At 35.7% G+C, this 72,089-nt stretch overlaps 2 long non-coding RNA genes across 2 annotated transcripts; both read right to left on the reverse strand.

The window, feature by feature from the left end:
- Positions 1 to 1,349: 1,349 nt before the first annotated feature.
- LOC147474888 (uncharacterized) lies at positions 1,350 to 5,909 on the reverse strand. The gene is made up of 3 exons (XR_015208062.1): positions 5,125 to 5,909; positions 4,953 to 5,030; positions 1,350 to 1,487 (listed from the first exon to the last, which is right to left on the reverse strand). It is a non-coding gene; the product is annotated as an uncharacterized LOC147474888 (long non-coding RNA).
- Positions 5,910 to 14,964: 9,055 nt separating this feature from the next.
- Positions 14,965 to 15,701, reverse strand: LOC147474889 (uncharacterized). Its single transcript, XR_015208625.1, has 3 exons — positions 15,607 to 15,701; positions 15,267 to 15,428; positions 14,965 to 15,139 (listed from the first exon to the last, which is right to left on the reverse strand). It is a non-coding gene; the product is annotated as an uncharacterized LOC147474889 (long non-coding RNA).
- Positions 15,702 to 72,089: the final 56,388 nt, after the last annotated feature.

The raw sequence follows: 72,089 nt of genomic DNA on the forward strand, positions 1-72,089 counted from the left end.
TAACTTACCACAATCTGTCTGGGTGACTCGAAAAACTGTCACTCATGCTTCATTTTAGAGAACTCTCATTTTCTCGAATATTGCAGGTCCCATGTTGCTTGATTGTTTTGCTTTCAATCTCAAACTTACAATCATCCATAGCATGCCTTAATAGAATCCCAATGAGAATATCCTATTATATGCACACAAAGAGAACTAAAGATCATTATATGTCATTATATTCTCTTAGCATGCACAAACTTGTGTAATAGTAATTCCATAAGCGTAAATATAGTATCATCGTGCAAATAGACTAAAGCTTCGAACGACCTCACAATGAAATAGAATAGAACCACCAAAATTCATTATAAAAATATGAAAAAGAAGATTATGAATTTGGACAGGTTTACACCTAAAATTGGTTTTTAATTCAATTTTGAAGTTACACGTATGAGCGGAGACACAGTAAGAGCAAACCACAAAAGTAGGATCTGAATAAATCACAATCAACACAACGCCAAAACTACAAAGCAAATTGTTCATGGGCATCAATATTTCATAAACAAAAAATCATTAACATTTAAAAAAAAATTAAAAACTAATAAACAAAAAATAAAAATTGAAGCCGTCAACCGACTTGGCTGCTACTGCGACTGCCATTATCCTTTGGTCTTTGGCACGTCCATATCTTTATGATTCTAGCTCCATTGATGAATCAAAACTTAGACGAACACATTTCTACACATAAAATAAGGTAGAACAATACCAAGTCTGTTTGGTTTATATACTGAACATCATACGACATATTGATAATCAACACATCCAAGGTGGTTGACATCTTTGATAGCTTTCATGAAGTGTCGATTTCAATTCAGTTTCACAATTTATGAAGTCAACATCTTAATGCCTAACCACACCAAATCATTTAAATTCGATAGGCGACCATATAGTGGCTGTAGACGACATCAAACCTACTCCATAATGCACATGGCTAAAATAGAAACCTCATTACCAATTTCCTAATACTTGGATTGGAATATAAATTTCAAACACATAGCAAGTTGAAAAACTAAGTACAACAGTTAAAGATCAATTAAAAGCCCCAATATACTTCTAAGAAAAATAGAGTTACAAAAAAATTAAGATAAAAGACACTTCTAATATGACAAAATTCATAACCGCACATGTTTTATCTATGCATAACGCATAAGCATTGAAGAAAATCGGAAAATCAAAAAGAAAAAAAGATAGTTTTGTAAACCAACTATCTAACATGACGCTGGAAGTAGTAAATAATGGCAATAAGATTGAGTGTAAAGATTACATTGTGCATAAAAACGACAGTCATGATCCTGGTCCAACTAGCCAGAGAACTTGATGTGCATTTGGCATCTACTGCATCTGACTTTGAAAAGTCCCTGAGTTTAATTAACAATCAGGGGTGTGCAACAAAAGTCAAGAGTGTCAAGGGTGTCATCTTTGATGCTTTCCAGTTTCAGCGGAGAAAACTACACACCATTCCAAGTGATTAATCCTTACATTGTATGACTTCAATCATAACTTAACGATAGAAGCAAGCATCGACAGTGTCCACTACCCGGTACTTACCATTATATATTTTTAATACTAAGACCACATATCTACCTACATCTTCCATATAGCCAACAAAAAAAACTCCATATGATACAAACAAATCACATGTGAAAAATACATATATTTATATGGTGTCATTCCACCTATGGTCGAGCCTGCTACATTGATAGTTAACGATCATAAAGCCCTAAGTCCATTAGAAAAAATAATATATGTACATTGATTGTTATTGTTTCAATATCCCAAAGTCCACTTGATCCTTATTTGTTTGAAAATCAAAAACTTTGGTTTATTTCATTAACTTATAGATAAGAAAATTAATGGGTTTTCAAGAGGGAGAAAAAACCTGACATTGAAACAATTTGAAAGAGTCTTGTAGCGACAGAGAAATTGTGAGAGTTTTTAACATTGGTTTACGATTAGTCAGAAGTATCTAAACTCCAATCACTCAAAACAGGCTCAGACGATTTAATAACATGGGTAAAAGACACAACAACCTTAGAGAATGAAACACATCCAGATATATGGCATATAGTGTATCCATTTAGCAACATGCTCCTTGCCATTGGAGCATAGAGTTTGCAATTCATAAGGGTATCTCGAGAGGATAGTCGACAGACACACTTGCTCACTCTTTACAAAATGACACATCACAGAATGCTGGCTTTGAACATATTCAATCACCATCACTCTCCTTAACCACCCCCTTGACCTTTGTGGAGGAGGGAGACACTACCAACTTTTTCAGTTGGTGACCCAATTGTTTGTCGTATTAGTGTGTCCAAAATGCATCATCCTTGAGACCATGACCCAAGTTTTAGTTCACTGGCCGAAATATTGAAATAAAACATTATAGTACATATATTAGATATGGCAAACATCAATATAAGACTAAACCTTACGCACACAGGTATCTAAAAATAGCATGCCTCTTAATTGAGTATTGCAATATAAACAAACATGGGCAGCTGACTTTTGTCACTCACTACCATTAAAGCTTTAATTTGAGCCATATTTTCAACCTGATACCACATGTTTTAATTGTATAACAACAACAAAAACATTGTAAACTCTAGCTTAGGCTGGGAAAAACCTTGTATAACCTGTAAGTTGTTATTTTCTATAGGCTTAAATACGAAAATATGCAATCTGTTAGTATCCGTCAGTTAAGTGATGATGTGTCCATTTATTTTCAATTTTTTTTTTGTATTTTCCACCCGGCATAATATTAGGACGTGATGTGGCAAAAATAATACACCTAATATAATGGGTGAAATTGATAACTCTTAACACCCAAAAAGAATAAGGACCCAGCCCCCAAAAATGACAGAACCCGACCCATGAAACAAAAGATTATAACCCGACCCAACAATCTAACCCAAATTCTTATACTAAGCAACGACCGGGTGTAAAGGATCACCCTCGCCCTCATCTTCTTCTCCAACCATCAAACCAGCAAACCCTAAAATCAAAAACTCTAATTTTAGGACCGATTGGTGGTACCAACCCTACCACAAGAACTCATCACCAACCCTGCCACAAGATGGAGACGAAGTAATAATAAATCAAGAACAACAAACAGAGCGACCATTTGACGATGGGTACATTGGTTAAGACCCACGTTTAATGTATTAGATCTCATCCATGTATCTGATGTCCTCCTTCCTCCACCCTCATATTACTCTTCCTTTAATCAACATGATATTGATTGAATCTGTAAGTTTCAAGGCTTTGAACAGCATGAGAGTGTATATTGGGAAATCACTAGATAAGGTAAAGGAGGATGGGGCTACGAGAATGGTGTTGGCAAGACTAGGCATTGGGGTTAGTTTCAAACAGAGAGAAGAGAAGTGGGTAAAGTGGGAGAAGCCTACCACTGACATGCCGACCTTAAATACAGATGGATTGCTACAAAATGGAAGAGCTAGTTATGGAGGGGCATTGTAGAATTGGAATGGGGATGTGCAAATGGCGTTCACTGGAAGCTCGAAGAAGTTATCAGTTTTACACCAAGAATTGTTGGGAGTACTTCAAGGGCTTAAAGGGGTCATGAGATTGGAAATGCAAGTTGACTCAATGCGAGTGGTGAAGATGCTGACCAAAAAAGAAGACACATCATGGTACTGTTGTAACTTAGTGGCCCAGATATGTGTAGAGCTAAGGAAGTTTGAAGAAGTAGATTTCAAACATGTTCTGAGGGAAGGTAACCAAGTGGCAGACTATATGTCAAAGCTACATACTATGGACCTAGATACCATGGATCACAAAATTAGTGAATTGATCAAAGGGGATAAAGAAGGAAAGTTGTACTTGAGAACTTAATATTAATATATAAAGGTTGGGGTACCCTAACCCCTAGTTGTTTCAAAAAAAAAAAAAAAAAACATGATATTGATGATGATGTCAGCATTGATCACGTTGGTATTAATAATAATAATGGGTTTAGATTTGATGATGTAGAGGAGGAACAACACGATGTTTGTTCTGGACATCATCAATCTAATGGTAGTCTTAGTAATAATAATGGGTCATATGATCTTGGTGCTGGCATGGATGGGTTGTTTAGTTCTGCTGGTGGTGATGGACCTGTTTCAAAACCAAAATTTTCAAGTCGGTATATATCCCATTTTTCGATACATATCTTTATATCTCTACATAACAAATGCTGAGGTGGTATGCCGAGTGGAAAATACAAATAAAACGAAATTGGGAAAAAAATGGACACATCATCACTTAAATGACGGATTCTAATAGATTGCTATTTTTGTGAAATCGGGCATAATACATTGATACGTTTGTGGAAAAAAATTCTATGTTGATACAAGTGTTAATAGGACCTAAGTACGTTGCATATTTATGTATTTAAGCCTTTTCTATATGAATTGCAGCATGTCTAGTTCAAAACTAATTTTTATATTCATCTATCTGCATAAACTCCAAATGTAATTCGTGTAACCGTCTGTACGCAGATGAATCACCCACTAACACTTGGGACAAACATTTTCAGTGATAGAGTTCCTTCGCTATCTATGGGGCATTCAGTTTAGAGGACATTAATTGGTTATCAATTACAGGCAATCAAAACTGAACTTTGGATATCTCTTACTTGCCATTCTATGTTCTTCTTCTGCTCCTTTGTAGAAATAGGATCGGGTTTAAGAGGGATTACATAGAGAATGCATGCAAGTCAAAAAAAGAAGATTTAAATTCTTCGAATATATCAAATACATGCATTAAGATATGATTATTTCTTTTCTACATCTACATTTTATTTTTATTTTATTGTTTTACTTTTTTAAAGAGATTAAGAGAAGGCAAGGTCAAGAGAATGACTCCAAGCAAAGAACAAATAATATAAAATGGAGATTATTCAAACATACCTCCATTTCCATTAACTTCAATTCGCACTTTAGTTATCTTCTCAATCCCTCAAGTAAATTGAACAGGGTTTGCAGCATCTGCTAATACAACCTGGTTAGGTAATTCCGTGAATGTGGAAGAATTGTTTTCTCATATCGAAGAAAAAAAATTATGCCAAAACGTCTAACTAACCTTAACACCTTCAGCACTCCACCCACTCTGTAATAAAGAATTGCAATCATGGGAGAGAAATTATTAAAGTAAACTAATGTCATAAAGAGACTAGACTTGATAAGAAAAAAAATCTCTAGGAATACCTTAAACATTTTAGAGCTAGTTAGATAGTGAAGCGCACCATCATCTAAACCAATGAGTTCAAAAACACGAATTTGCATTCAATTAATATAGTATATTATCTGTAAATCCATGTTGTTTGAATTGTTTTTCAAATCAGTTAAAGTATGGATCTGCATTAGCAATTGGTCAATAACCCAAAATCCAGAATTAGCTATTTTCTTTGCAATAATTTCAACATTTAGATTAACAGAATTTCGAGTAGAGTTCAACATTCCATGACGGATTATTTCGTGTTTTCCTGAACAAACGAAACGGAATCAAAATGGTTAATATATAATGCGAACACCACACCTAAATTATGTTCGTAGTTGTTTCACTCTATGGTCGTGAGATTCCAATCATTTCAAACTGACTACAATACCAAGCCACTTTTTTACATACAAAACATGTGTACTATTCACTCTTAGGAAAAACAAATTGTGAAGACCATGTTACAGCTAGTCATATGTTTGCATTATAGGCTTACAACATCAAACCTCCTATAAGATTTTAACCAACACAACTCGTCACATAATTGAAGCACATTCATGGCATCCTCAACATATTCAAAAATTTTTTTGTCAAACAACAAAAGTAAAAGTGAAATTCTACGGCAACACCATACACTTCATGGCTTATTATTGCCCCAATAGTCACATTAAATATATGTTCTAATACTATGATTAAGTATCTAAATTAATGTAGAAAGCTCATATTCAATACTTGGATGCAAGGATGCAGTGTCAAAAATAGAAAACTTACTTGTTTGTAAATAGGACAACTGGTCACGATGGTGCACCAATCTTAAGTTGGAGGACATGGGTTCCCTTTCTCTGTCTTTGCTATTGGTGCTTCATAACGTTCTCTTGCGAAGACCTGAGAGCCTTTCTCACTATAGTTTTGGTACGTAGTTTGATCGACAGTGTTTGCACCATTAAATTTAGGAACTCTTTAAGGAACCCAGCCTTGTGACTCCATACAAATTTTTCTGCCATAATGATCGAAGGGTGAAATATCACTATCGCTACCCTTATTTTGGTTTCCACATTTCTTTGAGTTGGGTCGGGTGAAACAAATAAAGATAGAACTAGTCAATTCATATAGAGAATAATATAACAACACTTAAAACTACTATTGCATTTTAAACACAATGTATACACCTGGATATAAAACCTTGTCGAGCATGAAAACATGGGAGCATGACTGCTCTAACCAATAGCAAGGCACTCATAAAGAGCTTTGACTCTATGAAGACCTAAGTGCTCCATTGACTCAATGAAAGCCAAATTACAGTCATTTAGTCAACTTTACAGTTACCTGTTAAATCATGAAATAGATCATAGGTGGTGCATGTCGAGCATCGAGATTATTCTCGTAAAGAGGTCAAATGTTTGTCTAATGGATGATCGTCTACTATAGAGAACCTGCATCATATAGACAGAGTCTTGATATTTCTTTTGTGTGAAACCATTTAACCGTTCTACGGGTTGTGCCTTTCCGAGAGTTCTTAACATGTAGATTAGTATCAACATTTCACACTAAATCATCCAGGATTTTTTTTTTTTGCTAAAAGGTAATTGATTAAAAGATTAAATTGAAAAGATACAAAGAAAAGAATAAGAAGAGAAAAGTTGTCTAGTGTGAGTAACATCATATGTGTACCCACCTATTACAGCCCAAAATCAATAAGAGAAGCAAAAATAGGTAGTGAAATGGTTCTCCAGGTTTCTCATGAAAGGAGGCCTTGTGTCCCACCATTTACTTTCCCCCCTTTGTAGTGCCGCTCCATGTCTCGAACAATTGTCCGCTCCTAAGTTAGTTTCTCGCCATGTTGCAGTTACATTTATCCATGTGGCTTTCTCTTTCAACTGCCTCCATTTAGTTCTAACTTTCCAATGTACTGTGTCCTCTTGAAAGGCTTTAACCATTGAGGAAGAATCTGATTCAACCCATATATATTTCCAGTCCAAGTCCAAAGCTCTCTCAATTCCTTCAATAATGACAAGAACGCCATATAGTTAGTAGCAATACCTAAACCCCCTGCTGCTGCCCCCAAGAATTCTCCTTTGTAGTCCCTTAGTACTATTCCCCAGCCTGCCATACTTGGATTTCCCCTTGAGCTTCCGTCTGCGTTCACTTTTAGGATCCCAGGGGTTGGGGGAAGCCAGTAGCATTCGATAATTTGAGGAGCTCTTCTGGCTCTATGTGGAAGATTGAAGGTGTGCAGAGCTTTCATGTCCATCATGCAATTATTCATAGTACCTGATGAACAGTGGTAGGCTCTTATGATGGCTCTCCTGGCGAGGAAGCAGATATTCGAAAAACTGGATTTCTTCTGTTCATATATCACCTTGTTCCGATTTTTCCACAAACTGACCATGCAAGTCAGCGAGTAAGCTTTCCACATATCCAAGATCAATGGGCTATGATGCTTGCTTTGTTGCATAATATCGTTGAAGGTTTCGATACATGGTCGAATACTGAAAATTTGTCGCGCATGATTCCAAACTCTTTTTGCCAGAGGACAGTGGTACAAAATGTGATCAAGAGTTTCTTCATCCTGCTTACATATACAGCATCGCGAAGCAAGCTGCGTCTTCCTCTTTTGTAACTGATCATCTGTTCTCGATGCCTCTCTTACTAACTTCCATGCAATGCCTTGCGTTTTAGGGAGTATCTTGGTGCTCCAGATGAACTTGCAACCCTTATGCTTCACCGCTTTTTTCCTGATGTCCTCGTGTGCTACTGCTACTGAAAATAAACCCTTGCCATCAGAAAGCCATACTCTTTCATCTTCCTTAGAATCATCAGGTTGTTGGAGAGAGAGGGGAGTAATACCGATTGCCTGAAACACTTGTGAGAAGTTACCTGAGAAATCCCAATACTGACCCTGAATGAACTCCTGTAATCTTCCTTGGAATTTCTTGATAGCTTCACTTTCTGCTGGGAAGAAGTCGTAAATGGGTTTCTGCTGTAACCAGTTTTCTTGCCAGATATTAATTGAAGCCTCATTACCCACTATCCATCCATGGAGTTTGGTCATTTCCTTAAGAGCCCATCTGATGCCCCCCCAAACTGTCGATGTCTTGTAATTGGTCCAAGTGCCAAATCGATTTGTGTATTTTCCTCTCATAAACTTCGACCAGTCATTCTCCTCTGTAAGAAGTCCCCACGCTTGTTTCATGAGCATGGAGAGGTTGATATCTTTTAGTCTCCGAATGCCTAGTCCACCTTCCTCTAACGGTTTGCATGTTTTTTCCCAAGACACCGTAAAAGATTTCCTCATAATATTAAGAGTTTTCAGGATACTATTAAGAGTTTTCATCATAATACTCGTAGTAAGACGATCAATATTTTGCCCATTAAAACCATATACAAAGGCCAAAGGTCATGTAAACACTTTATAAAATTACTTTAATATTTCCACTACCTTAATATCTTCTTGATGATCTTTTGCTTAGGAAATAATTGTAACAATTACTGTAAGTGGGTTGGACCACTTAGGTCCGCCCACATTGATCAAGGATCCATCCTCAGTATAAGATACTCCCTGGATCATAGTCATACTGGATAGATTCTATTCTATCCAGTAGAATCTATCCAGAATCTCTTGTTACGCAAGAGTCGGGTTAGCTGTTTGCTTGGTTGGTTTTATATACCTTAGATAGGTATTAAAAACACAAGAAGTAGAAGAAAAAGAAAGATTCAAACTCTCTCTTCTTTTCTTAATTCACAGAGAAGTGGGGCTTAAGGTGTGGATACAAAGGAGATTGATTCTAGTAACAATCCTTCTCTAGAGACAAGGCTAGTAACAACTCTCAACTATCTGATAGCTTACTGCTATGAAGCTTTGAATTGTTTTAAACGCTTTATAACAGAGGTTGAGACACAGAAAGAGAGGAGCTTAAAAACTCTTCAAACTGACCGAGGACGTGAATACTTATCTGATAAGTTCAAGGAACTATGTGAAAAAAAGGGATACACAGACAATTAACTATTCCTTATACTCCGTAACAAAATGGTGTAGCAGAGAGAAGAAATAGAACTCTTTTAGATATGGTTAGACCAATGATGGTGCAAAGTAATCTCCCTATATTATTTTGTGGGGACGCACTTTTGAATGCTGCCTACATATTTAACCGAGTGCCTTCTCAGTCAGTTCCTTCAACACCTTATGAACTTTGGAAAGGCGAAAAGCTCCGTTTGGAGCATTTGCACCCATGGGGTTCAGCATGTTTTGTTCACAACATCTCTCATAAGTATGGGAAACTAGGCCCTAGAGCTAGAAAGTGTATCTTTGTAAGGTATTCTGATAGCTCAAAAGGTTATGTTATGTATGGTGAACATCCTAATGGAGAAATGACAGAAATAGAGTCTCGCGATATAGATTTCATTGAGAATGATTTTCCTAGCATAAGTAACACAAAAAAAGATCTTGACCTCTATGAGATAGAGGAGTACGAAAACATCCTACCATCTTCAAGTGAGGGTGGGGAATTAATTTCTCATCCTGTAATCGCTAAAGATAGTGGGAGTGGTTTTCAACCTAGTGGGAGTGTACCACTAGATCCTCCACAAGATCCTCAAGTACGTAGGAGTAAATGTGGAAATATTCCCCGTCGTCATTTCGAGATTAAAGGGAATATTTTTATGTGTACTCCATTAGATGAGGAAGAACCTACTTCTTTCAAAGAAGCAATTTCTTCTTATGCTAGAGATATGTGGATGGTTGCTATGCACGATGAGATGAGCTCAATGGGGAAAAACGAGGTCTGAGAGTTAGTTGATCTTCCGCTGGGCGTAAAACTATTGAAAATAAATAGATTTTTAAAGTTAAACGCAAGGCAGATGGTTCAATAATTGACAAGCATAAAACACGCCTTGTGGCGAAAGGCTATACCCAACAAGAGGGGTATAGACTATGAAGAGACATTCTCCCCTGTGGTGAGATTTGCTTCAATTTGCCTCATTCTAGCTATTGTCGCATAATAGGATTTAGAACTTTTTCAAATGGATGTTAAAACCGCATTTCTCAATGGAGAATTAAAGGAAGATATATATATATATATATATATATATATATATATATATATATATATATATATATATATATATATATGGCTCAACCAACTAGTTTTGAGGTCCAGGGACAAGAGCGTAAAGTTTGCTGCCTAAAACGTTCTATATATGGCCTTAAGCAGCCGTTTAGGCAATGGTATCTCAGATTTCACAATTCAATTACCTCAATTGGTTTTGAGATGATTGAAGGAGATCACTGCATGTACACTAAAGGATCCAGAAAGAGTTTTATTATCCTTTCGTTGTATGTTGATGACATTCTTTTAGCTGGGAATGATATGGATTCCATTGTTGCCACTAAGAAGTGGTTGTTCTCTAATTTTGAGATGAAGGATATGGGTGAAGCAGACTATGTGTTAGGAGTTAAGATCACGAGAGATCGCAAAAAGAAATTTCTTGGTTTGTCTCAGGAGACTTACATTAGAAAGATTCTTGAGCATTTCCGTATGCAAAACTCCAAACCAATAGACACCCCATTGGAAAACGGATGTGTCTTAAGCCTTGATCAGTGTCCCAAAACTAATGAAGAAAAGAATCAAATGTGCAATGTGCAATATGCGGCTGCAATTGGTAGTTTGATGTATACCATGATGTGTACTCGCCATATATCAACTTTGCAGTCGGGTTAGTCAGTCGTTATCAGAGTAATCCTGGTCCAGCTCATTGGAAAGCTGTGAAAAGGATACTCAGATATCTACAAGGGACTACTAATTTTTCCTATGTTACTATGGTGGAGACTTGAAACTTAAATGTTACACCAATGCAGACTGGGCTGGTGATAAAGATGAGCGCAAGTCCACTTCGGGTTATACTTTTATGCTCGGAGGTGGAGTTATTACTTGGTGTAGCCAGAAGCAAAAATGTGTTGCTTTGTCTATAATGGAGTCAGAGTATGTTGCTTACTCAGCTGCAGTCCAAGAAGCTGTTTGGCTAAGGAAATTCTTGATACACTTAGATATCACAGCTTATGCAAAGGATGCAGTATTACTTTATAGTGATAGTACTACAGCTCTGGCATTTGCAAAGTATCCTAAGTATCATGGGAAGGCCAAACACATAGAGACTCGTTTTCACTACATTCGAGATAAGGTTGCAACAGGAGAAGTGGTCTTGAAACATATCTCCACGCTTAACATGTTGGCTGATCCCATGACTAAACCTATTGCACGAGATGCGTTTAAATCTCATGTTAGGAGTATGGGACTTCGTAGGATTTGATATGTTTGGACAACTTTTATGTAATTAACATTGTTTATGGTATATTTCATTAATTCAGATTTTTTGGAATATTCTTTTAATTACACATTCTTGATTTGCTTTTGTCACCGGGCTTGAATCGACCTACTCACATGGGTGATTCACCTTGGCACTTGGAGAGCAAGCAAGATGAGACATCTATATCCTTAGCGCTAGAAAAGTGAAAAGAATATTTTTTTAAATTCTTAAATGTCACCTTAGTTGAACTAAGATGAGACCTTATAAAACAAAGGTCGAACATAAAATTTACCCACAATTTTATGTAGCATGTAGTTAAGCCGAATATGAGTGTTTTTTTTCTTAACAGACGCTAGAAAGTGACTCGAATAAAGCTCAAGTTAGGCGCTTGTTTAGCGACTAGACAAAGATTCATATGGTGTTACGGTTTTGCAAGTGACATACCCATATTAGTGGGATAACACCATAGCATACATAACATACTGTATGTGCTTTGCCAACCGATAGTGAGAACAATGAATGAATCCCTTATTCATTATTGTGTGAGCTACTGGGATAATTAAAACTTTTTCCCATAGTATGCCTTTCTTAACCTAAGGTTATGTCATGAAGAGAATATTTTGTGATGCTACTTTAGTGTGCTTCCTAAGTACGACGATATTTACTGTATTATGGGGCATTTCTTGGAAAGCGACTGAATATAATTGTATTGGCATGAATGCTTAGGGAAGACTTTTTTGATATTACATCATGTTTTGTGATTCATAGCGTGCCCGCGACTATATTTTTAATAAGTCATGAGTACAAAACAAAGAGGGGATGTAGCACTACTTTATATGAGGGATTAAGAGTGCTGATTCCGGTGTAATCAACAATGTCTAAGGCATATACGAGATGTTTCTGGGTGATGCATTTTTATTAGTTAGGTGAAAACTTAATAATATCGCTCCTGTTGCTCTTTGTTTTTCTTGTGAGGTCGCACACCTTATTCCCTGTATGCAAAGGTGAATAAAAGAGATTGAGATTTGCCCTATGTGGGCGAGTGGGAGATGTAAGTGGGTTGGACCACTTAGGTCCACCAACATTGATCAAGGATCCATCCCCAGTATAAGCTACTCCCTGGATCGTAGGATCGTAATCCTACTGGATAGAAGAGAATCTATCCAGAATCTCTTGTTACGCAAGAGTCAGGTTAGCTGTTTGCTTGGTTGGTTTTATATACCTTACGTAGGTATTAAAAACACAAGAAGTAGAAGAAAAAGAAAGATTCAAACTCTCTCTTCTTTTCTCAATTCACATAGAAGTGGGGCTTAAGGTGTGGATACAAAGGGGATTAATTCTAGTAACAATCCTTCTCTAGAGACAAGGCTAGTAACAACTCTCAAGGTTATCATTCTTTGACTTCGGGTTTATTCCGTTGGACAAGAGGTATGTTTTATAACTCAAATAGCATGTTAATGTATTACTTACAGTTACAATATCCAAAAGATTACACCATGGATACAAAATTAATGAAGATTGTTTTCTTAAAAATATTGGAGGTGACATTGAAACCTACAAATCCTACATGCAACAATTTGAAAGGTTAGTATAAAGATAGCCATCTGCTGAAATTTACTTAATAATCAGCTAACAACATTTATTAACACATACATATGGTGAGACATTCGAGAGAATAGAAAAGATAACTCACTATACAATTGAGTTTATTGGGTTCGTACTTTCTTTTCATGTTGTCCAGCACCTGAAAGTTTCCAAAACCATGAAATCATTACCACTTAAAAGCCTATTCAAAAATGGGAATAAAAGAATATGAAGTCATCCTCAACCGAAGCCCTTTATGCTAAACGATATATCATAAAAATCAGCTAATCTTTTCTTCAACAATATGTTTATGAAAAATCCCAGGAAGTATATTCACCAAAATGGAAATAAATCTAAAATAAAAATAAAATATATGAACACCGTCACACTATGCAATTTCTAATGGCCAAACTTAGATACGTTTAACCAACCAAGTCAGCCTAATAGTTCATTCGACACATTAGTCCAGCCAAGTCCACAATTCTTGACAATTCTTCAACATCAAAAGAAAATAATCATACTCAATCTATAATGTGTTGCTAATGCTAGATTAATCTAAGATAATGGAAGATGATGCAAGATTTTATAGTACTAAATGATTCTCCTTTTAACTGTTTAAAGGTTGTTTCAAATAATCTAAGAAAAATATTAACATAATCAATTGAGGGGTCTAATTTAACAACCTAAGTTAAAAGTGAAGAAAGTAAGGATTTAATCAATTGTGTACCTGAATCCTTTCTCTCCCAATTAAGGCAATAGTAACGGTGGCATGGAAATCAATATAACATCGGCAATCTTTGATTTGGTGATCAGTGTATTGATTAGCTAATGATCTGGTACATTGATAACTTAGACGACAATACGACATTGGTACAAATACACTCAGAAATAATCCAAGCCCTGAATTGAAATTAGATATATGACAAATAAAAAAAAGGACACAGAAAATCAACAAAGGACTCAAATGCAAAAAAAGGCAAACAAAATTCAAAAATGAATAATTCTCATTGTAAAGGTACTAACTCTTATAGAAAGAAAGAGGACCTGGAGTGTATTGGACTTGGGAAAATGAGGCCCCAGGAAAGAGAGAACATATGAAAATGTTTGCATGCCCTTTGTAATCATGAAGAGATTGCACCTTTTTAACCAAAAATACCTGAGAAGTGCAATGCTTTAGTAAGTTAGTAACAAATAATTCAAAGTTAAAACTAAATTATTGAATGAAATATTTAATTAATATATAAAAAAAAATCAGCATTTGGACCTTAGAGAGGAGAATTCTTACTCCAACATGTTTGTTATCCAAGCCAAATGTATTATTAGACTCATCAGCACCAAGTGTTTGTCCAGGCAATCTCATCGATATTTCGGGTGGTTAATTTGCCACTGGTTTTTGAATCTTCTCCTCCCAAGAACTGACGGACAAAAACGACTAAACTAAAATTTCAACTAAACTATGTGTCGATATTTTACTTTAGGCCATGCAATAAAAACACTAGATGAAGTTCCTCTACTCACAAATGTGCACATATTGCTTCCATGATTGAACAAAAAAAAAGTTCCATTATTGCCTGTGAACACTATATATATGGCCTGTGAACTTTTTTTTTTGTTCAATCATGGAAGCAATATGTGCACATTTGTGAGTAGAGGAACTTCATCTAGTTTTTTTATTGCATGGCCTAAAGTAAAATATCGACACATTGTGAGTAACTCAGTATTTAGTTACATGTCATGTATATGATATGCAAGTTGATCACAAACTTCATATCTAACTATCAATACACAGAATATAGTCAAACTATAGATGAAGAAGCATAAACAAACTCCCAAGTTCATATATCAAAGTGTAACATTCACAATCAACATACAAATATTTGCAACATAACCAAATGAGACACTTAAAAACACTTCTCAAAACAGATAAGAAACAACACCTGAGTCTCATTGCATTCAAATCAGCCTCCAGCGATGCAGAAATCGATGCTATAGCCTGTACATGACCATTACAACATAAAAATCATACACTCCTTAAACACTACATTTTAAGCAACCCCAATTGTTTAAAAGACCCAACTAAAAATCAAAGAAAAAAAAATTATTGTTTTTTAAGTGTATACCTCTTGAACTCTAGTAGAATTAAGCTGACGATCTTCGACATGGTCAGAAGCTTGTCAAGTGCTTTACTTTGTTGCTGCAAGTCTTTTGAGTCCTCTACTATATCAATCCCTTCTTCTCCTCCCTCCATTGCTCTCTCTCTCTCCCAGTACGCTACTCAAAACCTAATGTGTGAATTGTGTTATTAAGAAGATTTTTTATTTGTATTTAACACCAAAATAATGTGATAGCATCAATGTTTCACCAAGATAGCATGAGGGCAGATTCTAAGGGGTGGAATTGAAGAAATGAAACACTGAAGAATAGAAAACAAAGTTGAAAAATTCAAAAAAACTAACTTACTTCTTAGCATTCTTCTATGATGTCCCTTGTTTTATACCCATATCTGTAAATCATCAAATTGAAGAAATTTGCAAATATTAAATTCTTGACCAAAATTTTCCTAGATGTAAACAAAAAGAAGATGTACCATATACTATTAAGATATATACCCAAATTCTATGTCTAATAATAGAGTTGTTACGTGCTAGAATGATTAGACTCTGGTTAGCACAAAATAGATAAACAAATATTGGAAATTTGAAGTAGAGATAATGGATAGAGAAATAGAGAAAGGGGTCTAACAGCCTCAAAATCACTGCAGCAGTTTCAAGCCTTGACTGAATAGATTGGGGGATCAAAAATTGTGCTTTCACAAATATTAACACATTTGTTTAATTGAATCAATGAGTGAAAATGCAAATGGTCCTCTCAAAAATACAAATATTAACACATTTGTTTAATAATCAATCCAGTTTGAGGATGGGTTTTTTTTATTAGTAGGTCCTCTCAAAAAAATTCAGTGGTCTTTTTATAAACACAGGTTTTGACTTTTGAGAGAGAAACGAGTTTTTCTTTTTTTTGGGGTGTTTCTATGAGGTGAACAATTGAAAATTGAAAAGAGGGCGTGGAATTCTTTGTTTTTGGTCGAATTATTGTTTTTTTGGGTAAAAAACTGATGTGTCCAGATTTAAGGAAAAGGGGATGATGACGTGGTTTCTTGGGAGCATTCTCAACTACTCAATATTAATGGTCTTTGAAAAACAAAACTAATGAGATGAAACATAAAACGAAGTCGGAAAATTAAATCTTACTGAACTTCTACTATTTCAGTGTTATATCTAAGAGTTAATATGTTAATATTTGTGGAAGTGTGCTTCGATTCTCTGATTTCAAAATGGGACAACCAAAAACCAATAAAACGGAAATTCTTAGTTCATACCATAAGCAAAAATCAATAAAACGTAAATATTGGTTGCAACTACGTACTCCATGTATTTTTTTGGTTTGAGAAGACAACAGTACCATAAGAACACAACACTACTACTCAGTATTTCATCATACAACATCTCAGCTTATAAGCAATTGGATTGCTTGGATCACAACATATTATAGATTGAAAGAGAATTTTTTTTATCATGGAGAGAATGGAATTCTACACTACAATTGGCAGATTTTTCACCTTTGGATTTTCAGAAGAAAAGCTAATCTATTACTGAATACTTTGCAAGTTTGAAAGTGTTACTAAAATAAAGGATACTATATCTGGTACTCTGGTAGACTGTGGTGCTGGTGGCAGAGAAGTCATCAAAGCTGTTGTTTTGGTTGAGGAAGAAATGATTTTTGGCAAAGGAGGAAGTGCTACTGGATTTCAAGAAGAACAAAGCAAAAGGAAGTCTTTTTGGGCTTTTAGAGACGTACTTTACGAAGAAATAGGGAAGAAGAAGAAGATATAGATGTCAGTGTTTTTCCTCCTTTTTGGGTTTTCTTTCTTTTTTGGGTTATTAGTTACGGAGAATAATTGAAAATATGAAAATAGGGTATGGATATCATTTTTTTTTGCCGAATGATTGTTTTTCCTCAAAAAAGCTGACGTGTATGTCTGCATTAGAGGAAACACCTCTGGTGACGTGATTCAATGTGAGAATTCTCAATTGCTCAATATTACTAATGTTTGATAAAAAAATGGGAATAACATTCAACCCCCCTAAATGAAGAAACAACGACTAAGTTGTTCTCTGCAAGTTTGATGACTCATTCCTAAATCACTATCAATCATGATTAAAACCCAACCCATTCATAATTCATAAAACTATAAAATAAAGGATAATAATATAACCGATAAATCATGTTGAAATTTTACCTTTTTAAAATTTCAATTTGTTGCACCCTTCTAGTTGCTTGGATACGTATCGAATGACTTCGGCTCCCATATAGTAGACATACCCGTTGGCTAATGTAATGCAAAACATCCCCCAAGTGATAATGCACCCAAGTATCCAAACCTCAATATCACCAAAAAAGTGTCAAAGAGCAAAATCTAAGTTATAAGCTCCCATCTCTGTTGTTTTCAATGTCAGTTCATGTAAGTTTATTCTCAAATAAAACACATCAAAAAACCGAGTAGAACTAATAATTGATAATTGCAGCAGAAGTTGCTCAATTTGCACTTCGAGCGCTTGCTAGGTCTCGGATGAAAATTGGTCACATGGGTATGCTTCGTGGAAACTATAGGCATCATCCCTCTGAAACTTTTCACAATTGTGTCCAACTAGAAAACCGACCTTCTATTGTGTGCTCTTTAGATTGTTTTGGAACCCATACTCTTCATCAAAATTTTCACATTAGATAGTCTATTGATTGGAATAATTGCAAGCAATAGCTTTGGAAGTTTGGCTAGGATCCAATCACTTTAGAGATGTTATTATCTTTGGAAGTTAAATTTCAGTTTATTACACACCACCTATTCAAGGATATAGTTGACCATAGTGCATCAGTTGTTTGTGTTTGCTTAGATTTGGGTTTTATGTTATTGGATGCAATTGAATTTTCAGTGCAAGCTTGGCTAAGTTTCACTGCTAACCAATTGAACGACAAGACAATGGATCCCCTGAAATATTGTTATTTTTCATTAGAAATCATTTTTTTTCCTCTTTTTAATTGAAGTTTAAGATATTATATTGTAATGAGATTTGTGTTAGACCCATAAATTGATTATATTGCGATAGTGGGATTATGAGCATATGAATCCATGTAAGGCATGTTATTGTGTTATGGTATATGAAACTGTACCAGGCATGTTAAAATTTTGATAATGAAAGTCACCAAAAAAATTCAAATACGTACACACACTGAAATTCACAGTTGTATTCTTCTATCCTTTTTTTTTTTTTTTTTTTTTTTAATGTTAGTGCATTGCCGTTTTCTCAAATATATGCTCATTTAAAACTTATTTTATTTGAACTACCGGAACATAATGGCTCAATATGTCAATCAAGTTCAAAATCACAATCTTAGGTTGAAGCTTTTAAGGAATCTTGCTCTTTGAAAAAACCCAAGTCTGATTCGTCTTCTGAACCAACAACTGGGTCGACTCGGAAACCATCTACTGTGAATATCAGGCGTGGTGTAATCTCATGTTTGAAAATGGCATTTGCAATGGTTTATGGCGATACCCATCTTACCTAATTTTAGATTATCATTAGTCAAATATTAGTTTTAGATGTTTTTATACTTTTGTCCGTAATCGAACATATGATCATGTTTTAATGAAAAGTTTGTTGTCAAATTTCTTGACTTCTAATGTATTTGCTACATAGAAAGGTCATGTGTTTTAAGTGTTTCTCCATCTGGTTCACTGATTGCTAGCACTAATGTAACAATTTAACTCTATATAAGTTCGAATGTTTGCCCTGAAGTGTTATAGACTGAAAGAATATATAGTTTGGGAATGGACGATTTGCTATGCAATCCTAGGGTCGATCATTTAGAACCATTGTTGGGTTTAAGGCCTTTAAATATGAGATATATGTTATTGTTGATTTTTTTTTTTCAATCAGCAAGAACTAATCAAAATTGCATGGCAGAGGTCTTCCTCCTAATCAATGTGAGATATGTATATGTTTCATTCTGGTACCTGTTAACTACTTATATATGTACATGAATAGTTAGCGACATATTTGAAGAGGTTCCAAATTAATTTCAAGAAGCTGGATTTTGATCCAACCTTTAATTTATTTTGCAGGTCCTTGAAGCTGTGATAGTGGTAAGTAAAGACTTCAAAGATGTTAAAGTGAGGTTCACCATAGATTCTTTAGAGTTTGAATGGTTGGGAGTTGAAGAAAGGAAGGTAGGATCTTAGTTTTCGAAGTTATGAAGAACATTGAAAGCTTAAGTTGGTTTGAAGATTAAAATATATGAACTTGAAAGCAAATGAAAAGAAATGATTTATTAAAGAAATAACAACAAGAAAAAGATTGATTGAATGAATGAATGTAAAATCAAATAACAAGATTGAAATGAAGAACAATAAAGTAAATAACTTGAATGAAAAAAAGACTAGAAATTAAATCCTACATTACACAAGAATAAGTCTAGGTGCATTCTCTCTCCCTAGCTTTTAGTTATTATACCCCTACTTTATGCATTTTACTGATTTGCCCTTCTCCATTACAATTGAGACATCTCACCCTTTGCTTTATGATTTTACTTTTCCTTTTGCGTTTTGATTTCTTCTTGATTAAGATAGGTTTTGGAGAAAGCCATCTTTTGAGTTAAGGACATCTATCCTTGGTCTTTTGAGTTGAGGACTTGACTTTCAGCTCCTTGGTTATGAGTTCTTGACCTTTGACTTTTTCAGCACTTTTTCATAGCAGCTTCGGATCTTCATAATAAGCATAATTAATGGGCAGTGGGCATATTGGGCAATGACCATAGTGAAGCTTTTCAATTTAAGGATCGGAGATTTTCTCTTGAAATTCATGGGGATATACCGCATCCAATCATAAAAACATCTTCTTTGTCGTTACGTTTTATAAACATTATATAGTCCAAACATCACTACGATTTAATCACAATAAAATTTTGGACAAAATGCACGTGGGTAATGGGGCAACTACTATCGTACAATGACTTGGAGCTAATAGGCTCATTATTTCCCTATCGTGCAACTCCTCGTCTGTCTACCTTTGCTTGTTTTATAGCTGAGGGTGACTCAAGCTCCTTTGACCGGCTTGTAGGCTCCAACAAGAAGTTCAAAACTTTGGATGACTAATTTTTGGGATACAAGAGGATGACTAATTTTATTTGAAACTATGTAACTAATCTACTAAATGATAGGGTAGTCGTGTTTTTCTTTTTTGCATCAAATCAACATAAATAAGAATTAATTTATAAAATATTTAATAAAAAAAATGAGAAACAACTCAACTTTCGACACACATAAAATAGTTCAAGAAGAAAAATAATAATAATAAATATAAAAAGCACAATTGTGCTAAGAATCGATATAAAATTTGACATTACTTCATGAAATGATAATATGTCCTTGGATATTCAACCACAATTTGATTTTTGAGGAAGTCATGGGGCTTTATTGTAATTCTACACGTGAAATGGCACTTGAGTCATTTCTTGAAGCTTGACCATTTGGATAAAAATCAACCTTAGTTGACTTAGATGTGTAGTGGACTAGTGACTTATGGGGGTATTGCTCAGAAATAGGAAAAATCCATCGACTTAAACTCTTTGAGGTGCACTTTTTAATGAAGCTAGGAGAATTACTTACTTTGAGATATACAAAGTCGCTTCTCGGGGTAAGGTGGTCTAAGTAGCCTAGGGCCTGGAGTCATAATCCATAGAAAGGACCCCCACTCAATTGAGTTGCAATATGACTTTATAAGTTTTGGGCCAGGTTCTGCACACAAATCAAGAGAGACTATGGAGGGTCGAACTTGGATGGGATAAGAGTTAGGACTTCAACATTACAACTAGAGTACCACACTATTATTTGTGTGTAAATGAATATTAAATGTATGTATTTAACAAAAATAGTAGCAAAAAAAACCTTAGTTAATAACATGTTGTTTTGCTAGCTATATTTCATTTTCACTTACAGGGCCAGCCCTAGGGAATTGAGATAGACCACATTGCAAAAATAAATTTCACCTTTATGGAAGGGATGCATGTTTTAAGAACTTAAGAGAAGTGGACCTCACTATCTATTAATGAAGAAATTCAAATATATTATTGTCCTAGCTAAGGTGAATAACTAAAAAATTACAATTTTATGAAGAGCACTCTAGGAACTTGATGTGTGCAAATTACAATTTTGTCCTACACAAATAATTAGATGATAGTGGTTTATCCTCCAATGAAGCCAAAAGTGAAATTATATATAGAATATAAATAATTAAATATAAGTCTAAGTTATATTTCTAGCTAGATAGGACATGATTTTGGAATGAAAATGACAAGATATATATAACATGATTGATTGTAGTTTGTAGGGTTGTTCACAAAAAAAAATTGAAACCGTGAAACCAAACCAACTCACTGTTTTGACTGATCATTGAAGGTTTGGTTTAGTTTTCAGTTCTTAAATTAAAAAACTGAGTGGTTTTGTTCAGACTTTGGTTTATAGTGTAAACCGACCAGATCGTATAATTTATGTTAAATTAATATATATCTCTACCTCTATTAGTCGCTTCTACTATAATTAACCTGACCTCTTAAATTCGTCTGGGTATTTTTTATGCAAGAGCATAACCATATGCCTATGTCTTGGCATTTTTCCTTTATTTGTTTTCTTACCTTATTTATTTCTTTCCAATAAAACCCTTTCTAGGTTAGTGATATAAAAGGGATATTACATTAGGGTTTGAGTTGCCTTCTCATTGAAGAACTCTTATTTATTATTCAAAGTTTCAAGTATCATTTGATCAATTGACTTTGTTTCTCCATCTTGGTTGTTTTCTGATTATTAAGTTACGCTTCCGTGACTTACTCTACATCAAAGTGGTATCAGAGCCATATTCTTTCTTGGTGATTTTTTTTTTGAGTACAGGTTATCGTTGTTGAATAATGATCAACTGACTTGAGATGCCTTCGAGGAGAAACCACTAGACTCAAACCCAGAGGTTTGGACATGTAAAACAGTTGTTAGTGTCCTTGACAAAGAAGGTCGACCAACTAATTTGGCATAGGAATTGTCGTGAAGTTGTTAACGACAATAACGGTTTAAACACGCTTGAGTCAGATCTGGATGTAAATCATTTTGCTGGTTCAAGGGATGAAAGCGGTGATGAACAAAGGGGTGAAATTGCAGATGACCAGCACATGTCTGATGTTGATTCTGAGTTAGATGATCATGCACAAACGACAGCAACAGCTGCAAGGAGAGAACAACAATTTTGTGCTGCTGAAAATCGACACCGACAACAAGTCCCTCATCACCGTCGTGATAGGTTGGATGTTAATCACTTTCTGAAGGTATTGGAGCACAGCCAGCAAAGTGATATTCGAGTTGATATACCAGAATTCCATGGGCGTTTATAGCTGAAGCTGTTGTTTAGTGGTAGTGACTTCAAAAGTTGATTTGAAAGAGGTTCACCATAGATTGTTTGGGCTTAAATGATGGGAGTTAAAGAAAGGAAGGTAGAATCTCTAGTTTAGGACAATGTAGTTTTTAAGCTATGAAGAACATTAAAAGTTAAGTTATATATGATTAAATGACAAAAACATTGAAAGGAAAGATTGAAATGAAAAACAACAAATAAAAAGATTGATTGATTGCAAGATAAAAGAAAATAACAAGATTGAAATGAAGAACAATAAAGTAAATGACTTGAATTGAAAAATAAGAAAATAAATCCTAATGACACCAGATTTAGCCTAGGTTCATTCTCTACTCCTACAAACCAATTGGTTTAGAATGCAATGGATGCCTTCTCTCTCCCTAACTTTTTGATTATATACCCCTACTTTTGCCTTTTACTGATTTGTCTTTCTCAATTATAATTGAGACACCTCACACTTTACTTTTTGCTTTTGCTTTTGCTTTTACTTTTTGATTTCTTCTTGACCAAGATAGGTTTTGGAGAATGCCATATTTTGAGATAAGGGCTTCCATCTCTGGTATTCTGAGTTATGGGCTTTGAATTTTGACTTTGACATTTGACTATTGACTGTTGACTTTTTTTAGCACTTTTCCATAGCAACTTTTGGTCTTCATATTAAGCATGATTAAGGCTCTTATTGGTGCTAAGATGCAGCTTTTATGATAAGTGGTCTGAAATTCTCTATAACCTGAAAAAGCCAATCAAATCTATGAGTTGTCTTTTCATTAAGCGTAAGAAGGGCAATAAGACAATAATATACGGGTAATAAAACATACATTTGGGAGCTGATCACTACCCGCCAATACCATCTTGCTTGTCCTTAAGCAAAGATGAGAGAAAAAACTAAGATCACAAATGAGTGATTTATTATAAGTTATACTAATCTCGTTTTGCAAAGTGCGATTGCATTGACCATATGCAACAAGGCCTTAAACTACTAGGAATTCCCTAGTGGACGAGTTTTAAGCCTCGTGAGAGTTTTCTAGTGAAGGTACTCACAAACTTCTTCTATTTAGTACAAAGGGTCTTATTTCCTTATTTATTATCAGAAGTCCATACATCTCATTAGCGGGGAATAAGGACAAGCTCCTTTGAACTTAGAATAACATATGTACGGTAATTTAATCATCTATAGATAAATGTGCAAAATGTGAGTAATGAAATGCAAAAGCAGAGTTGTTTCCGAGACTTTTGGAGAACGTCCTCAAAGTGGGTTCTCACAGAGGTGTGTTGCAATCACAACTCTATGATAGATTCACTGAAGTTTCATTCTCTCAAGTGCAGTGGGCACTTATATTCCTCAAATGACGTCCAGAGAAACTAGGGTCGATTGATCACACTTGCCACTTACTATCACACCATCCTATTCCTAATTGAGCTAGAAGTATTTTATTAGGAGTTACGAGGCTAGGGTGATGGTTTAGAAAGAAAAAGGAAGGGAAAAACAAAATCTGATAAGTTGAGAAACTGGGTCTTCAAGATACTTGTAACCAGAGAAGAACCTTATTTTGTTCTTTTCTTACAAATTATGATACAATATTTTAGCCATTTGGCTTTGTGACTCTATATGATTTTGAATTTTGGGAGTGCTACCTTTACTTTTGTTTCTTTTTGCTTTTGTTTTTGATATCGTCTCCTTTTGCTTTTGAACTTTAGGGAGATTCGATTTTTGACTCCTTTGATTTTTTTAGAGTTTTTGTTTTTGGTGGGTCTTTCTTTTCTTCCCTTTCTTTTCTTTTTCGAAGCAACTAACTGATATGTTTTTGTATAAGGTCTTCTCTTCTCTTTTTCTGATATCAATCCAATTCTCAACTCGTCAGCTGGGCTAGCTTTTTATTGGGTGTTGTAACGGGTCAAGGATTTATGGCAAAGAATAAAACGGCTTTTATAAAATGGTGAAGGCTCAAAAGGGGTAACTAGAGGAAAACTATCTTTTAGGGTTTTTAACGTTTATTTGGCGTATCGATCCAAAAAGGGCCTAAATTCTCTCATAGGATATGACGTGGTGATCAAGCAAGTTGACTTGTGGTCTTTCTATCCGAACATCTGAAGTTGTATATTATAGAAAGTATACTTCAAAGATTTGTAAGAAGTTGAGGTTCATCTTAGATTGTTTAGAGTTGAAGAGATTAGGAGTTTAGGGAAGAAGGTAGATTCTTAGTTTAGGACTTGGCTAGTTTAGTTATGAATGAAAACATTGAAAAGCAAGTTGTTGAAGATTGGAATCACTCAAAACATTGAATGAAAGATTAAAACAAGAAGAACAAGGAAATTTTGATTGATTGAAATAAACAAGATAAAGTAACAAGATTGAAATACAAGAAAATAAAGAACAATAAAGTAAAACTTGAATTGAAAAACAAGACTAAAAAAGTAAAGCATACCAAATGGTTTGGATCCTAATACAATGGATGAGTTCTCTCTCCTTTGCTTTTTGATTATATACCCCTCCATTTGCCAATTACAGATTTGCCATCATCCATTATAAACTAGACACCTCACCCCTTTCACTTTTGCTTTTGCTTTTTGCTTTATGGGTGCCTTCTTAACCAAGATAGGTTTAGGGATAAGTCTTCATAATTTAAGAAAATGGCATCCATCTTTGGTATTCTGATTTGAGTCCTTTGACTGTTGACTGTTGACTATTGACTTTTATCGTTGACTTTGACAGTTGACTTTGACTTTTTTAGTACTTTTCCATAGCATCTATTGGTCTTCATAATAAGCGTGATTAATGCTCCTTTTGGTGCTAAGACGTAACTTTTATGATAAGTTGTCTGAAATACTCTTTAACCTGAAAAGGACAGTAAAAGCTATGAGTTGTCTTTTCGTTAAGCGTAAGACGGACTGTAATGCATTAGTAATGGGGTAATAAAACGCATATTTAGGAGATGATCACCACCCTCAAATAGCATCTTGCCTGTCCTCAAGCAAGGATAAGAGAAAAAACTAAGATCACAAATGTGTGATTTATTATCAACTAAACATCTCGTTTCGCAGAGTGTGATTGCATTGACCATATGCGACAAGGCCTTAAAGTACTAGGAATTCCCTAATGGACGAGCTTTAAGTCTCGTGAGAGTTTTTCAGTGAAGGTACTCACAAACTTCTTCTATTTAATACAAAGAGTCTTGTTTCCTTATTTATTCTCAAATGTCCATACATCTCATTAGTGGTGAATAAGGAAAATCTCCTTTGAACTTAGAATAACAAATGTACAGTAATTTAATCATCTAAAGATAAATGTGCAAAACATGAGCAATGAAATGCAAAAACAGAGTTGTTTTCGAAACTTTTGGAGAGCGTCCTTAAGGTGGGTTCTCATAGTGGTGTGTTGCAATCACAATTCTCTGATAGCTTCACTCAAGTTTTGTTCTCTCAAGTGTAGCGGGCACTTATATTCCTCACATACTCAAATGACGTCCAAAGAAACTGGGGTCGATTGATCACGTTTGCCACTTACTATCACACCATCCTATTCCTAATTGAGTTAAAGGTATTTTATTAGTAGTTATGGGGCTAGGGTGATGGTCTAGACAGAAAAAGGAAAGGAAAAACAAAATGTGATAAGTTGAGAAACTGGGTCTTCAAGATACTTGTAACCAGAGAAAAACCTCGTTTTGTTCTTTTCTTTTGAATTGTAATTCATTCTTTTAGCCCTTTGGCTTTGTGACTCCATATGAATTTGAATTTTGGGAGTTCTAACTTGCTTTTGTTTCTCTTTTTATTTAGTTTTTGATATCGTCTCCTTTTGATTTTGAACTTTGGGAGATTCGATTTTTTTGACTCCTTTGAATTTTTTTTGAAGTTTTTGGTTTTTATGGGTTATTCTTTTCTTTCTTTCTTTTCTTTTCGAAGCAACTAACTGATCTATTTTTGTACAAGGTCTTCTCTTCTCTTTTTCTGATATCCATCCAATTCTCAACTCGTCAGCTGGGTAAGCTTTTTATTATGTTTTGTAATGGGTTAAGATTTTATGGTGAAGAATAAAAAGGCTTTTAGAAAAAGGTGAAGGCTAAAAAAGGGGTAACTAAAGGAAAAATCTATCTTTTTGGGTTTTTAACGTTTATTTGGCTATATCGATCCAAAAAGGGCCTAAATTCTCTCCTAGGATATGGCGTGGTAATCAAGCAAGTGGACGTGTGGTCTTTCTATCCGGGCATCCTTTGTGTTATCACTCAATAATCATTCAGATAAGGCTTTTCTCTAGATTCTCACAGGATATGGAACTTAACTGTTCTAACCTTGGTCTCGGAAACTCACTGCTATATACATACAAATGTTGATGCATGTCATTCATGAAAAGATGCAGAAACTATTATGCATATATTATTCTAAGTTCAAAGAAAAAATCTTTATTCTGTTGCTATAATGAGACTTCTAGACTATTTATTCATCATAGAAAAAAGAAACAAGACTTTTAATACTAAATAGAAAAATATTTTTAGGAAGGAAGAAATATACTATTATATACTATATAGAAATTACCTAGTTTTTGCAAAATGTTATTATACCACCCCCAAAGAAAAATATGCTTTGTCCTCAAAGTATGAAAGATAAGGAAAGAGATTACCATAGAAACATGAGCAAAAATGGCGATAAACCTCTGTATTCTGTTCTTCATGATGAAAATATACCACCCCCAAATAGGTTTGGGGCGTGGGCTGTTTGATATAGAACGATAAATACATGGTTTATTATACTAAAGATAATTATTCTACTATGAAAATCTTTTTGGGTTTTTGTATTTTTCAAAACATTATATGAAATGTAGAAAATCTAACATGTATGCATGATTATGATTGCACTAAAAAGTTAGAAATGTAAAGTATGTAAACACTATCTATACAGATAAATATGAAATGTGTGTGTGTGTGTGTGTGTGTGTGTGTGTTTTAAATAAATGTTTTTCTCAATCTAAATATATCTCTAACCATATAGAGGTTTTGACAATAAGATAAAATTATACTTTGATCCTGTATCATTTTGGTTACTTCGAGGCGTATAATTTTAATTTTTATATCCTCAGGTTTTGAAAACTCTGTAGAGATGTTATAAAGAGACTCGTACTCAAAAGCAGTGATTGAAAACAAATCATAACAGGTATCTTAGGTAACTTTTGTGTCGGCTCTTTATTGAACCCAATCTAGTCAGACTGTGGTTTCAATTATGTGTGTTGGGGGTTTTACTACGCAAGACATAATGGAAGGGTTTAGCTGATTGGACACTAGTGGGTGGTGGAACTAGGTCTCTTTAGTGGATTTTGGTAGTTCTAGTTAAAATGGGATGGAACCAAAGTTCTGTTCTAATTGTTGTAGGTACCTTGTCCTTGTCTGAATGTATTTGGTGGTTGACATGCTGATATGTTGGTGAGCAAGGGACAATTGATATCTATATGCTTTAAGCTGAGACAAAATTGCATGGTGATATGGGCAACCCTTAGTAACACATAACTGATCCTCAAACTGCCCTTAGAAGAATGGAGATTGCGTACTTCGAAGGGTTGGTCTATGTGGAATCCATTGCCCGTTTTGTTTTTGAAAAATCACTTAACTATTGATGTATCAAGAACCTTTCATAATGAGAATGGAGAAAAACAACTATTTTGACAAAGAAATGTAAAAGAAAGAAAAAGAAAATTGTATACGCGCTCCATAGGATAACACTTACTCAAAAAATGAGTAAAAAGTGTTTTACAAAGAATATGCGAGATATACGTGGACTAAGGTTCCGACACTTACAACCACACACTCCAAGTGGAGTGGTCCGGTTACCTTAATGATGCACTCCCATGGAATGTATCGCAAAAACATTATGTGTCTTTTATAGTCAAGATAATATGTGGGGTCGTTTTAAGTCAGATTCCCCAATTGACTATGCATGATATCGATGATATGCTGTTAACTATATACTAATAGCCTAAATAGTTTGGGATCTTTATAGAAAAATATATGAAAGCATTTACCCCCAAACAGAATGAAATGATGCATTTAGAATGTAAGATGCATAATGATAAGATAATGTTTGTGTAACCCATCATGGAACTTATGCAATAACCGGTCATGTTTGAATTGTCCAAAAGAGTGAGAGCTTGGTGGTAGAGGTCTTTCATGAGGCTAAAATGATGGTGAACAGGACATACCAGGTTTCTCAACTACTGAAATGATGTACTCTTGCATTTGTATATTGGGCGAAGTCTCTTTATTGGGAAGGTTTAGAAAATTATGAATGATCTCAAAGGCAATTGGCTTAAGTGCGAATTTAAGGCTTCTTTGAAATGGTTTCGTAGTGTTGTCCTTAGAAATTGGTGGATTTTTTATGAATGGAGATTGGATATCAAGAGGTGTTAAATTGGGATGGTGATGGTTGGATGGTGGTTCTTCACATGATCTCAACGACTCAAAGAATTCTTCATCTAGTTTTGGCGGTTCCACAAGATTGTGGTTTATATCTCCAATAGTAAGGATGTCACAAATTTGCTCCATCGATAAGTCTTTAACGACCAAACTAAATTGAAATCCACTTTCCACCATAAATTTTACTTCCTCTTTCCCAAACACTTCATTTTCTTTGTCCTCTCTGCCTAGATCTTCATAAATTTTCTCAATGCCATTTTTCAAGTGTGTCGAGTCCAATACACGCTCTTGAGTTTCTTCTGTTGAAATTTCCTCATTTATGGGTGATGATACATTAAGGCATGTGAAAGAAATTGTGACTTTGGGCATATAGTCATTGTCATGTTAGCTAGAATTCTCACGATAGTCAGGTGGAGGTTGATAGTGATTTGATTGGTCATGAGTATCAAGATGGACTTTAGCAATGGGCTTTGTTATAGTAACACCTTGTTTTTCTTTTTGGTTGGGTTCTAGACTTGTGGGAAGAATATTAGTCTCAGATGTGGCATTATTTGAATCAGATTGGAGAAAACATAAGGTAGTTGATATTTGCTAAGTTAGTATTGCTTGCTTCCTGGTAGAGTTGGTCTGTGATGGATGGTGTAATGGAATATGAGTTTGATATGGATGGTGATGTAAATAGTAATGGGTTTTGGGTGAAATCGTACTCTGACTGACCATGTGGATAGATGAATGGTGGTTGACTATTTGTGGTGGAACTCCATGAATTGTCGACCTGATTAGAAAACTCTTGAGTGTATAGGGTACTAGGGAAGTTTGAAAATTGAAGTTCATAATCGTAAGGATTTCCCATAGTAGACTTGAATTCGGTATATGATGGACAATGGGATAACCAGTGATAAAGACTTCCACAAAAAGAACAAGGTTCTGGGTTTGCATTGTAATACCATGGCGGTTGTGATGCATATTAATAAGACATGAATGCTCAATCAATGATGATGCACAAACTGAAGAAATTCATTTTTTTAGATTTTTAAAAATATATGCTTTGGTCTATAATTTACTACGCCCTGTTCAAAAGAACAGTTGGGCGCAAAACTAGGATTTTAGCTCTACACGCGTCGAGGGAGAAGATCGCTACTTCACTAGATGGTGTGCCACCAAGAATCTCACCCACAGTATTTTTGAGGGAGGGGAGTGAGGAAGGTGGTTGGTCCACTAGAATCTGGTAGTTTACTACTCTCTTTGTTCATGCTAGATGTTTGTCCTGATGGACATGACTAAATTTGCTCTACTTGGTTGATTTTATATTTTTAATTTGGTCTATGTAACACACATTTCACACAACGTTCGTTCTAAAGTGGGTCTTAACCCCACTTTTTGTTCTTTTAGGGCTCGGGTTTAGCCTTCGCGTTAAATGTAAAGACGAGACTGAAATGTAAATCACATAATCATCCAAGCATTCTTAGTAACATACAAGTATCCTCTTACATTTTGTAGCGAGGAGGTTTAGAAATTACCGCCCAAGGTGTGCGTACACGACCCTTGTAGTGAAAGCAATGTCGGTTGGCGCTTGATGTGAGAATCAAGCCCAACCTTTCGAGCTTTACCCTATTTTAAGTTACAATAAAGGTCCACTTAAAAAGCCCACAAGTTGGGTTTTTGACAATTTATACAACTTTGCCTTCAAGGGCCCAAACTTAAAACTAAACTAATATTATACTAATCTAATTAACTAGTTTTAGATTAATCTCTTAGATTAACTAGAGTCAAATGGACAAAGAGTGTTGATTACCAAGTTGATCCATTGTGTGTGAGCTATGATCCACAACTTGCCTCACACACTTGAACTTCCCAAGGCAATTAAAACTCTAACCCCTTGGTAAGTGTATAACTTAAACCAAGTTTAACTCATGTTCATCATAAGAAATCAATCAAAACCCACTTTTCCTAATTTTTTTTTGTTTTTCTTTTTATCTCTAACTATTACAAACAAGTTCTACTGATTTATCCTACTCTATTACACAATCTGGGTTTGATGTACCACTATTCATCACAAACAGCCAAAAATTGGACCTATGTCACTGGAGGTGAACTCACAATAGCCCCTTTGCTAGCCCGCGGTCGCCCACGCGGACGCCGCTTGACTCCGGCCAAAGTAGATCGTCTTCCGGCTACTTTTTCAGCTCCTTTTCAAGTTCTTGGTTTTGCACCATGATTTGTAAGAAAATAGATCAGTAACGAAATAACAACAAAATAAAATGACAAAAAATAAAAGAAATAAAAATGAAAGGGTGAGAAGGATGCTTCCTCCTTAAATGTTCAACCAAGCTCTTCTCCTCCTTCAATCCCCAACAACGGCGCCGTTTAAAGTTGTATATTGTAGAAAGTATACTCCAAAAATTTGTAAGAAGTTGAGGTTCATCCTAGATTGTTTAGAGTTGAAAAGATTGGGACTTTAGGGAAGAAGGTAGACTCTTAGTTTAGGACTTGGCTAGTTTAGTTGTGAATGAAAACATTGAAAAGCAAGTTGTTGAAGATTGAAATGACTCAAAACATTGATAGCAAATGATTGAATGAAAGATTAAAACAAGAAGAACAAGGAAATATTGATTGATTGAAATAAACAAGATAAAATAACAAGATTGAAATACAAGAAAATAAAGAACAATAAAGTAAAACTTGAATTGAAAAACAAGACAAGAAAAGTAAAGCAAACCAAATGGCTTGGATCCTAATATAATGGATGAGTTCTCTCTCCTTCGCTTTTTGATTATATACCCCTCCTTTTGCCAATTACAGATTTGCCCTCATCCATTCTAAACTAGACACCTCACCCCTTTCACTTTTGCTTTTGCTTTTTGCTTTATGGGTGTCTTCTTGACCAAGATAGGGATAAGTCTTCATAATTTAAGATAAGGGCCTCCATCTTTGGTATTATGATTTGATTCCTTTGACTGTTGACTTTGACTATTGACTTTGACCGATTAACTTGACTTTTTTAGCACTTTTCCATAGCAGCTACTAGTCTTCATAATAAGCGTGATTAATGCTCCTTTTGGTGCTAAGACGCAGTTTTTATGATAAGTGGTCTGAAATACTCCTTAACCTGAAAAAGGCAATAAAAGCTATGAGTTTTATTTTCGTTAAGCATAAGAAGGACTATAATTCAGCAATATACGGGTAATAAAACGCACATTTGGGAGATTATCAACATCCTTTGTGTCATCACTCAATAATCATTTAGATGAGGCTTTTGGTTAGATTCTTACATGATATTGAACTTAATTGTTCTAACCTTGGCTTCAAAAACTCACAGCTATATACAAACAAATGATGATGCATGTCATTCATGAAAAGATGCAGAAACTATTGCTATAATGAGACTTCTAAACTTTCTATTCATCATAGAAAAAGGAAACGAGATTTTTTAATACTAAATAGAAAAATATTTTTGGTATTTTTTCAATTTTTTTTTTTAGGGAAGAAATATACAATTGTAGGAACCGTTATTCAGAATGCAAATATTTTTACAAACTGCAAGAACCACGCGCAGCGGAATCAATGGGGTTCTCGCGATTTTGAATAGAAAACATACCTTTGAATCCGATTTAGATAACTCTGAGAATCCAAGCTTTATGAAATCCAAAATCAACCTCTTGATCTTTGAATGGGTGTCCAAAATCAACCGCGAACACCACCCGCAGCGGAATTAATGGGTGTCCACGATTTGTGATTGAGAAAACATACCTTTGAATCCGATTTAGCCCAAGCTTTATCAAATTTGAAATCAACAATCAACCCCTTGATCTTCTGTTATATTCCTTTAGAATAGATTGGACGTTGTGTGGACAATGATCTACCAACCCCCTTCTTTCTCTCAAGATCATAAACGAATTCAGATTTACTTTTCTTGCCTCTTTTTCAGAACAATGAATAGTTAATTTCGGCCAGAGAGAGAGTATTCTATTTATAGGCTACAACAGGGACCATGAGGAGAAATTAGGGTTGGGCCTCCTAATGGGCTTGGGCTTCCCATGTTTGCCCCGAACACACGGCCCAAGTCCGTCAACAAATGGCTTATTCCACTAAAGGCCATTGTTGCACTACCGCCCTAATCCCAAATTACGTGTCAGCGTTTATGGGCTCCATATTATATGCTCGTTGATCTACCCGTGTTTAAAATATCGAATGTCTATTGATTAAGTCAAGTTACTTACAACTACATTAATCAACTTCTTATGTCCTTGAGTAGTACCACTCAACCTCATTGTCATGTCGGAAAAAAAATCCACCTGTAAGGTTTACATGACAATCTTTTTGAGCTCCTCAAGGGGACATCATTAACCCGACTTCTTGCGGGGCATAGATTCCTTTTATAATCAACAGCACACCTTACATACAATGTCATTATCCAATCCATCGAGTTTGTTGATTCACAAATGAATCTCACTCATTAATGATTTAAAGCAATGTACAATGCATGTAAGTGCCCGTTATTATATCTGGAATAGGAGGATAAGCATCCATAATAACAGAGGCGTTTGTTATCTTACATAGTCAGTATAAGGAGAAACAACCTCACTTGGTCCTGTTCAATACACACAAAGTGTACTAGTGTAATCCTATAGTCAAGATAGACTAATACCAGATTATACTACAACCGTACCAATGGTTTGTCCAAATCTATTTAGGTTGTGAACGATTACTTATACTTTATAAGATACTGATGATATGATGTAAAGTATTATTACTACACTAAAAAGTTCGAAATGTAAAGTATGTAAACAACTATTGACATAAGTAGAAAGTGGTGTTGGGTTTTGTTATGGTTTATCTTAAATCCTTTCGTTGGAGGAATGGTTTGATGGTTGGAAAAATCTCTTTCTACTATTTTCTAGTCTCTCTTACTCTTGTTCTTAAGTTTTAAAGGTGGAAACCCTAGTTCTTTATCTAGAATAGTTGAAATCTTAAATACATTATGGATATCTTGCTCACAAAGTTATACTCATTTGAACTTGTCAAATGAGTATGACTACTGTTTTGGGATTGAATAAAAGATGAGAGAAGAAATGAAAACTTATATTGAAGAGAAGTAATGAAAATTTGTATTGAAAAGAAGTAATAAAAACTTGTATTGAAGATAATAAGAACTTGGTTTAATCACTAAAGCTTGAAGAACATAAAAATGAAAAACAAGGAAATAACAAATTACACTATTAAATTAAAACATATTATCTACTCCTAATGACCAAAGATTAGCTCTAGGGTAATGTTCTTTCTCTACAAATTTGGTTTATATAGGACACCAATTACATCATTGCCCTTCCTTCTAGAAACAACCTTTAAGCTTTGTGGGTTTTTGACTTAAGCCCATATAATTTAATTCTTGATTTTGGCTTTAAGTCCCTGAGTCCATAGCTTTTAGTCTTGAGTCCTTGACAGTTGACTTTGACTTTTTGGCACTTTTGTTCCTAAGCTGGAATCTTCCCAAACACGGTCAATAGCAATCCTTTTTGTGCTAAAATGCACGTATTAGGAATATACGTCTTAAATGGCTTGTATCCTGTAAAAGGAAGCAACAACTATAAGTTGTCTGTTCATTAAGCATAAGAAGAGCATAATTAAAGTATTGTAAAGGTAATAAAACACACATTTGGAGACTGATCAACTACCCCCAAATAGTATTTTGCTTGTCCTCAAGCAAAGATGAGAGAGAAAAAACTAAGATCACAAATGTGTGATTTATTGTATTAGTCTTGTTTCGCAGAGTGCGATTGTATTGACCATATGCAACAATGCCTTAAACCACTAGAAATTCCCTAGTGTACGAGTTTAAGTCTCATGAGAGTTTTCTAGAAGGTACTCACAAACTTCCTCTATTTAGTACAAAGGGTCTCGTTTCCTTCTTTATTCTTTGAGGTCTATACATCTCATTAGCGGGGGAATAAAGAAAAGCTCCTTTGAACTCAGAATATTATATATACAATAGTTTAATCATCTAAAGATAAACGTGCAAAACATGTGTGGTGAAATGCAAAAGAAGAGTCATTTCCGAAACTTTTGGAGAGTGTCTTTAAGTTGGGTTCTCACAGGGATGTGTTGCAATCACAACTCTCTGATAGATTTACTCAAGTTTCATTTTCTCAAGTGTAGCGGGCACTTATATTCCTCACATACACGAATGACGTCTAAAGAATTTGGGGTCGATTGATCACAATATCCACTTACTATCACACCATCCTATTCCCAGTTGAGCTAGAGGTCTTTTATTAGGAATTACGGGGCGACGGTAGTGGTGTGGTTTAGAAATAAAGGGAAGGGAAGACAAACTCTGATAAGTTGAGAAATTGGGTCTTCAGGATATTTGTAACTAGAGAAGAACCTTGTTTTGTTCTTTTATTTGCTTCCGAATTTGTGATTCATTCTTTAGCCATTTGGCTTTGTGATTCCATATGATTTTGATTTTTGGGAGTTCTAACTTTGCTTTTGTTTCTTTTGAAATCGACACCTTTTGATTTTGAACTTTTGGGAGATTTCGATCTTTGAATGTTTTTTTTTTCTTTTTTAAGCTTCTAACTATTCTGTTTTTGTACAAGGCCTTCTCTTCTCTTTTTACTGTTCATCTAATTCTCAATTCGTCAACTGGGTAAGCTTTTTATCATAGTAACGGTTCAAGAATTGATGGCAAAGAAATAAAAAGGCTTTTAGAAATTGGTGAAGGCTGAAGGCTCAAAGGGGCTAACTAGAGGAAATATTATCTTTTTGAGTTTTTAACGTTTATTTGCCTATATCGATCCAAAAATGGTCTAAATTACCTCCTAGGATATGGCATGGTGATCAAGCAAGTGGACATGTTATCTCTCTATCCGAATATGCTTGCGTCATCACTCAATAATCATTCAGATAAGGCTTTTGGCTAGATTCTTACAGGATATAGAACTTAACTGTTCTAACCTTGGTCTCGAAAACTCACTGCTATATACAATCAAATGCTGATGCATGTCATTCATGAAAAGATGCAGAAACTATTGTGTGTATATTAGTCTGAGTTCGAAGAACGAATCTTTACTTTATTGCTATAATGAGACTTCTAAACCATTTATTCATCATAGAAAAAGGAAAACAAGACTTTTAGTACTAAACAAAAAAAAAAATTGGACTTTTCAAAATATTTTAAGAAAGAAAGAAATATAGAAATATACTAAATCTATCTAATATAAGAATACTATATAATAAATGCATAGTTTTTGCAGAGTGTTACTATATCACCCCAAACATAAATATGTTTTGTCCTCAAAGTATTAAGAAAAGGAAAGAGATTACCATAGGAACATAAGCAAAAACGGCAGTGGCCTGTACTCTGTTCTTCGTTATGAAAATATACCACCCCCAAACAAGTTTGGAGCTTGGGTTGATAGATAAAGAACAAGATGTACATGGTTTAACTAAAAGGTAAAAACTTAATTATTCTAACATGAAATTTTTGGCTTTCTTGAATTTTATTTGTAAAAACATACATAGCGTAGAAAATTCGAAAATTTGGGCATGATGTATTTGTATGTCCTTCTGCTCATATACCACAAATCCTTATACATTCCATAAAACACAGGCATATATACAGATAATACTAATAAAAACTAGAAGTGCAAAAAGTAAAGACATATACTTTAAAACAAATATCTGTCACACCCCAAATTTCGATAAAATAAGAAAAACAATATTTGTTCCCGACTCTTCGATTTTCGAGGTGTGATGCACTCTCAACTTCCAAAAACTCATTATCTATTTGCTTATTAAAATGATTTGAAACCAATAAAAAATTTAAAAACAAAAGTCCTCTACATTACAAAAATTCTCAAATATGATTAAGTTACAAACTTCCCCTTAAACATCGTTTCAATTATAATTACAACTGAAAATACAAAAAATATTGCCTCAACTGAAAATATATTGCACCTCAAGGGAAAACAAAACATATTCTGAAATAAGACGCTAACGCAAACCACAAGCAACAATCAACCTTCTTCAACACTAATCCTGTCAAGACTTATCGACTATGTTCATTTTATGAACACACCCGATAAGCAAACATGCAAATCAGGTCAACATTATAAACAATGCTAGTATGAGTAGCCATAAAATATAAATCATACTTATACATATATATACACAATCAATAAGGCAGTTAGTTCCTCCACCGAGGTGCCTTAACTTCCAATGAATAATACAATATTCTTAAATACAATAATTAAGGCAGGTAGTTCCTCCACTGAAGCACCTTAGCTTCCAATTCAATAATAATAAGATATTTAGTTCCTCCACCGAGGCGCCTTAGCTTCAAATCGTACTAGATCAACTGCATCTAATAATAAAATAACAAAACTAATAGTTACTCTATACTTAAACTGGTGTAGGCCTGATCACAGAGTGGGTCACACATGAATAAATATTCAGTTTAACCCACCCTTCTGCAAAACCATTGTGAATGCAAAATAAATTACAATAAAATAAACATATCATATACATAATTCCAATCATCTCATTGAACCAACAAGAACAATCTCAATGACCAATTTCACAACCACAATAAATCATTTATTATAGATTTAACGTACACTTTGATATATCATCACAATTGTTGTTTAGAGTTTCTTCAAGTGTCTCTAGAATCACATCGTCTCTATATTTTACCTAGTTTCCCTGGCTACCACAATTGCTCCCCAACACCGAATATGTATATCCACATGCCTCTCCTCACATAATGAACCACTAAGTTCATAATTACCCTAACCGAGATATCCCATACCAGGAAACCCTCACATGAACGCCATTAGGTGAGTACTGCCACTATTTGGCATAAAATATCGCGCGTCTCGTTCTGAATATGTGAATGAGATAATCAAGCCACTATTCGGTTACGATTGCCCTACACAAGGGTCAATCAACATCTCATACGCCCTACACAAGGGCCAATCATATCACATACACCCTACACAAAGGCCAATCACATGAGTTGTGGTAGCTAGGCTCTAGGATTTTCGTTACGTAATTTATTCAGGTATCATACATTTGTATCTCATAACCATTTCACTCTATCATGTGCCAAATAAATTATTGCACTAAGCCACAATATTTGAAAATATCACAATACATCACAATACATCTCATTACAATTTTCATTCTTTCACGTGCCAATTAAATCATTGAACTAAACTACAATATATGGAAATATCACAATACATCTTATTTTCATTCTTTCACGAGCCAAATAACATATATTGCACTAAACCACAATCCCTTTGGAAATATCCACAAATACTATAATACCTCATAGTAGCATCTCACAGATATAATAATGGAGCGTTTACATTTATTTCTGAAAAATGTCGCATTTAATAGATATCATAACATATCATATCATTTAACAGAACAACAATTATAACATACAACATTATGTCACCATTGCTCTAAACATATTGTATAATATTTTTATAGCATTTCAGGGATGTTATGTCACACTGAAATCATACGAACACTTTGATTTACATTACAAAGATTTCTAATTAATCCATCTGAACCCCATTTAGCTATCAAACACGTCTTAACAATAAATAAATTTTCCAATTACAACATTTCCAATTTGTTACGTATATCACATGCTAATAAAATCTATAAATAATTATACTCATATGAAACCAACATTTAATACATATACTGTCATCATCCAAAAATCTTTAATTTATTCTGGTATCAATATACGCTCTATACATACAATATTCATCAAACAATTATGCAAGCATGCAACTCTTATTCAAATACATGTAATAGAACTCTTTAGACAAATAAAATAATTACTCCTCCAATCAATACACATTTATTTGAAATATTAATACAATACAAATTGCACGATTATTACATTTTTTTTCTTGTACAACTAAAACCTACACTAATAAGTTACGTATATTGTTCTATGCATGAGAAATTGGTTAGGACAGTTTGACCTTTGTCCATTCTAAAAATTCTATAGAATTCATATAATCAAAGTTTTGAATCAATTATACCATTCTGAAAATTAGACAGAAAATCCATTTCAATACAAAAATTCCTAAACACTAATTCGTTTAGTATGTACCCTAAACTATGTGATGGAACAGACCTAACAACTTAAATTCTGCTAGTCAATTTTCTGACGCACTTTCTTGTAAAATTTACGTCAAATAGAATATAAACTGGAATCAGTCAAAGCCAATTGGAAATGAAAGATGACTCAGATAACTAAAATTGTTTACTTCTGTCGAAAAACTAGTTACATCATCTAATTAGTCGAATTCAAGTCAGTACTTGTGCAGAATTTTGCAAACATATCATCGTTCCAAACGACAATTAAAATTTCAAAACAAATAGCAAACATTCATAATTAAATATGGAACTTTTATAAAATGATAATGAAGCATTTATGAACCAAACAAGATAAAAATCACAAAAAAATGATTTATATATATATTTTGAGAAAAATATATCTACTCACCATTTTGTTGTTGCCATCGAGAGAACAATCATAGAAAATAATCAACGCCATGAAAAATCCATTTCACCAAGCAATAGAAATACTTCATTTATTCATTCTTTCTTCTTCCTTTTCTCTTATTCTTTTTAATCTTCTTTTGTTTTTCTTTCTCTCTTTTGTTTTCTTCTTCTTTCTTTTAGATCTAAAACAAACTCAAGACATTTCCATATTTACAAATTCTCTACACATTCTTTTCAAATAAAAACTTTTCTCTCTCCACAAATTATAGACATTTTCTTTCTCATCAAAGTCTTTCCATATTTTCTCCCTATGTTTCCTTATTAATAAAATCTCTACACATTATTTTAAAACTTAAAAACTTTCCTATTAAACCATTTTCAAACTAAACAAACTATTTTCCCTCTTTTTTTTTTTCAAAAAGTTAAACATACATATACACTTAAATTTAATAGTCAACTTAAGACATAGTCAATAATATATTAAATTTTATGAAATAATTAATTTTGGACATTAATAAAAATAGAGATGTTACAATATCTCTATCTATGAAGACACTAGGGAGCTGCCTAGTCAAAATCCGTGCAGAGTAACTAACGACGTCGAGACGAACTTGAGCTACTCCTGTCTCTTCCCTCTCGTCGAGCTCTCTCAAGCGTAGAAGCCTGTGGAACAATCTCATCTCGCAGCTCTTGAAGCATCTGGAGAGTGTTGGCCTAAAAGTCGCGCTGCTCTCGCTGAATTGTACTCAATTGTTGATGTAGTTGACACTGACCCTCATGCATGAATCGTAAAACATCCAAGGGACGCTTGAACTGAGACAGAGCTCCTGGAGCAAAGTAGTCGGCTGGAGGTGGAGGTAAAGCTTTGTCATCATCGAGACCGTGCTCGATCTCTTATACATCCTCTGGGGACCAGTTGTGCTGAACGCAATAAAGGTAGAAGGGGAGCAATACTCAGTCTAGACTGAGAAAGCTAGTCCCACAGGAAAGAACTAATACAGAACCCGTTGTTCCGGGTCTGTAAAATCCAAAGAATGTGAAGGATCGACTTACTTATATCCGAAGGTTTCATCGCCCCCACTAGGTTGTGCGCAATCCAAGTTGCCACTACCTACTAGTTCTTTCTCAAAGAAGTCTGCCTTGCGCAGGTAGAACCATTTACGTACTCGCCCTCTAACACAGTCGTATGCATCAAATCGAACACTGTGCCATGGCACTGCTGACTCTCAGGTATCTCGTGTCGCGCTTCTATACCCAAAACTGAACCAACTGACTGCCTAGTCAACACATGTGTGTTTCCCCCAAATGAAATGACAACCAAGCCTTCGTTATCACGAGCTAAGCCATGATAGAAAGCTTGAACAAGAGAAGGGGAGTAATGAGCGGTGGGTTCTAGCAAGAGTGGCTTCCAACCACTTCTAAGGATCTATCCTTTGAAGAAAACATAAAAAACCCTCGAATAAAATAGATTAGAAAAATCCATTTCGGTACAATCTTTCGATTGGCAGCCATGAGAGGATGTTTTGGTTAAATTGAAAGTGGATATGAGGTGGGGTGAAGGTTTGCTAGTAGCAGTAGGAACTATTTTGAATTTGGTGAAGAAGGAGGCATGGTGCGGGTTGAATAGGCGCGGGCGCGTGTCGGGTTAGATTTTGTGAGCTAGGGTTTTTTGTGAAGAAGACGATAGATCAGGCGGTCACATGGTTAGAATTTAAACCTGCGTACGACCGGCGGTCATTGGGTTTTTAGGGTTTGAAATTTTTGGCCCAAGCCCATATGAAATGTAGATCGAAACACCGAAAAGGTCATGTTCCTTCTCGTAACTCATAAAATGCCAATCCCCGCTTCGATACCGGTCCAATTCGGAAAAACGAATTGTCTAAATGATCAGTGCAAAAAATCATATCCAACGGTATATCACATGATTTGATCCAAGGTTGTATGACACACAAGATGTTAGATGAATGCCTTGAAGCGTGAATATGACATAAGTTGTATACACGAATGAGCTCTAAAAATAATAGAGTATGCAAATTTGAAAATAAAGCACACGAATAGGGGAGTGAATCAAAAAGAGTGTTACGAGAGCAAAAGGAACGGATGGTGGAAAGAATATTCAAACTTGAAATTAAAGACTAATTAATTTTTTTGGATTATATTTTTGAAAAACTGTAAAAATGTGGGTCGTTTTTAGCCAGATCCCCAAGACTCGAGTCAATCCTAATCAGATGGTTTGATTACCCTATGAAGCTGGGCTCTGTGTTTTGGGGTAAGACACATGTAGAATGTAAAGACTAAGCCCTCACTGATTGACTGAAGCCCATGGCAGTCTGGTGTTTAACATCTCAAACACCAGTTCTCCCTGACTGCACGCCATCTGCGGGCATATGAACTTTTTCCTACACCAGGTGTGATGGTGTGAATTCTCCTCCATATATCATGTTTAATATCAATCGGAAGAGATGCAAAAACTTCAGAATCAGAGGGTACATGTCTCTACTAAGCCTTGCTTGGTGGAGAAGAACTGTTTTTAGACATTTTGAAAGGTTTGTAGAACGGGGAAAGAGAAGTTTTTGAAATTTTTGGCAACTAGAAATTTTGTAGAATTTTTAGAAAAGAGGGAGAATTTTTTGTTCAGAATGAGTCTTTTAACGTCAAATTCTCGAGATGATAATAGAAAGGTGCATGATAAAATTAAACAGATCATGGTTTCACTTTGGGTTACACCATTTGTTTAATTTTAGAATTCGACGCCTCGTCAATTTTTATTTTATTTTTTTTTTTTTTTGAAGACTGTTTTTCTCATAAAGTATCTCTAACCATATAGAGGGTTTTTACAAGATAAAATCATACGTTTATCCAGTATCATTTTGGTTACTATGAGGCGTAAGATTTTAATTTTTATATCCTCAAGTTTTTGAAAAACTATGGAGAGATGTTTTAAAGATAACTCGTATAAAAGTAGTGATTTCTAAGCTAAGTTTGAAAACAAACCACAACAGGTGATCTTAGGCAACTTTCTTGTGGGCTCTTTATTGAACCCAATACAGTCAGACTGTGGCTTTAATTATGTGTATTAGGGAATTTATTATGCAAGACTTAAGTTGTCTCGTACGAATATCATGGTGATATGGGCAACCCTTAGTAACATATAACTAATCCTCAAACTGCCCTTAGAAGAATGGAGATTGCGTACTTCTAAGGGTTGGTTTATGTGGAATCCATTGTCCGTTTTGTTTTTGGAAAATCACATAACTATTGATGTATCGAGAAACTCTATTATACGCACAAGAAAAATAAGAACTTTTATGAAAGGGTGAGAGAAGGGTTTTTCCTTTTTCCTTTTGGGTTTTTGGGTTTTTGTTCCTAAATTACTTAAAACAATAACAGAAAAAGAGAAAACTACTCAGAAAAATCACTATGATGAAAAGTGATACTCCTAATAGAAGGAAAATATTTTTGAATTTAGGTGACTCAAATTGTGAACCATCCTATAGTTTGGTCTCCCTAGATCTTCCACCTCTTCTTTTACAAGTAGTCAAATCTAGTGAAGAGAACTAGCTATATTTCTAGATAATCTAGTCTCTCCTCTCCTACTATCTAGTTAGCCCTAGTTAAAGCCATTCCAACTAGATTGTAAGATGAAACTCGAAACAACTAGAAATCACCCACATAAGGAAAAAGTTTTCGAAAAATAAAGGGCTACAGTTGCCAACCATCCCATGGTTTGGCATGCCTATATAAGACGAGACATGTTAAACAACCATGAGAGATGATAAATAATAAAAATGATAGTTTACCTACGAAATGAACGATGAACTCAAAATGTAAGTAAACTAAAACTTATTTACGTGTCTATATTTATCAAAGTTTCTACTCTCAATTCTATCGAAATAGAGTGGAGTAACAAATTCGTTCCATTCCTAGTTCCCTAGCATGGAGTGTTTTCTAATCTAATTGATCAGTCTTAAGTCTAATGAGAGCTTTACGAAGGGTGTTATACTACGATACCTATATGAAATTGATTATGTTGAATTTAACTACGAATGCTAAGTAAATATGATTATTTTTGAATCTAGATAAAGGATTAGAGTGGAATTGAATCCACCTCGAATCCAACTTAATAACCTAGCATAGATTCTTGTATCTCGATTCTTATGTTCTTACGGCAAGAAATTCGAGTTCTAATCCCTAGTGTTCATGACATTTCTACCGAATACTAACTAGCATGTGAGAGGTCGATCCACCCCATTCTCATGGCTTAATCATAACCTTCTAGAGTGGAATAGATTCTACAATGCTTCTACACTATACCACTAAGTTTTCATCAAGGCTTCATCAACCCCTCTAATGGAGGTTTTAGCCTTGAGTCATCAACCCATCATTTCCCATTGAATTATAACTACACATCATATTAAAATTCTAACTTAACTAATTTAACTAACAATAATTAAAATCTAATTAACAACTAAGAAATGATAATCAACAAGAATTAAAACTAGATCTAATAGATTGAAATAACAAAAACCAAAATGACAAGAATAATCACTATTTTATTTATCTAATGAATGATATTCAATGATTCAAGAAATTAATCTAAAACAAGAAAATGAAATCCTAAAACTAAGTTCTAAAACTCATTAATGGAGGCTAACTAATCTAATTCTAATCTAGGTCTAACTATCTACCATTAACAAAGAGTCAAGCTTTTGTTTTTATACTTTCAGATCCAAAATTCATGCATGGGCTTGGAGCCATGTTTTGGGCCAGAGAATCAGGCCCAAAACCCAATTCTTTCAGTCCAAAAAGGCCTCTTCAGCTGCAGTTGGCTTCAATGGACTTTTCGTCTAGTTCTGCTCCTCTGATTGGGTCAAGGCTTAGACCATTGGAAAGCTCTTTCCGAGCCGGTCATTTTGACATAAGGTAGGTCTAATTACGAGGTCTGAGTCCAAAGATACAGTCTTCAGAAGTTCTGCTGACTTTGTGTGCTGTTTCTGCCCGCGTCGACTTTTCAGCTTTTGACCAGGCTTTAGAAAGGCTTTGTCTTCTTGAATCTTGGCCTTTAATCATAGAACTCCTTAGCAACCGACCTTTGCTCCTTTATCTCGCTAAAGTGGCACATTTATGCACATAATGGACTTTGAAGCCTGAAATGCATAAAAACACGTAATTAGTATTAACTCTTAATTATTACTCACATAATTGGTCTAAAAGTATGATGGTTAAGGGGTTAAAACTACAGTTTTGGGCTCTTATCAAACCACCCCAAACAGCATTTTGCTTGTCCTCAAGCAAAGATGAGAAATTAGAATAAGTGAGCAAAAATGGAGTTCTATCTACTCTCGTTTTATTTGAGTCGCGATTGCATTGACCATATCGCAACAAGGCCTTAAACCACTAGGAATTCCCTAGTGGACGCCGAGTTATAACCTCGTGAGAGTTTTCGATGAAGGTACTCACAAACTTCACCTATACTACAAATCCACTAAGAAATACAACTATTGTTTCCTTTATTTATGTCTCAATTATCTATACATCTCACTAGCAATGAATACAGAATAATCATGTCGAAACCTAAGCTAATATGTGCATAATAATCAATCATCTACAATAAACATATATACAATGAGTAATACTATAAAATGTCTAGCAGGTTCGTTTCTGAAACTCGGAATAGCGTCCTTAAGTAGGGTCTCACATAAAAGTCAAGACAAAAAATCACTCGATTTTTCCACTTAAGTTTTTGCTACTCCAATTGTCAGATGGGCATACTTTACCTTACAATCTCAATGACACACAAGGAAGCCGAAGTTGACCAAACACATCTGCCACTTACTATCCCACTAACCTATTCCTAATTAAGCTAGAGGTCTTTATTAGGTGTTGCGGGGATTAGGAGATGGTTTAAGAAGGAAGGAAGTGGATATTCAAAAGGGACAAGTCTGAGATAATAGAGTCTTCATATTATGTAACTAGAGAAAACCTTGTTATTTACTTTTGCTTCTACACTTTGTTTCCATCCTTAGCCATATTTTTTTTTTTTTTTTTTCTTTGGCTTTTGACTCCTTTTATTCTATTTTTTTTGGAGTTTTTATTTTATTTCTATTTTTATTTTTCTTTTCTTTGGATGGAAACTTCTTTTCTTTATTTTTTTGAAGCAATTAACTAACTTTTGTTTACACAAGTTTTTCTCTTCTTCTTTCTTCCTTATTCTATTCTCAGACTTATCTAAATTGGGTAGGTTGATTTTTTTTTTTTTTATTTTGTTGTTTTGTAAATGGGGTAAAGGATTTGTGGTTTATGAAAGGGCTAATGAAAGGCTCGATTAAGGTGACTAGTGGAAAATATACTTAGGTCGAATTTCTAGCTATATCGATCCAAAAAGGGCCTAAATTCTCTCTTAGGACATGGTATAGTGGTCAAGCAAGTGGACGTGTGATTTCTCTATTCGGAATATACTTCTCTCTTGTGTCATTTCTCAAATGTTTCACTCATATAAGGCTTTAGGCTATATTCTCACAGGATTTGTAAAATAAGTACTCTAGCCTAGATTTCATAAACTTACTGCCAAACAATCATAGATACTCATGTAATATATTTATAGATAGATGCCAAAATTATTACCTACATATTAACCTAAGTTTCTAAAAACTATTCTAATGCAAAAGCTACGTAAGACTTCTAGATTATTAAGAGCATAGAGAAAGAAACAATACCAATATTCCTAAGTGTATAGCATAAACTTTTTATTTTTATTATTTTTAAGACAAATAATACGTAATATACAACCTAATATGTGCTTAACATTTACATCGTGTTTCTATACCACCCCCAAACAATTTGGGAGAAGGGGGTTCATGAAACAATTCAATAGCACAATTAAATTATGTAACTAACTAATTTTTATAATTTTTAACATTTTATAAATAAAAAGTCGTGAATTTACATCCTAAAAGTGTCTAATTTTTGCAAATATTTCTATCCCACTCCCAAACAATCGAACGCTTTGTCCTCAAAGTGTAAAGAGATAAGGAAAGAATTTACCATAGAAACGTGGCAAACATTGGCGTTCATAGAATGTAAATATTGTAAAGATGATATGATAATATGAAGCACAATTAAACCGGTGCGTGCTAACTAACACAAACTCTACCGAGTAAACATTACTGAGGCTTAGGGTGGCAACATGATTTGAAATGAATACCAAAAATCATGCACACCCAAACAAAATTGGAAAACTCTTTTTTAAGTTTGAAAATTTTGTTTGGCCTAGACCTTAACGTTGGTATTGTCACGAAAACTTGGGTCTTTTAAAGTCAGATTCCTAGACTTATCTAAACATATGTATGAATATGCAGTTTATCATATATCAACAACCTAAAATAGTTGTGGATCGTTCCATAAATAAATATCGTAGAAAACATATCCAAACACAATCAAGCACCAAGATTTCCTACGACGCAGCCTAGTGGAATGAAAGCGAAGTCGGATAGACCTATAACATAACCGAGCATGCACCTTATGTTTCATCTTTGAACGAGAGGGTGTCCTAGTGAATAAGTGTGAAAAAGTGAATGGTTGTGGAAAATATGGTGGATTGGGATAAGTTTTAGAGGGAAAGCATGGAAAAAATGAGGATGTGGGTTTAGCACAACACTCATTCATGGTGTAGTTAGGGATTGTCTCAAGTCTGAAAATGAAGGTGTCAAGTGGTTTATCCTTGGGAAGTATTTGTTTACGAGGTGGATTTAAAAAATCATGAAGCACAGGAGAAACTAAAGGATCGAGTGCAAACTCGAGGTTCCTTTGAAAATGTGGAGGGTGGGGAATATTGGTGATGGAAGGTGAATGATTCTCGGCTAGAGCTCTCAAGTCCATATCATCAGAAATCTTGATATATGCAAGACATTCCTCAATAGGTGGGTCAAAAGGATCACTGGGATAGAGATTGAAAAATTCATCTTCCGTCATAGCATCAAGGGATGAATGGTTGTTGGCAAGGGGGGACTCGCGAAGTGGTAAAGAAGCGGTGCAAAAGAGTTGCAGGAATTCTTCTTCAATTTAAAATCTACTACCGAGGAGTCATTATTAAAGTCGGAATTTCGAAGGAAAGGAATTTGTTAATCTGTTTCTCGAAACATGTTTTTGAAGTAATCTTGAGCTAAGCTCTCGATCATGCTAACCTCGCCATTTGTAGATGAATCGATCTTGTGTCCTCGCTTTGAAAACATTTACCTCAACGTAAAGATGGCCAAAGGACAAGGACATCGAACCATCGCGGCGTTTATGGCCCGTTGGCGGTAGCCAAGAAGGGGACGCCCTAAAATGATAGGTACGAGAGTCATTAGTGACTTCGTATGCGGATAACAAAGTCGGTGGGTAGTAAAAATTTGGACTTTAACTAGCACGTTTTCAACCACACCCTTAGGATACTTAATAGACCGATCGACTAATTGCAATGTCATTTTAGTAGGTTGCATCTCCTCTAGACCCTATTTGTTTATACAAATAAAACGGGAGTAAGTTAACACTAGCCCCCGTGTCTAGTAAGCGCGGTCGTCGTGTGAGAATCTCCTAAGGTGCATTATCAGATGGGGCGACCGTGGTCCTTGTACTTAACAATTCCATTATTTTCGATAAAGTTGGGAACCGCTCAGTTAGAAAGGCGCTTTAGGTATGTTGGTCTTACGCCTAGTAGTGCACAACTCCTTAAGAAACTTAAGCGTGGTTAGGTAGCTTTTTATAGCTTCGAGAAAAGGAAGGTTTATCGTTAGATTTTGAAAACGTTCCTAATCTCCTCAAAGTTAGTATCCCCGGTTAGCATGGCTAATTTCTCGGAGGGAACGGTGGTTTCGCTCTATATTTTAGCGTATGGCTCGACTTGATGTGTAACCTTGGCTTTCTGTTTCTTAGGTTGTGGTTTAACCGGGTACCTCTACCGGTGGTAGGTTCTTCTTCGGTTTCTATTTCGGTATCTAGTTCGATATCCGGTGTATGGTATCTTGATGGGGTAACTATAGGCATAGTTACTTTGTTATCAACCACTCTTCCAACGGAGAGTGGTGATGGCATTTAGCTGACCCACGGATGTAGTTTCCATACTAGTATTACCGTTTACCTCAAAGGCTGTGTTTGTTGTTCTAGGGTTGGGTATCGCTTGGCACGAAACCGCCTTTGGTTGGGCTTTCTCTTAGGCTAACTGTTGGTTTAAATTATTAACGGATTGTAGAATGTGTTGGTTAGATTGAGCCATGGTTTGGAAAAGTTGTTGGCTCACTTGTATGAAGGTGTCAAGACGATCCGTTGTGTGGGTGTAGTAGTCCGCGGGTGGTGTGGACGAACTATCTCGCGTTGATTATTTATGGCTGATTGTGATAGTTATTATTTCTGGGAACGATACCTCTATTAGCATTATAATTATTATAACTACATTGACCTTGTGCTTGACTTTGTCGAGGTTTGCGCTTTGTTGTTATAATTATTATAATTACCCTGATCCCGTCCTTGTTGTGGTGAAGCTTGGTTATAACGTGCGTTGGCCTAACATATTGATTATTGTACCTATAGGTGTGACTTGTTGGTTATTTCTCCAACCGGTTGGGATTTTGTCTTCAAGGGCGTTAGGTTCACTATTAATGGAACAAGAATGTTCATAGGCTATAGAGACCGATGGGAGTCGGGATGCTCGGGGACTCCAACCGAAACTACATGGATTTGAATTTACATTCATGACGGGGATAGGCTTTTGTTGTCTGAAATGGCCTCTACCTTTTTGTGAGGGATTCAATTAGAGTTTTAAGCTCGGGATCTGATTTAACCTCAAACATACCGGTAGCCTTAATCGAAGAAGAAGAACTAGCGGGCGGAGTAATCGTTACTACCCCCAATTATTATTACGCTTAGTCCGATCTTCCAAAAATTTATATGCCTCTGGTGCTCCTTTACTTAGGAAACTACCCCCATTCATTATGTCTAGAACTAACGTGTCTTTTGCTAGGTGATGGTGTGGACACTCTATAAGGAGATCGGTGAAACGATTCCAAGCCTCTCATGAGGATTCTGTCAAAAGAAGTGAATCTTGGAAAGCATTTCATCCGTCTTTAGGGGTGGGTAAAAATGTTCCATAAACAATTTGAACAAGTTTGGCCCACGAGTCCATTGACAAATTAAAGCGCCAAAGATTAACCAAGGCGCCTTTATCGCCTAAGGTGAAATGGAATACCCTCAATTTAATTTGTTCCTTTCCAACCGTGGGATGGTGAAATGTTGTAAGGACTTGTTCAATCCTAATGTAATGTTTGATAAGGTTTTCATGGTCTAAACCATGAAAAACGGGTAACAAATTAAATATATTTGGGGGATCTTGAAATCCCCACCGGTCTGCTAGAAACGATGCAAGATTTAGGGCTATCGCTCAAGGCTTTATAAAAGTTAGAGATAGGAGTCTATCTTTCTTCATCCATAATATCAGGTGGTGTGTGTGAAATAGTAGCTAGAGGTGTAGTGGGTGGGGAACTAGATAGACTTGTTTGTTGACGTTGCCGTGTAATTACGTTAGTTGTTTTTTCACCGGGCCTTAATCTCATGCAAGACTAAGTCGAACTTAACTAAACATGCAACACTCCAAACAATTCGATATACTAGTAGAAACCTCTAACCGAGATCTTGAGGTGTGGAAGAAAGGAATACCTGATAAGCGTCCTTGCTTCGCTTATGAATAACGCCTTGTTTACGTGTGTTCGGTGTAAATAACAGTTAGAACACCGAAAAACTTAAAAATCGAAGTTTGAAACAAACCTGTAGAAATCGGAAAATTTGGCTTAGGGCGTGGAGTGCTTCGCTTAGGTGCGTGGTCGTGCTCGTGTTCCAAAGAACTTAGCGGTCGCTCGTGTTCGAACTATAGGGCGGTCGTGCGCCCTTATAAGCCTTGATCGGCGCTTCGATGTAATTTTTCGCGAACTTTTCAATGCTTTGAAGCGAACAACCCGCGATGAATCAAACAAGGGTGGGTGGGTGAAATGGGACTTAAAATGACTAATTATACTATGAAAACAATGCTAAAGTGAAACTAAGATGGCAGCTGGCATTTGATAAATAATAAAATGATAGTTTACCTACGAAATGAACGATGAACTCAAAACGTAAGTAAACTAAAACTTATTTACGTGTCTATATTTATCAAAGTTTCTACCCTCAATTCTATCGAAATAGAGTGGAGTAACAAATTCGTTCCACTCCTAGTTCTCTAGCATGGAGTGTTTTCTAATCTAATTGATCAGTCTTAAGTCTAATGAGAGCTTTACGAAGGGTGTTATACTACGATACCTATATGAAATTGATTATGTTGAATTTAACTACGAATGCTATGGAAATATGATTGTTTTTGAATCTAGATAAAGGATTAGAGTGGAATTGAATCCACCTCGAATCCAACTTAATAACCTAGCATAGATTCTTGTATCTCGATTCTTACGTTCTTACAACAAGAAATTCGAGTTCTAATCCCTAGTGTTCATGGCATTTCTACCGAATACTAACTAGCATGTGAGGTCGTCCACCCATTCTCATGGCGAATCACGACCTTCTAGAGTGGAATAGATTCTACAATGCTTCTACACTATACCACTAAGTTTTCATCAAGGCTTCATCAACCCCTCTAATGGAGGTTTTAGCCTTGAGTCATCAACCCATCATTTCCCATTGAATTATAACTACACATCATATTAAAATTCTAACTTAACTAATTTAACTAACAATAATTAAAATCTAATTAACAACTAAGAAATGATAATCAACAAGAATTAAAACTAGATCTAATAGATTGAAATAACAAAAACCGAAATGACAAGAATAATCACTATTTTATTTATCTAATGAATGATATTCAATGATTCAAGAAATTAATCTAAAACAAGAAAATGAAATCCTAAAACTAAGTTCTAAAACTCATTAATGGAGGCTAACTAATCTAATTATAATCTAGGTCTAACTATCTACCATTAACAAAGAGTCAAGCTTTTGTTTTTATACTTTCAGATCCAAAATTCGTGCATGAGCTTGGAGCCATGTTTTGGGCCAGAGAATCAGGCCCAAAACCCAATTCTTTCAGTCCAAAAAGGCCTCTTCAGCTACAGTTGGCTTCAACGGACTTTTCGTCCACTTCTGCTCCTCTGATTGGGTCAAGGCTTAGACCATTGGAAATCTCTTTCCGAGCCGATCGTTTTGACATAAGGTAGGTTCAATTCCGAGGTCTGAGTTCAAAGATACGGTCTTCAGAAGTTCTGCTGACTTTGTGTGCTGTTTCTGCCCACGTCGACTTTTCAGCTTTTGACCAGGCTTTAGAAAGGCTTTGTCTTCTTGAATCTTGGCCTTTAATCACAGAACTCCTTAGTAACCGACCTTTGCTCCTTTATCTCGCTAAAGTGGCATATTTCTACACATAATGGACTTTGAAGCCTGAAATGCATAAAAACACGTAATTAGTATTAACTCTTAATTATTACTCACATAATTGGTCTAAAAGTATGATGGTTAAGGGGTTAAAACTACAGTTTTGGGCTCTTATCAAGAGACAACCGTAAGACACCTTCACTTAATCCCCATTGCCCTTTGCTTTGTTTCACATCTCTTCTTTATAGAGGAAAAACTACTCAGCGTCAAAGGTGAGATTGAAAGAAAAATGCTTATGTAAAAACAAAAAACAAGGAAATGAAAATAAAGATAGGAATTGTAAATGACATGAATAGAAAATTGATAAGAGCCCAAAACTGTAGTTTTAACCCCTTAATAATCATACTGTTAGACCAATTATGTGAATAATAAGTAAGAGTTAACACCGACACGCGTTTTATGCATTTCAGGCTTCAAAGTCCATTATGTGCGGAAATGTGTCACTTTAGCGAGATAAAGGAGCAAAAGTCAGCAGAACTTCCGAATGCCATATCTTTGGACTCAGACCTCGGAATTGGGCCTACTTTATGTCAAAACGACCGGCTCGGAAAGAGCTTTGCAATGGTCTAAGCCTTGACCCAATCAGAGGAGCAGAAGTGGACGAAAAGTCTGTTGAAGCCAACTGCAGCTGAAGAGGCCTTTTTGGACTGAAAGAATTGGGTTTTGGGCCTGATTCTCTGGCCCAAAACATGGCTCCAAGCCCATGCACGATTTTTGGATCTGAATGTATAAAAACAAAAGCTTAGTTCATTGTTAATGGTAGATAGTTAGGTTAGAAAATAAATTAGATTAGTTAGCCTCCATTAAACCTTAATTCTAGATCTAGTTTTCATTAGATTAATTAAGTTTAATTTCATTTCAATTCTTGTTTTAGATTAAACTCTCAAATTATTGTTCTTGATTGATTAGATAATAAAAATAGTTATTTTGACAATTTAGGTTTATAGATCTAAATTCCATTATTGTTTGTTATCATTTCATAGTTATTAATTAGATTTCGATTATTGTTTAGTGAAATCGCATAAAGTTAGAATCTTTTCATTATGTTTAGTTTAGATTTAATGGGAATTGTTAGTTTGATGAATCAAGGCTAAATCCTCCATTAGAGGGTTGATGAAGCCTTGATGAAAACTTAGTGGTTAGTATAGAATTGGTTGTAGAATCTATTCCACTCTAGAAAGTCGTGTTTAAGCCATGAGAATGGGTGGGCGACTTCACATGCTAGTTAGTACTTTCGGTAGAAATGCCATGAACACTAGGGATTAGAACTTCGAATTTCTTGCCCGTAAGAAGAACGTGAGAATCGAGATACAAGAATCTATACTAGGTTATTAAGTTGGATTCGAGGTGGATTCAATTCCCCTCTAATCCTTTATCTAGATTCAAAACAAGCATATTTCCATAGTATTAGTAGTTAAATTCAACGTAGACTCATTTTAGTTTCATCGTAGTATAACACCGCCCAGTAAAAGCTCTCATTGACTTAAAAGCGACTAGTTAGACTTAGAAAACAATCCATGCTAGGGAACTAGGAGTGGAGCGAACTTCGTACTCCATTTAGTGCAATTAGCATTGAGGTAGAAGCTTTGATAATAGACTGCGTAAAAAGGAAAAGTTTTAGTTTACTTACGTTGTGGATTCATCATTCATTTAGTAGGTAAACTATTCATTTTACATTTATCAAATGGCGCTGCCATCTTAGTTGCACTTTAGCATTGTTTTCTTTGTAGAAGTAGTCATTTTTAAGTCCCATTAAACCCACCCACCCTTGTTTGATTCATCTTGTGGTTATTCGTTTTAGTTTGGAAAAATTCGGAAAAAATACGGGCGCCATAAAGGAGGAAGACCACCAGCGCTATATTCTACTGGAATTTCATCAATACAACGGCGGCCAGCCATAAAAGACCCAGCTAAGTTACCAGCTAATTTTCTTCTACTACTTTCTTCTACCGCAGGCCCAGCTTAAGAGGAAGCGACCAGCTAAGTTCTTGGAACTTCGAATTTACCGAACCCAGCGCCAAGAAGATAAATGCCCCATAGCTGAAAATTTCGGATTTCCCGGGTTTGATTCGAACCCGAGTTGTCAAGTTTTTCAGTGTTCTAATCTCTTATTTACACTGAACACGCGTAAACAAGGCTTATTCAAGCGCGTAGCAAGGAGGCATTCGGTACTCCTTCTTCCTCGCTCCTCGCATCTTAAATCGGAGGAGTTTTAATTCTAGTATAATCGGGCTTGTTTTTTCGTAGAAATAAATACAACACGCCTATCTAGAATTTCACACACTACACGATATTATGGTGAAGAAAGAGACTCCTCTCTCTCGACTTTTATAAAGCTTTGGCGATAGCCCTAAATCTTGCATCGTTCTAGCGGACCCAACGAGGATTTTCGAATTCCCCAAACATATTTAATCTGTTACCCGTTTTCCATGGTCTAGACCATGAAAAACCTTACCAACATCGCGTGGGATTGAACAAGTCCTTACAACATTCCATCATCCTACCGTTGATGCGAACAGATTAAACTAAGGGTATTTCCCTTCACCTTAGGCGATAAAGGCGTCTTGGTTAAGCGCCTTAAGCCTAATTACGTGGACTTCGTGGGCCAAACTTGTTCAAATTTTTATGGAACATTTTTACCCACCCCTAAAGGCGGATGAGATGCTTTCCAAGATTCATTTTTCCGACAAAATCCTCATGAATCATTTTACGAGGCTTGGAATCGTTTTCACCGATCTGCTTATAGAGTGTCCACACCATAACTTAGCTAAAGACCGTTAGTTAGTTGCCTTTTTCAAAGGACTTCTACACCACCATAAAGAAGTCCTTGACATAATGAATGGGGTAGTTTCCTAAGTAAAGGAGCCAATGAGGCTTACAAATTTTTAGAGGATCAAACTAAAGCGAAATAACAACCGGGGGTAGTGGCGATTACTCCCGCTCCGCTAGTTCTTCTTCCACGATTAAAGGCTACCCGGTATGTTTGAGGTTAAACCCGATCTAGAACTTAAAAATTTAATCGAATCTCTAACTAAAAAGGTTGAGGCCATTTCTGTACAACAAAAGCCTATCCCGTCATGAATGTAAATTCAAATCCATGTAGTTTACGTTTGGAGTCCACGAGCATCCGACTCCCAATTGTCCTATAGCCTATGAACATTCTTGTTCTATTAATAGTGAACCTAAGCCCCTTTGGAGACAAAATCCCAACTTCGGTGGAGAAATAACCAACAAGTCACACCTCCGGGTACAATGATAATCAATATGTTAGGCCAACACACGGTTATAACCAAGCTCCTCCGGGACAAGGGGCGGTCGGGGTAATTATAATAATTATAACAACCAAGCCAACCTCGACAAGGTCAAGCACAAGGTCAATATAGTTATAATAATTATAATGCTAATAGAGGTATCGTTCGGTAAATAATAACTATCACAATCCGCCTATAAATAATCAACGCGACATAGTTCGATCCACCACGTGACTATTACACCCACACAACCGATCGTCTTGACACCTTCATACAAGTGAGCCAACAACTTTTCCAAACCATGGCTCAATCTAACCAACACATTCTACAATCTGTTAATAATTTAAACCAACGGTTAGCCCAAGAGAAAGCCCAACCAAAAGGCGTGTTTCGGGGCCAAGCGATACCCAACCCTAGAGCGACAAACCACGGCCTTTGAGGTAAACGGTAATACTAGTGCGGAAACTACAAGCGTGGGTGAGCTAAATGCCATCACCACTCTCCGTTACGGAAGAGTGGTTGATAACAAAGTAACTATGCCTATAGTTACCCCATCGATACTCCTACAACGGATGTCGAACTAGATACGAAATAGAAACTGAAGAGCCTACAACCGTAGAGGTACCGGTTAAACCACAACCTAAGAAACAAAAGCCAAGGTTAAACATCCTGTTGATCCATATGCTAATTATAGAGAAAAACACCGTTTCCCCAAAAATTAGCCATGTTAACTAGGGATACAAATTATGAGGAGATTAGGAGCGTTTTCAAAAATCTAACTATAAACCTTCCCTTTCTCGAAGCTATTAAAAAAGCTACCACACCATGCTAAGTTTCTTAAGGAGTTGTGTACTACTAGGCGTAAGACCAATATACCAAAAGACGCCTTTTTAACAGAACAATTCCCAACAGCTATCTGAAAATAATGGAATTGTTAAGTACAAGGACCACAATTAGATCCCTCTTGTACAATGCACCTTAGGAGATTCTCACACGACGACCGCGCTATTAGACCTGGGGGCTAGTGTTAACTTACTCCCATTTTATTTGTATAAACAAATAGGTCTAGAGGAGATGCAACCTACTAAAATGACATTGCAATTAGGCGATCGGTCTATTAAGTATCCTAAGGGTGTGGTTGAAAAACGTCTTTGGTTAAAGTCCAAAATTTTTACTACCCACCGACTTAGTTGTCCTAGACCGCGAGAACTCACTAACGACTCTGTACCTATCATTTTAGAGGCGTCCCTTCTTGGCTCTTTCGCCAACGCGGCTCATAAACTGCCGCGATGGTTCGATGTCCTTGTCCTTTGGCCATCTTTTACTGTTGAGGTAAATGTTTTCAAAACTAGGACCGCGATATCGATTCATCTACAAATGGAGAGGTTAGCATGATCGAGAGCTTAGCTCAAGATTACTTCAAAAACATGTTTCGGGAGAAACAGATTAACAAATTCCTTTCCTTCGAAATTCCGACTTTAACAATGACTCCACGGTAGTAGGCGAAATAGAAGAAGAATTCACGAACTCTTTTTGCACCACTTCTTTACCACTTCCATGCGAGTCCCCGCCAACAACAACCATACATCCTTTGATGCTATGGCGGAAGATGAATTTTTCCATCTCTATCCCAGTGATCCTTTTGACCCACTATTGAGGAATGTCTTGCACATATCAAGATTTCGATGATATGGACTTGAGAGCTCTAGGCGAGAATCATTCACCTTCCATCACCAATATTCCCCACCCCACACTTTTTTCAAAGGAACCTCGAGTTTGCACTTTCGATCCTTTAGTTTCTCCCATGCTTCATGATTTTTTAAATCCACCTAGTAAACAAATACTTCCCAGGATAAACCACTTGACACTTTCATTTTTAGACTTGAGGCAGTCCCTAACTACACCATGAATGAGTTTTGTGCTAAACCCACATCCTCATTTTTTCCATGCTTTTCTCTAAAACTTATCCCAATCCACCATATCTTCCACAACCATTCACTTTTCCACATTTATTCACTAGGACACCCTCTCGTTCAAAGATGAAACCTAAGGTGCATGCTTTCGGTTATGTTATAGGTCTATCCGACTTAGCTTTCATTCCACTAGGCTGCGTCCTAGGAAATCTTGGTGCTTGATTGTGTTTGGATATGTTTTTGTGATATTTATTTATGGAATGATCCACAACTATTTAGGTTGTTGATATATGATAAAATGCATATTCATACATATGTTTAGATAAAGTCTCGAGTATCGACTATAAAGCGACTCAATTTTTGTGTTTTTGGTGCACTTCCTTTCATTTCAATATATTATTGAGTGCACCATTCAGGTAACCGGGCCCTCCCTATGGAGTGTGTGGCTGTAAGTACGGATCCTAAGTCCACGTTTCACATAATTCCGCGTTTTCCACTCTTGCATGTTTTCTCGGTTTTTGAGTCATGTTTCTCTATGGTGTGAATTATGTCTTTACTGCTTATTGTTTTCCTTTATATTAAACCTAATTCATAAAAAGTAAAAAAGTTTAAAGATATATAAAAATAGTAATCTAGCAAGTCTCGGGAATCTGACTTTAAAAGACCCACGTTTTAAAACAAATTTTTACAAACTGTTTTCAAAAATTTGTTTGGGGGGGGTGTTTAGTTTTCCATTCTTGATCACTCAAATTCCTATTCTTACCCCCACCTCGCTCCCTTGAAGAGTAGCTAGATTTCTACTTGTTTGTTGTTTTGATGTTGTCTTTTATTATTTTTAGTAGATAGGATGTTACGTTGTTAAATTCCGTAGTTAATTTTGACTTTTGTAGTGAAATGTTGTTTGAATGACAATATGAATATAATGTCGTTATTTTCATTGTCGTGATTAGTTAATGTTGATCCCACCTTCCCAAACTGTTTGGGGGTGGTGTTATCTATTCGGCATGATTTTATATAAACTTCATTCATTCTACACTCACAACCCACACTACACCTAACTTCCATCACTCACCTTTCCTCCCGTTTAGTCTCATTTTTCAATTTTCAGCAACTCCGGCGCGCTTTCCTCTACTGAGCGCCTTTTCGCTCTGTATATTTTGTTCTGAATTTTGCTCGAGGCGCCAGCCAAGCCGGCCAGCGACCACCCCCATCTATCTGGACCTAAAGCGCCAGCAAGTTAAGTTAGCGCGACCAGCCAGCTAAAACACTGGAATTCTAAAATTTCAGGCGCGACTTCAGCGCCTATCTGGCAAGCCAGCCAGCCGCGACTTCCGTGGACCAGAAAAATTCCAGTTTTCTCTGGGTAGTTTCGGATCATTCATAGCTATTCCAGGCGTAATTTTGAGATGACATCTCCTATAATAATACCAGAACAGTCTTTCAAAGATTTGTTCCAAAGCACTACTTATGGTGCTTGGTTTTGTGAGGTGATCACACACGTAGGCTAGGCTAGGAACGCTTATGGGTCTTGCTAGCAATTGTTCTTGGACTTGCCATGCCCACTGAAATACAAGACCCATGATGCTATTGGGTAGATAATATGCATGTCCGGGGAGTGGAGGTAAGTTTTAGTTTACGTTAGTGTCGCTTATGTCCCAAGCAATTTCATTCTTAACCCCATAATGGGTGGAACTCTTATAGAGTTCGCGTCAATTTTTATTTCCTATATTAGTATGTTCTAACCTTGTTTTGCGGATGTTCCACAATTTCCGCGGCGTTTCCATGGTATTTTCCTACCCTCTTTATTTAAATGCTTTGAGGACAAAGCATGCTTTTTGTTTGGGGGCATAGAAACACGTGTAATTAAGACATCTGCTAGGATATAATATATATAATATGCATTTGTTTTCTAGTTAAAATTTTCAAAAATTTAAAAATATAAATAAATAAGTTATGCTATACACTTAGGAATATTGGTATTGTTTATTTCTCCATGCTTTTAACAATCTAGAAGTCTCACATATAGTTGTTGCATCGGAATAATTGTTAGAAACTTAGGTTAATATGTAGGTAATAATCTTTGCATCTATCTATAAATATATTACATGAGTATCTATGATTGTTAGCGATAAGTTTAAAATCTAGGCTAGAGTACTTATTCTACAAATCCTGTGAGAATATAGCCTAAAAGCCTTATATGAAGCGAGAAACATTTGAGAAATGACACAAGGGAAGTAAAATCCGGATAGAGAAATCACCGTCCACTTGCTTGATCACTAAACCATATCCTAAGTAAGTGAGAATTTAGGCGCTCTTTTGGATCGATATAGCCAGAAATTCAAACCTATGAATTATTTTCCGCTAGTTAAGCCACTCTGAGCCTTTTCTTTAGCCTTCCATACACCACAATTCCTTTACCCTATTACAAAAAAAAAAAAAAAAAAAAAAAAAAATAAATCAACCTACCCAATTTAGAATAAGTCTGAGAATAGAATGAGTGAAGAAAGAAGAAGAAAAAACACATGTAAACAAAAATTAGTTAGTTGCTTGAGGAAATAAAAAGAAAAGAAGTTTCCATCCAAAGAAAAAAAAAAAAAAATAAAATAAAAACTCCAAAAATAGAAAAAAGGAGTCAAAAAGCCAAAGAAAAAAAAAAAAAAATATGGCTAAGGATGGAAACAAAGTGTAGAAGCAAAAAAAGAAAATAACAAGGTTTTCTCTAAGTTACATAATCTGAAGACTCTATTATCTCAGGACTTGTCCTTTTGAATATCCATTTCCTTCCTTCTTAAACCATCTCCTAATCCCATAACACCTAATAAAGACCTCTAGCTCGATTAGGAATAGGTTAGTGTGATAGTAAGTGGCGGATGTGTTTGATTGACCCGGCTTCCTTGTTGTCATTGAGATTGTAAGGTAAAGTGTGCCCACTGTACTTTGGAGTAGCGAAAACTTGAGTGGAAAAATCAGTGTTGTTTCTTGACTATTATTGTGAGGAACTACTTAAGGGCCAGCTATTAGGAGTTCTCGAAAACAAACAAACTTTAAACATTTGATAGTACTACTCATTGTATATATGTTTATTGTAGATGATTGATTATTATGCATATATTAACTTAGGGTTTTTTGGTTATTTATTCTTATGTAATTGCTAGAGATGTATAGATAGTTGAGCATGAATAAAGGAAACAATAGTTTTATTTTCTTAGTCGTTGTAGTATAGATGAAGTTTGTTGTGTACCTTCAATTGGAAAACTCTCACGAGGCTATAACTTCGTCCACTAGGGAATTCCTAGTGGTTTAAAGGCCTTGTTGCATATGGTCAATGCAATGCACTCAGTAAAAGCGAGTAGTTAGAACTCCATTTTTGGTCACTTATTCTAATTTCTCATATTTGCTTGAGGACAAGCAAAATCTTTGTTTAAGGGGTGGTTTGATAAGAGCCCAAAACTGTAGTTTTAACCCCTTAATAATCATCTTTGTTAGACCAATTATGTGAATAATAAGTAAGAGTTAACACTGATTACGCGTTTTTATGCATTTCAGGCTTCAAAGTCCATTATGTGCGAAATGTACCACTTTAGCGAGATAAAGGAGCAAAAGTCGTGAGAACTTCGAATGCCATATCTTTGGACTCACCTCGGAATTGGGCATACCTTATGTCAAAACGACCGGCTCGGAAAGAGCTTTGCAATGGTCCAAGCCTTGACCCAATCAGAGGAGCAGAAGTGGACGAAAAGTCTGTGGAAGTCAACTGCAGCTGAAGAGGCCTTTTGGAATTTGAAAGAATTGGGTTTTGGGCACGATTCTCGGCCCAAAACATGGCTCAAGCCCATGCACGATTTTTGGATCTGAATGTATAAAACAAAAGCTTAGTTCATTGTTAATGGTAGATAGTTAGGTTAGAAAATAAATTAGATTAGTTAGCCTCCATTAAACCTTAATTCTAGATCTAGTTTTCATTAGATTAATTAAGTTTAATTTCATTTCAATTCTTGTTTTAGATTAAACTCTCAAATTATTGTTCTTGATTGATTAGATAATAAAAATAGTTATTTTGTCAATTTAGATTTATAGATCTAAATTCCATTATTGTTTGTTATCATTTCATAGTTATTAATTAGATTTCGATTATTGTTTAGTGAAATCGCATAAAGTTAGAATCTTTTCATTATGTTTAGTTTAGATTTAATGGGAATTGTTAGTTTGATGAATCAAGGCTAAATCCTCCATTAGAGGGTTTGATGAAGCCTTGATGAAAACTTAGTGGTTAGTATAGAATTGGTTGTAGAATCTATTCCACTCTAGAAAGTCGTGTTTAAGCCATGAGAATGGGTGGGCGACTTCACATGCTAGTTAGTACTTTCGGTAGAAATGCCATGAACACTAGGGATTAGAACTTCGAATTTCTTGCCGTAGAAGCGTGAGAATCGAGATACAAGAATCTATACTAGGTTATTAAGTTGGATTCGAGGTGGATTCAATTCCCCTCTAATCCTTTTTATCTAGATTCAAAACAAGCATATTTCCATAGTATTAAGTAGTTAAATTCAGCGTAGACTCATTTTAGTTTCATCGTGGTATAACACCCCCATAAAAAAGCTCTCATTGACTTAAAGCGACTAGTTAGACTTAGAAAACAATCCATGCTAGGGAACTAGGAGTGGAGCGAACTTCATACTCCATTTAGTGCAATTAGCATTGAGAGTAGAAGCTTTGATAATAGACCGTAAAAAGGATAAGTTTTAGTTTACTTACGTTGTGGATTCATCGTTCATTTAAGTAGGTAAACTATTCATTTTACATTTATCAAATGGCCCATTTGCCATCTTAGTTACACTTTAGCATTGTTTTCTTTGTAGAAGTAGTCATTTTAAGTCCCATTAAACCCACCCACCCTTGTTTGATTCATCTTTGTGGTTATTCATTTCAGTTTTCGAAAAATTCGGAAAAAATACGGGCGGCGCCCAGCAAAAGAAAGCGACCAGCTATATATTCTTGGAATTTTCATCAATACCTGCCGCCCAGCTAAAGAAGCGCGACCAGCTAAAGTTACTGTAATTTTCTTCCACCACATACCAGCGCTACAAGAAGCGACGACCAGCTAAGTTCTTGGAACTTCGAATTTACCTTGCCAGCCGCTTTAAAAGATAAATAAGCGCCAGCAGCTTTAGCTGAAATTTCCGGATTTCCCGGGTTTGATTCGAACCCGAGTTGTCAAGTTTTTCAGTGTTCTAATCTCTTATTTACACTGAACACGCGTAAACAAGGCGCTATTCAAACGCGTAGCAAGGAGGAGGCATTCGGTACTCCTTCTTCCACTCCTCGCCCGCTTACAGTCGAGGAGGAGTTTTAATTCTAGTATAATCGGGCTTGTTTTTCGTAGAAATAAATACAACACGCCTATCTAGAATTTCACACACTACACCTGATATTATGGTGAAGAAAGAGAGACTCCTCTCTCGACTTTTATAAAGCTTTGGCGATAGCCCTAAATCTTGCATCGTTCTAGCGGACCAACGGGGATTTTGAATTCCCCAAACATATTTAATCTGTTACCCGTTTTCCATGGTCTAGACCATGAAAAACCTTACCAACACATGTAGGATTGAACAAGTCCTTACAACATTCCATCATCCTACCGTTGGTGCGGACGGATTAAACTAAAGGGTATTTCCCTTCACCTTAGGCGATAAAGGCGGCGTCTTGGTTAACTGCCCAAGCGCCTAATTACAATGGACTTCGTGGGCCAAACTTGTTGTTTGTTTATGGAACATTTTTACCCACCCCTAAAGGCGGATGAGATGCTTTCCAAGATTCATTTTTTCGACAAAATCCTCATGAATCATTTTACGAGGCTTGGAATCGTTTCACCCGATCTGCTTATAGAGTGTCCACACCATAACCTAGCTAAAGACCGTTAGTTAGTGCCTTTTTCAAAGGACTTCAACACCACCATAAAGAAGTCCTTGACATAATGAATGGGGGTAGTTTCCTAAGTAAAGGAGCCAATGAGGCTTACAAATTTTTAGAGGATCAAACTAAAGCGAAATAACAACAACTGGGGGTAGTGGCGATTACTCCCCGCTCCGCTAGTTCTTCTTCCCGATTAAGGCTACCCGGTATGTTTGAGGTTAAACCCGATCTAGAACTTAAAAATTTAATCGAATCTCTAACTAAAAGGTTGAGGCCATTTCTGTACAACAAAAGCCTATCCCGTCATGAATGTAAATTCAAATCCATGTAGTTTACGTTGGAGTCCCGAGCATCCGACTCCCATTTGTCCTATAGCCTATGAACATTCTTGTTCTATTAATAGTGAACCTAACGCCCGCGGAGACAAAATCCCACCGGTTGGAGAAATAACCAACAAGTCACACCTCCGGTACAATAATCAATATGTTAGGCCACACCTACGGTTATAACCAAGCTCCTCCAGACAAGGGCGAGTCGGGGTAATTATAATAATTATAACAACCAAAGCACAACCTCGACAAGGTCAAGCACAAGGTCAATATAGTTATAATAATTATAATGCTAATAGAGGTATCGTTCGGTAAATAATAACTATCACAATCCGCCTATAAATAATCAACGCGACATAGTTCGATCCACCACCCATGACTATTACACCCACACAACCGGATCGTCTTGACACCTTCATACAAGTGAGCCAACAACTTTTCCAAACCATGGCTCAATCTAACCAACACATTCTACAATCTGTTAATAATTTAAACCAACGGTTAGCCCAGAGAAAGCCCAACCAAAAGGTGTGTTTCGAGGGCCAAGCGATACCCAACCCTAGAGCGGCAAACCACGACCTTTGAGGTAAACGGTAATACTAGTGCGAAACTACAAGCGTGGGTGAGCTAAATGCCATCACCACTCTCCGTTGGGAAGAGTGGTTGATAACAAAGTAACTATGCCTATAGTTACCCCATCGATACTCCTACAACGGATATCGAACTAGATACGAAATAGAAACCCAAGAGCCTAACCTGTAGAGGTACCGGTTAAACCACAACCTAAGAAACAAAAAGCCAAGGTTAAACATCCTGTTGATTCCATATGCTAATTATAGAGAAAAACACCGTTTCCCCAAAAATTAGCCATGTTAACTAGGGATACAAATTATGAGGAGATTAGGAGCGTTTTCAAAAATCTAACTATAAACCTTCCCTTTCTCGAAGCTATTAAAAAGCTACCACACCATGCTAAGTTTCTTAAGGAGTTGTGTACTACTAGGCGTAAGACCAATATACCAAAAGACGCCTTTTTAACAGAACAATTCCCAACGCTATCTGAAAATAATGGAATTGTTAAGTACAAGGACCACAATTAGATCCCTCTTGTCTGATGCACCTTAGGAGATTCTCACCACGACGACCCGCTACTAGACACAGGGGGCTAGTGTTAACTTACTCCCATTTTATTTGTATAAACAAATAGGTCTAGAGGAGATGCAACCTACTAAAATGACATTGCAATTAGCTGATCGGTCTATTAAGTATCCTAAGGGTGTGGTTGAAAACGTGCTAGTTAAAGTCCAAAATTTTTACTACCGGCCGACCGTTGTCCTAGACCGCGAACTCACTAACGACTCTGTACCTATCATTTTAGGGCGTCCTTTCTTGGCTCTTTGCCAACGGCGGCTCATAAAGCGCCATGATGGTTCGATGTCCTTGTCCTTTGGCCATCTTTACGGTTGAGGTAAATGTTTTCAAAACTAGGACCGCGATATCGATTCATCTACAAATGGAGAGGTTAGCATGATCGAGCTTAGCTCAAGATTACTTCAAAAACATGTTTCGGAGAAGCAGTTAACAAATTCCTTTCCTTCCGGAAATTCCGACTTTAACAATGACTCCACGGTAGTAGGCGAAATAGAAGAAGAATTCCTGCAACTCTTTTGCACCACTTCTTTACCACTTCAGCGAGTCCCCTTGCCAACAACCATACATCCTTTGATACTATGGCGGAAGATGAATTTTTCCATCTTTATCCCGTGATCCTTTTGACCCAACTATTGAGGAATGTCTTGCACATATCAAGATTTCTGATGATATGGACTTGAGAGCTCTAGCTGAGAATCATTCACCTTCCATCACCAATATTCCCCACCCTCCACCTTTTCAAAGGAACCTCGAGTTTGCACTCGATCCTTTAGTTTCTCCTGTGCTTCATGATTTTTTAAATCCACCTAGTAAACAAATACTTCCCAAGGATAAACCACTTGACACTTTCATTTTCAGACTTGAGACAGTCCCTAACTACACCATGAATGAGTTTTGTGCTAAACCCACATCCTCGTTTTTTCCATGCTTTTTCTCTAAAACTTATCCCAATCCACCATATCTTCCACAACCATTCACTTTTCCACATTTATTCACTAGGACACCCTCTCGTTCAAAGATGAAACCTAAGGTGTATGCTCGGTTATGTTATAGGTCTATCCGGCTTAAGCTTTCATTCCACTAGGGCTGTGTCCTAGGAAATCTTGGTGCTTGATTGTGTTTGGATATGTTTTTTGTGATATTTATTTATGGAATGATCCACAACTATTTAGGTTGTTGATATATGATAAACCTGCATGTTCATACATATATTTAGATAAAGTCTCGAGTATCTGACTATAAACGACTCAATTTTTGTGTTTGGTGCACTTCCTTTCATTTCAATATATTATTGAGTGCACCATTCAGGTAACCGGGCCCTCCCTATGGAGTGTGTGGCTGTAAGTACCGGATCCTAAGTCCACGTTTCACATAATTCCGTTTTCCACTCTTGCATGTTTTCGGTTTTGAGTCATGTTTCTCTATGGTGTGAATTATGTCTTTACTGCTTATTGTTTTCCTTTATATTAAACCTAATTCATAAAAAGTAAAAAAGTTTAAAGATATATAAAAATAGTAATCTAGCAAGTCTCGGGAATCTGACTTTAAAAGACCCCCGTTTTAAAACAAATTTTTACAAACCTGTTTTCAAAAATTTGTTTGGGGAATAAGTGTTTAGTTTTCCATTCTTGATCACTCAAATTCCTATTCTTACCCCCACCTCGCTCCGCTTGAAGAGTAGCTAGATTTCTACTTGTTTGTTGTTTTGATGTTGTCTTTTATTATTTTTAGTAGATAGGATGTTACGTTGTTAAATTCCGTAGTTAATTTTGACTTTTGTAGTGAAATGTTGTTTGAATGACAATATGAATATAATGTCGTTATTTTCATTGTCGTGATTAGTTAATGTTGATCCCACCTTCCCAAACTGTTTGGGGGTGGTGTTATCTATTCGGCATGATTTTATATAAACTTCATTCATTCTACACTCACAACCCACACTACACCTAACTTCCATCACTCACCTTTCCTCCCACGTTTAGTCTCATTTTTCAATTTTCAGCAACTCGGCGCTTTTCAAGGCTTCTCTGAGGCGCCTTTCATCTCTGTATTTTTTTCTGAATTTTTGCTCCGGCCAGCGCCAGCAGCAAGCTGGCGCGACCATCTCATCTATCTCGGACCTAGAAGCCTAGCAGCAAGTTGGCGACCAGCGCTAAAACACTGGAATTCTAAAATTTCAGGCGACTTCGCGCCCTATCTATCTGGCCGCCAGCGCCGCGACTTCCGTGGACCAGAAAAATTCCAGTTTTCTCACGGGTAGTTTCGGATCATTCATAGCTATTCCAGGCGTAATTTTGAGATGACATCTCCTATAATAATACCAGAACAGTCTTTCAAAGATTTGTTCCAAAGCACTACTTATGGTGCTTGGTTTTGTGAGAGTGATCACACACGTAGGCTAGGAACCGCTTATGGGTCTTGCTAGCAATTGTTCTTGGACTTGCCATGCCCATGAAATACAAGACCCATGATGCTATTGGGTAGATAATATGCATGTCCGGGAGTGGAGGTAAGTTTTAGTTTACGTTAGTGTGCGCTTATGTCCCAAGCAATTTCATTTACATTAACCCCATAATGGGTGGAACTCTTATAGAGTTCGTCGGTTTTTTATTTCCTATATTAGTATGTTCTAACCTTGTTTTGCAGATGTTTCCACAATTTCCGCGTTTTCCATGGTATTTTCCTACCCTCTTTATTTAAATGCTTTGAGGACAAAGCATGCTTTTTGTTGGGGGGGCATAGAAACCGCGTGTAATTAAGACATCTGCTAGGATATAAATATATAATATGCATTTGTTTTCTAGTGAAAATTTTCAAAAATTTAAAAATATAAATAAATAAGTTATGCTATACACTTAGGAATATTGGTATTGTTTATTTCTCCATGCTTTTAACAATCTAGAAGTCTCACATAGCTGTTGCATCAGAATAATTGTTAGAAACGTAGGTTAATCGTAGGTAATAATCTTTGCATCTATCTATAAATATATTACATGAGTATCTATGATTGTTAGCGATAAGTTTAAAAATCTAGGCTAGAGTACTTATTCTACAAATCCTGTGAGAATATAGCCTAAAAGCCTTATATATGATGAAACATTTGAGAAATGACACAAGGGGAGAAGTAAAATCCGGATAGAAAATCACCGTCCCCACTTGCTTGATCACTAAACCATATCCTAAGTGAGAATTTAGGCGCTCTTTGGATCGATATAGCCAGAAATTCAAACCTATGAATTATTTTCCGCTAATTAAGCCACTCTGAGCCTCTTCTTTAGCCTTCCATACACCACAATTCCTTTACCCTATTACAAAACAAAACAAAATAAAAAAAAAGAATAAATCAACCTACCCAATTTAGAATAAGTCCGAGAATAGAATGAGTGAAGAAAGAAGAAGAAAAAAAAACGTGTAAACAAAAAATTGTTAGTTGCTTGAGAAAATAAAGAAAAGAAGTTTCCATCCAAAGAAAAGAAAAATAGAAATAAAATAAAAACTCCAAAAATAGAATAAAAAGGAGTCAAAAGCCAAGGAAAAGAAAAAAAAAAAAAAATGGCTAAGGATGGAAACAAAGTGTAGAAACAAAAGAAAATAACAAGGTTTTCTCTAAGTTACATAATCTGAAGACTCTATTATCTCAGACTTGTCCTTTTGAATATCCATTTCCTTCCTTCTTAAACCATCTCCTAATCCCGTAACACCTAATAAAGACCTCTAGCTCAATTAGGAATAGGTTAGTGTGATAGTAAGTGGCAGATGTGTTTGATCGACCCCCGGCTTCCTTGTTGTCATTGAGATTGTAAGGTAAAGTGTGCCCACTGTACACTGGAGTAGCGAAACTTGAGTGGAAAAATCAGAGTGTTGTTTCTTGACATTTATGTGAGGACCTACTTAGGGCGCTATTAGAGTTCTCGAAAACAAACACCGCTAAACATTTCATAGTATTACTCATTGTTATATGTTTATTGTAGATGATTGATTATTATGCATATATTAACTTAGGTTTTTACTTGTTATTCTTATGTAATTGCTATAGAGATGTATAGATAGTTGAGCATGAATAAGGGAAAACAATAGTTTTATTTTCTTAGTCGTTGTAGTATAGATGAAGTTTGTGAGTACCTTCACTGAAAAACTCTCCGCGAGGCTATAACTTCGTCCACTAGGGAATTCCTAGTGGTTTAAGGCCTTGTTGCATATGGTCAATGCAATCGCTTCAGTGAAAGCGAGAGTAGTTAGAACTCCATTTTTGTCACTTATTCTAATTTCTCATATTTGCTTGAGGACAAGCAAAATCTTTGTTTGGGGTGGTTTGATAAGAGCCCAAAACTGTAGTTTTAACCCTTAATAATCATATTGTTAGACCAATTATGTGAATAATAAGTAAGAGTTAATACGATTACGTGTTTTTATGCATTTCGGGCTTCAAAGTCCATTATGTGCGAGAAATGTACCACTTTAGCGAGATAAAGGAGCAAAAAAGTCGTGAGAACTTCCGAAAGCCATATCTTTGGACTCAGACCTCGAATTGGGCATACCTTATGTCAAAACGACCGGCTCGGAAAAGAGCTTTGCAATGGACCAAGCCTTGACCCAATCAGAGGAGCAGAAGTGGACGAAAAGTCTGTGGAAGCCAACTGCAGCTGAAGAGGCCTTTTGGAATTTGAAATAAATGGGTTTTGGGCACGATTCTGCGGCCCCAAAACATGGCTCAAGCCCATGCACGAATTTTAGATCTGGATGTATAAAAACAAAAGCTTCATTCTTTGTTAATGGTAGATAGTTAGGTTAGAAAATAAATTAGATTAGTTAGCCTCCATTAAACCTTAATTCTAGATCTAGTTTTCATTAGATTAATTAAGTTTAATTTCATTTCAATTCTTGTTTTAGATTAAACTCTCAAATTATTGTTCTTGATTGATTAGATAATAAAATAGTTATTTTGTCAATTTAGATTTATAGATCTAAATTCCATTATTGTTTGTTATCATTTCATAGTTATTAATTAGATTTAGATTATTGTTTAGTGAAATCGCATAAAAAATTAGAATCTTTTCATTATGTTTAGTTTAGATTTAATGGGAATTGTTAGTTTGATGAATCAAGGCTAAATCCTCCATTAGAGGGTTGATGAAGCCTTGATGAAAACTTAGTGGTTAGTATAGAATTGGTTGTAGAATCTATTCCACTCTAGAAAGTCGTGTTTAAGCCATGAGAATGGGTGGGCGACTTCACATGCTAGTTAGTACTTTCGGTAGAAATGCCATGAACACTAGGGATTAGAACTTCGAATTTCTTGCCGTAAGAGCGTGAGAATCGAGATACAACATTCTATACTAGGTTGTTAAGTTGGATTCGAGGTGGATTCAATTCCCCTCTAATCTCTTTATCTAGATTCAAAACAAGCATATTTCCATAGTATTAAGTAGTTAAATTCAACGTAGACTCATTTTAGTTTCATCGTAGTATAACACCCTTCGTAAAGCTCTCATTGACTTAAGAGCGACTAGTTAGACTTAGAAAACAATCCATGCTAGGGAACTAGGAGTGGAACGAACTTCGTACTCCATTTAGTGCAATTCGCATTGAGAGTAGAAGCTTTGATATTAGACACGTAAAAGGATAAGTTTTAGTTTACTTACGTTGTGAATTCATCGTTCATTTCGTAGGTAGACTATTCATTTTACATTTATCAGTTTACTCCAGTAGAGTTTGTGTTAGTTAGTACGGACCAATTTAATTGTGCTTCATATTATCGTATCATCCTTATAATATTTCTTTACAGGTACTGCCAATTTTTGCCACGTTTCTATGGTAAATTCTTTCCTTATCTCTTTACACTTTAAGGACAAAGCGTTCGATTGTTTGGGGGTGGGATAGAAATATTTGCAAAAATTAGACACTTTTAGGATGTAAATTATGCACTTTTATTTATAAAATGTTAAAAATTAGAAAAATTAGTTAGTTACATAATTTTAATGTGCTATTGAATTGTTTCATGAACCCCCTTCTCCCAAATTGTTTGGGGGTGGTATAGAAACACGATGTAAATATTCAGCACATATTAGGTTGTATATTACGTATTATTTGTCTTAAAAAAATAAAAATAAAAATAAAAAGTTTATGCTATACACTTAGGAATATTGGTATTGTTTCTTTCTCTATGCTCTTAATAATCTAGAAGTCTCACGTAGCTTTTGCATTAGAATAGTTTTTAGAAAGTTAGGTTAATATGTAGGTAATAATCTTTGCATCTATCTATAAATATATTACATGAGTATCTATGATTGTTTGGCAGTAAGTTTATGAAATCTAGGCTAGAGTACTTATTCTACAAATCCTGTGAGAATATAGCCTAAAGCCTTATATGAGTGAGACATTTGAGAAATGACACAAGGGATAAGTATATTCCGAATAGAGAAATCACACGTCCACTTGCTTGACCACTATACCATGTCCTAAGAGAGAATTTAGGCCCTTTTTGGATCGATATAGCTAGAAATTCCGACCTAAGTATATTTTTCGCTAGTCGTCCCACTGAGCCTTTCATTAGCCCTTTCATAAACCACAAATCCTTTACCCTGTTACAAAACAAAACAAAATAAAAAAAATTCAACCTACCCAATTTAGATAAGTTTGAGAATAGAATAAGGAAGAAAGAAGAAGAGAAAAACCTGTGTAAACAAAAGTTAGTTAATTGCTTCAAAAAAAATAAAGAAAAGAAGTTTCCATCCAAAGAAAAGAAAAATAAAAATAGAAATAAAATAAAAACTCAAAAAAAAAAAAAAAGAATAAAAGGAGTCAAAAGCCAAAGAAAAAGAAAAAAAAATGGCTAAGGATGGAAACAAAGTGTAGAAGCAAAAGTAAATAGCAAGGTTTTCTCTAGTTACATAATATGAAGACTCTATTATCTCAGACTTGTCCCTTTTGAATATCCATTTCCTTCCTTCTTAAACCATCTCCTAATCCCCGCAACACCTAATAAAGACCTTTAGCTTAATTAGGAATAGGTTAGTGGGATAGTAAGTGGCAGATGTGTTTGATCAACTTCGCTTCCCTTGTGTGTCATTGAGATTGTAAGGTAAAGTATGCCCACTACACAATTGGAGTAGCAAAACTTGAGTGGAAAAATCAGAGTGATTTTGTCTTGACTTTTATGTGAAAACCTACTTAAGGACGCTATTCCAAAGTTTCAGAAATGGACTGATTCTTGCATTTCATAGCATTACTCATTGTATATATGTTTATTAAGTAGATGATTGATTATTATGCATATATTAGCTTAGGTTTTAGACTTGATTACTCTATATGCATTGCTAGTGAGAGGTATATAGTTAATTTAGAGCATGAATAAGGAAACAATAGTTTTATTTCTTAGTCGTTGTAGTATAGATGAAGTTTGTGAGTACCTTCATCGGAAAACTCTCACGAGACTATAACTTCGTCCACTAGGGAATTCCTAGTGGTTTAAGGCCTTGTTGCATATGGTCAA

The sequence above is a fragment of the Coptis chinensis genome, chromosome 9 (genome assembly GCF_015680905.1).
Source record: "Coptis chinensis isolate HL-2020 chromosome 9, ASM1568090v1, whole genome shotgun sequence".
Classification (NCBI taxonomy): domain Eukaryota; kingdom Viridiplantae; phylum Streptophyta; class Magnoliopsida; order Ranunculales; family Ranunculaceae; genus Coptis; species Coptis chinensis.